Source organism: Silene latifolia, chromosome 6 (genome assembly GCF_048544455.1).
Source record: "Silene latifolia isolate original U9 population chromosome 6, ASM4854445v1, whole genome shotgun sequence".
Classification (NCBI taxonomy): domain Eukaryota; kingdom Viridiplantae; phylum Streptophyta; class Magnoliopsida; order Caryophyllales; family Caryophyllaceae; genus Silene; species Silene latifolia.
This window is the reverse complement of record NC_133531.1, coordinates 126,133,332-126,205,420: the sequence shown is the minus strand read 5'-3', so window position 1 is coordinate 126,205,420 and position 72,089 is coordinate 126,133,332. Positions and strand designations below refer to the sequence as shown.

Genomic DNA, 72,089 nt, shown 5'->3' with positions numbered 1-72,089 from the left:
GCTTATGCAAAAATATGAGCTATTCATCATGGAGCCTAATGAGTCTCTAGATAGTATGTCCGCAAGGTTTTCAAGCATCATCAACGAACTGAAAAACCTAGGTAGGAAATTCAGTACTGAGGACATTGCTAGAAAGGTTCTTAGGAGCCTTACTAAAAAGTGGCGTGCTAAGGTCACTGCAATGGAGGAATCATGAGATCTTGAAACCCTATCCTATCAAGAACTCATAGGTGCTCTCATGGCCCATGAAATTACTCTTAACAAAGATGACGCTGAGCCAAGTCGAAATAAGAGTATGGCCTTAGCGAGCGAAGAAGTAGACAATGAATTAGAGGATGAAACTGTCTTGTTTGCACGACGTTTTAAAAATAAAATTTTTCGAAATAGACAAACAAAATCATCCTATAACAACAACAACAACAACAAGTCATTCAACAAAAAGGTTAATGACTCAAAATCGTCCTTCGCAAATAGAGGTTGCTTCAAGTGTGGAGAATCTGGTCATATGATCAAATATTGTCCAACATGGGAGAAGATAAAGGACAAGACGAAACGTGAGAAGACAAAGAGAGAATTCAAGCAAGTGATGATGGCTTCGTGTTGGGGAGACCTTGACTCAGAAGATGACGAGGAATCTGAAGACGACGAAGTAGCAAACCTTTGTCTTAGCAGTGTTAGTCTTGACCTAATCTCCGACAGCGACGATGAAAGCACAAATCCTCATTCAAACTACTGCTTTCTTGGAGAATCAGACGAAGACGATGATGATGAGGTAAGTTACCTTGAGCTTAAGAAACGTGTTAGGAAATTGTCTAAAAGTGCTTTAATTGAATTCTTTGAACAATCTCTTGATAAGTGTCACGAACAGGATCTGGAATTGAAAGATCTAAAGGAACAGATTCTCGAAATCGCAGAAGAGAATCATACTCTCAAGACTAAAGCTAAGAAGTTGAAATCTAAAGTTATAGCTGAGAAAGCTACAACATTAGATTCTACTATGACTGAAAAGAAGGAATTAGAGTCCAAAGTTATAGCTAATGAAGCTATAACTTCCGACCTAAAGCTGAACATCAAGCACCTTCAAGCCAAAGTTATAGCTAATGAAGCTATAACTTTAGAACTTAGAAAAGTCAAGGAACTTTTGGAAACTAAGGTCACATCTAATGAAGAAGTGATCCTAGATCAAAAGAAAGAGATAGATTCTCTTTCAAAGCAATTGAAAGAATCTAAGACCGATATGATCAATGTTAAGAAACGCCACACCGATGTTGTGTTCATTCTTAACAAACGATTCCAAGACTTTCGTGACAACTTTAAAAAGGACAATGATGTAGATCACACGAAATGTCAAGAGGAAATCAAAACCCTAAAAGACCTACTTCTACACGCTAAAAAAGTCCATGACAAGTGGGAAGGTAGCACAAAAGTCCTAAACTTCCTAACCGAACAATCAGATAATAATATGAAGATGGGGTTAGGACATGAGTGCTACAGCCGTAGAGATCACTCTAAATGCAAATCAACACCTTCAGATTTTGATTTTAGAAAAAGGAAGTATATCTTTGATCTCCCTGAATATTTGATTTGCAATTACTGTGGTCATACGGGTCATATCCAAATCAATTGTGTCAAAAAGGCTCAAGATCTACGAAAAAATACCGAACATGCCAAAACTGTTGACACAGTTGACGAGGATAAGGAAACCCCCATTAACGAACCTAACGAAGAAAGGAACAATAAATTTCGTTGGTTCTATGACATGGCCTTTGACTACTCTAAGAAACCTAGCACCTCACAAAGCCCTTGTAAATCTCAACCCAGCAAACCTATTCACAAGGCAACTAGTCCAAAGAGACCTAAAGAAATTCCGAGACCTAGAGAAGTTCCGAGACCTAGAGAAAACCCTAACCCTAGAACTCCTCCCAAGCCAAAAGTTAGAAAAACGGTTATTAGACAAGTCTGGATTCGAAAGGATCTAGTTTATAGAGTAACTAATCATAAGGGACCCAACTTAGCTTGGGTACCTAAGAACTGTATCTAATCCTTTATGCAGGAAGAGGTGAAAGAAAACAATCAATGGTATCTTGACAGTGGATGCTCGAGACACATGACCGGAGATAAGAATCCGTTTCTTTCACTTAAACCCTTCAACGGAGGAAAGGTGACGTTCGGGGACAACAAAAAGGGAAAAGTAATCGGCGTTGGCAAAATCGGAATCTCTAAGTCTCATGCAATAAGTGACGTTTATCTCGTAGATGGCCTAAAACACAACTTGCTAAGCATATCTCAACTATGCGACAAAGGTAACAAAGTAGTTTTTCATACTGATAGTTGTCGCATTATTATTGAAGGAACTAGCAACGTTATTCTTGAAGGCCACCGAAAAAGGAATGTTTATATGGTAGATTTAAATGTTGTGCTTACTAACTCTTTTTCGTGTATGAAAGTTACACTTGATGATCCTTGTTTATGGCATAAACGTTTTGGTCACATTAGCTCACTAACCTTGAATAAACTCAAGAAGTGGACTTGGTTGAAGGGTTACCTAAGATCAAATTCGACCAAGAAAAGATGTGTGACACGTGTGCAAGGTGCAAACAAGTAAGATCATCGTTCAAACCTAAAAGAGTAGTGAGCACAAATGAGGCCTTGGAACTAGTACACATGGATTTATGTGGACCTATGAAGGTAAGGAGTAGAGGAGGATCCAGGTACGTCTTTGTTCTTGTAGACGATTACTCAAGGTATGTATGGCCTATCTTTCTTCATTCAAAAGACGAAACTTTTGATGAATTTGATTGTCTTATGAAACGTGTTCAAAATAAATATAAGACTAATCTAGTATCTATTCGTACGGATCATGGCACCGAATTTGATAACCAAACTTTTATAGAATATTGTCGAGTTAATGGTGTAGGGCATAACTTTTCTGCACCAAGAACTCCTCAACAAAACGGTGTCGTTGAACGTATGAATAGAACCTTAGAAGATATGGCACGTACAATGCTCTTGTGTAGTGGTTTACCTCAGAATTTTTGAAGCCATTAGTACTTCTTGCTACATCCATAATCGTGCTATGATCCGACCTATCCTTAAGAAAACCCCCTATGAACTCCTTAGAGGTCGAAAACCTAATATCTCCCATCTTCGTTGTTTTGGGAGTAAATGTTTTGTACATAATAACGGTAAAAACCGTTTGAGTAAATTCGACCCTAGGAGTGATGAGGCGATTTTTATAGGATACTCAGATCATAGCAAGGCCTACAAAGTATTCAATAAGAGAACTCTCTGTATTGAAGAAAGTGTCCACGTTATCTTTGATGAAGATAACATGTTCGATAAGCCTTTACAGGATGAGGAAGAAGACTTGGATGAACCCGACTTTCGTCTTTCAAGAGATGATCCCCCGGATTTGGAATTAGAGGATAATGAAATTGAGGGAATAAACGATGAACTCGATCATTCCTCAAAAGACAAAAAAGAGAAGGACAAAGTTATAGTTGATGATACTATAACATCGACTCAAAATAAGAACTCCCAAACCAATGTTATAGATGATGTTACTGTAACATTGAATCCAAATCAAAGTGGAGAGCCCGAGGTTATAATCGGCTCAAATACAACTCCCGGATTAGATTCAGGGGGAACCTCCTCTAATTCTGAGCCAAACGAAGTCGGGCAAAGCTCAAATAATGAGGAAGAACCAAGCACTTCGACGAATTGGAAATACAAGAACTCACACCCCATGGACAATATTCTTGGGAATATTAAGAAGGGTGTTCAAACAAGACGTTCCTTAAACAACTTCTGTTCCTTCTACTCTTTCCTATCCATGATCGAACCAAAGAACATAAATGAAGCTCTTGCTGAATCAGATTGGATTATAGCTATGCAAGAAGAGCTTCAACAGTTCGAAAGAAACAAGGTTTGGCATTTAGTTCCTAGACCAAAAGATCGGACAGTTATTGGAACACGGTGGGTCTTCCGGAATAAATTAGACGATGCCGGAGTCATTGTCAGAAATAAGGCTAGATTGGTGGTTCAAGGATATAATCAACAAGAAGGAATAGATTATGACGAGACCTTCGCACCTGTTGCTCGTCTTGAAGCTATTAGACTTCTGATAGCATTCGCCGCACACAAAGGAATGAAGCTCTTTCAGATGGATGTCAAGACGACATTCTTGAACGGTTATCTACAAGAAGAAGTCTTCGTTGAACAACCCCCTGGTTTTAAGAATATCAAATTTGAGGATCACGTATTCAAATTAGATAAAGCCCTATACGGATTGAAGCAAGCACCTAGGGCTTGGTACGACATGCTATCCAAGTTTCTACTTGACAAAGGATTCGATGAGAGGATCCGTCGACAAAACCCTATTTCTGAAAAACGAGGATTCTCGACCTTTTGGTTGTTCAAATATACGTCGATGATATTATCTTTGGATCGACCAACCGACGCCTATGCAAATACTTTTCCGAGTTGATGACTTCCGAGTTCGAGATGAGTATGATGGGAGAATTGAAATCTTCCTAGGTTCGCAAATACAACAAACAGATGAAGGCATTAAGATCCATCAACATAAATACATCAAAGAATTGATTCGGAAATTTGGAATGGAAAATTCACATGCTATGCCTACTCCAATGGTCGAGAATAAGAAATTGACATTGGATGAAAACGGTAAATCACTTGATGAAACTACCTACCATGGGATGATTGGGTCACTGTTATATTTGACCGCAGGTAGACCTGATATTATGTTTAGCGTATGCGTTTGTGCGAGATATCAATCGTCTCCCAAAGAATCGCATATGACGGCCGTAAAAAGAATTTTACGTTATTTAATTGGGACGGCCAACTTATACCTATGGTATCCAATGGAGTGTAATTTTGACCTAGTCGGTTATTCTGATGCCGACTACGCAGGATGTTCTCTAGACAGGAAAAGCACGTCGGGTGTCGCCACTTTTATCGGACCTTGTATCATTACGTGGGGTTCAAGAAACAAAATTCGGTTGCTCTCTCAATCTATGGCCGAGTATATTGTCACAGACTTGTATGTACTCAACTTTTATGGCTTAAACAACAATTACGTGATTATGGTGTTGACGTAGGATGTATTCCTATTTTATGTGATAATACTAGTGCGATTATTATCTCTAAAATTCCTGCACAACATTCTCGTACCAAACATATTGAAATAAGACACCATTTTATTAGAGACCATGTTGAGAAGGGGAATATAAAACTTGAATTTTGTAGTACTGAAAATCAATGGGCAGACATTTTGACAAAATCATTAGCTAGAGAACGATTTGAGACTTTACGGTTGGAAATTGGTTTAATCAGTGGTACCTAAGCTTCTATAATTGTTTAATCCTTTTATGACTGACTAGTTAAGTTAAGATTGTATGATCAGAACCGTATATTGCGTTGCATGAATAATTTCGTTTATAGAAATATTATTTTCATAAGATTCTATTTGCTATTTAGAATTTAATTGACATACAAACTTATAACACACCATATCTTTTAGGGTTATTTAATGACAATAATCCAACCTAAGGCTCCCCTTCCCCATTTAATCCATCCTATTGATTATCCCATATTAATCTTATCTTTGCTATCATTTATCTTATTTTACACCAACTTTTATGTTTACCGGCTGTGACAGGTTATGTTTACTTATTAGCAGGTATTTTTTTTTTTTTTAAAGACTTCATCTTCATGTTCTTCCTTCATCTTCAACCTTCCTTTTATCTTCTCCATTTTATTCACCACCATGGCTGCCAAATCACCCAACACCAATTTGACCACCATTTCCCCAAATCACCCAACCATTACCATTACCTAAAGCCTTTCGACCTCCATGCTAATAATCACTCTCCTCTAATGGCCATATACCACATGACCCACTCACCCGCCTTTACGAATCCTCACATCCGACACGGCCACCAAAGCAGCCCACCCCAACACGAATACACTACGCAAAGCATCACCCCAATTTCAACCATTGAATTCGCACACTATCACACCATATAAACCATCTTATACACCACCAGTACCAAATCCCCTCACAACCCTTACGCACCACACCTTCAAGCCATCATCGTTCACCATTAACAAGAGCACCATCTTCAACTAGCGAGCACTTTTCATCAATCAAACACCATCATTCACGCCACCAACAGTAGTGCGAATTTTCGAAACCCTAGATCCCTAATTCAATTTGGGGGTAAATTTTAATTTAGGTTTTGGGTGATTGTGTGGTGATGGTGTTAATTGGAGAATGAAAATGAAGACAGAAGGAGAAATGGAGAAATGATACTAATAATGAAGAAAGAAGAAGAAATTGAAGATGGTAAAGAAAATTAAGATGATAATGATAATGATGGAGAACAAGATCTGGGCAAATGAAGAAAAAATTGGAGAATGGAAATGAAGAAAGGAAAGAGACGAAAGATAAAGAAGGTGTTAAATAAAGGGGTGACCTGTTTAACAGGTTGCCCTTCCAAAAGATCAAAATAAGATAAATGATAGTAAAGATAAGATTAATATGGGATAATCAATAGGATGGATTAAATGGGGAAGGGGAGCTTTAGGTTGGATTATTGTCATTAAATAACCCTATCTTTTATTTGTATCTTTTATCTTCCAAATTTTTTAAAAAAAAAAAAATTCTCACAAAATAAGCTCACAATACACGGCTCATATCTTTCCTATTCTAGACCAAATTCCTAATTCATGTCATATCATCATAAATTTCCATACTTATCACTTTCCTATTCCTAATTAATTACACTTACCATATTTCATCTACACTTGTTAACCCTAATATCTAGACCTATATCTACCCTTGATTGACCGTCCACCCCTACCCACTTGCTCACTTTCTTTCTTCCAAATATTTACCATCATTACATATCTTTTCCTTTACTCCAACAATCACCATCATCCTCTTTTTCAAACAATCTCCATCATCATGAACACATCCCATGCAAAAAACACCCGATCCTCAACCCGTCACCACCAAAACCGCCCCTTTCCTCACCAAACATCACCTTTGCCACCACATACTCCTCATTCCATGAATTGTCCTTCACTACAACCAAACCAAAACTCGCCCCTGTTTCGTAGTCGGGACGAATCGGTCTCCGAAGGAAAAAGACGCCGTCTTTTCAAAGGTAAAAATAAAGTTGTTGTTGATAATGGTGAAGCGATTGTAGAGGAACCCGAGGTGATAGTTCGGAATGGTGTTACTCGTACTCTGCTTAGGGATGCTTCAAAAGCCGCGACAAAGGAAGGGTTGAATCGTGTTCGGCTTACTCATGATGAAAGCATCTTGGTTAATCGAGTTTTGAGGTATTCTATTCATGGTGGTCGGTTTTATCCGAAATCTTGGTTGGTTAGTGTACCCGCTCTTGCTTTCTTTATTAATTTTCTTGATTTTCAAGGGTGGAGTCACATAAGTCGGTTTTGGTCCTATATACCCGTTAAGGTGGTACGATTCTTTGCAAGTGTGTCGATTAAAAAGGGAGTGTTGCATGCGGTTTTTAATGGTGTCGATGTTACCGTCTCTGTTTCGGATTTTTGCTCTGCTTTTTCGGTTCCAAATGAAGGGATTGAATTAAATCCGAGTCTTGAATGGTCTAATGTTGGAAGTGAAAAGGAATTGTTGGTGAAGCAAAGATTTTGAGGAGATGACGGAGGGTGTCAATATCGTGGTTCGTCCTCTTTAGGCTAAAATCAAGTTCCTCTTAAATTTTTGTGGAACACAAAGGTGCGAGAAGAGGGGGCCGTGATAAGGTGTCGAGTTATGAGGCGATTATGGTTTATTCTTGGTTGGAAGGTCAGAAGGTGAATTTGGGTAGTGTTGTCTTGCACCGAATCCTTCAAACGAGTCTTACGGTTACTAAGGACAAGTTGAGCACTACAATCGATTTGCCGTATGGTATGTGGATATCTCGTTTGTTGGAAATTAAACAAGTGATCGGGCCTGACAGTTACGGTGTTAGTGCTCGGGATAGTATGTGTGATAAGTTGATCAAGCTAACGGGTCTTGTTGTTGATGGACCCGAATTACAACTTGCAAAAGATGTTGAGAAAGTCCCGGTGGATTCGGGTTTAGGAGCTATTGAGTCGAAATTGGAGGGATTTATGAGTGGTTTAATGGAGAAATTCGAGGAGCATTCGACTAGTTTGGCTACGGCATTGTCACGGGTTGGACCATCTCGGTCTTTAGACTCGGGTTTGGATGCTAGTCGGGTGTACTCGTGGATGGAGGATGTGGACAAGAGATTAGCGGGTTTTGAGAGGGAGCTGAAGGCTATACGTGGGGAAGTGTTTCCACACGGTGATCGTCTCACTTTCCTTACAAGTCAGGGTGGTGCTTTGGTGATGCACGGGAAAGCGATGGCGGGAGATCAAGCTCTTACGTTGGAAGCTACAAAGGCTCTTTCCTTGAAGGTCCTTAATTTTGAGAGGAGCATTGGTACTCTTTCACAGTTGGTTAGGAGTTCTTTCGACCGTCTGGATGCTTTGGAGCACCGTACTCGACCCGACTACGTGAACCCGTATAATACCCGCAACATCTGACTTCCTCTCGTCCTACCCTCCTTAGCCTTTGCCTTAATTAGCTTTTCTTTTATTTCATCTAGTGGTGTGTTAATCAAACTCTTATTCGGCCCATTTTGGCATTACACTTGTGGTTATGGCCCAAGTGTTCTATTAGACATGTGATCATTCGGCCCACTTTGGCTTTAGACATGTTTAATTCTTAGTTTGTGTGTTAATTATCTTTTGGATGCCTCTAGTCTTGCATGTTGTTTTATTTCTTATGGCGTTTTTATCTCTTGTCTCGTCTTATATTATTCTAGTCATTCTTTGATTTGTTCTTAACTTTTCGATGATGTCAAGAGGGGGAAAGAACGTCTATAGTAAGCAACTACCTAAGCTTGCTCCTTGTCAAGACCCATTGTCTCTTACAGTCCTTAAAGTTTCGGTTTTTGAAAAATTGTCTTGATCTTGCGTTAATCTTTATTATCAAGATAACGGTATTATATCGAGGGGGAACTTTTTCATTAGTCACAATTTTAGGAGACTTGCCATCATCAAAAAGGGGGAATTTATTGGACCATATAGATTATATGTCTATGTTTTGATGATGTCAAGGTGTTTTATATTTTATATACTTGTTGCGTGTAATCGTTTGTTAAGTGTTTTAGCATTAACCTGTTACGAGCAACAAAGAGGATTGTGATGATTACATGAGAAGTTCAAGTCCTTGTTCAAGATCAAACAATTCAAAGATTCATTCAAGTATTATGTGAAGACGAAGTTCGTCTAGAAGATTAATCAAGCTTGGATGATGATGTAGCCTATACTCGAAGATCTTCTTGAAGATTAGAATAGTATAGGTGATTATCTCGTAATGGTAATCAAAGAATGAGTTTCTTAATTAGTAAAGTTATAGCTTTGCAGCTATAACATTACTAGTAAAAGAGCTCAATGTTATAGCTCTTCTACTATAACATTGAAATGCTGAGTTTTTATACACGACTTTTAAATGGTTCGAAAATTGTTTTGCATTTCTTAAAGTTTATTTTATATGTTTTAATGAAAGTATTTATTTTATAAAGCCCGGTTTAGTGAGGAGTCCGGTTATATTGTTAGCGTTAATTGATGGTTATTGGATTGACTTATGAGTTGGACTTTACTATCAATTAGGGTTTCCATCTAACCTCTCCTAAAACCTAAATTCTAATTATATACTAAGATTAGGGTTTGCATGGTTCACGAGCCTATGAGCCGTGTTGTCTGTGAGATATTACGTAAAGATTTTATTCTATAATAATATCTTTACATATCTTATATCTTAGTTAATATATTTGTTTATGGTAAAAGATATTCTTGTTTTAGGAAATCTTATCATAATCTTAGAATTTATAGTAAAGATAATATTTGGAAAGATTATATTCTATCTTTTAGAATATTCTTTATTATCTTTTATGGCTTTTAGGTAAGAGATAATAAGAAGATATAATTTGTAATTATATCTTATTATTTCGGCTATTAGGGTTCTTATAGAAATCGTGTAGCCTTCCTCTTCCTTGCTTATAAATACCTTGTTATTTACAACATCTAAAATAGAGACCTTAAGCATAAAAATTGTTTTCATATTTTAAAGAGCAAACCGTGTGTTTTTAACGAAAACCGATTTGCATATTTTGAAAGGTCGTGTATCACAAAACTCGCATACTTGTTCTTCATTTATCGTTATAAGATAATAGTGCTTAGTTGATTTCTTAACTTGTTCATTAACGTGAACCTTTGTTAGAATCGTTAGTGCTTTCTTATTAGCGTAAGTTAGTCACTCGAGTATTTAACGGTACTCATTGAGTTACAGCTAGAGTTAGTTGTACGAGTTGAGTTAGTAAATTTGTAATCCGTAGAAAGGTACTAAATTTATTAATCGAGAATAGTGGACGTAGGTTTCGACTTGTGAAACTGAACCACTTCAAAAATCCGTGTGTCTCTTCATGTTTCGTTCTTTCATTTACTTTGCTTACAATCGTTAGTTGATTAGTTAAAGTTTAATCAATAAACTTTAAATAATCAATTGCACACACACAATCGAAAAAGTTTTAAAAAGTTTTAAATCCTCAATTCACCCCCCCCCCTCTTGAGTATTTTGGATCAATAGACTCTTCAACAACCCACCTAATCAAGGGACCATCGTCGCTCTTCAGCTTGTTCTTCCAGTAATCGCAGACCCGAGTGAAGTCCACCATATACAACCTCGTCCTCATCGCAATCGAGCGGGCATGATAGGAAAGCACATGAACTGGGGGCTCGATCAATCGGAGCCGTTCCATAAGCCAAACCTACCAAAAGCAGGTATTAGACAAAAAAAAATGTCTTTTACCTGCAGAATGACGAGACTTCCCAAATACGGTAGATCATGGTTGGATTTCCTATTATCCAAGCCCAAAAGCATCTCTCCTAAGCATAAGCAAGCTGGGCTCCTGCGCAGCTCCATTTGCTCAACAAGGCCCAGAAGACGAGAATCACCTCTCAAGTCTTCATCAACATGCCCTTGGAAGACATACACATGCAACAAGCAAAAGCCAAATGCCCTCCGCCTGGCAACATGAGAAACGGTGGGGTCGGCCCTATTGATGAATCGATCTATGAAGTCTAACATCCTCACGCCCTTCGAGGTCACTAGACGGTCCACCTCAAGTCTAGTCAATCCAAGCAAGTCTCTAAATTTGCTCTTGTACCCTTGCGAAGTAGAAGGAATGGCAGGCAAGTGTTCGGGATCCCACCCACCAATAGCAGCAATTTCTTCAGGAAATGGGCAAATATCACCTCCAGGGAACGCAAAAACATGGTAATTCGGGTCCCAATAGTCAAGACAAGCATCCAAGAACGGTTTAACAACCTTGATGAGTTTTAAACTCAACAAAGACCCAAAATTATAAGTGCCCATATCATGTTTCTCCATATTCGAAAATTCGTTGGTCCATTCCTTCAAGCGGATCTCCAAAGTATTCATGATAAGAAAATTATCTTGAGAATTTTGTGTAATTAGACGAACAAGAGACGGAAGAATTATGTGAATAAAAGCTCCATCGACGTTTCTATTTATACTAATTTCTGTTTCCAAAAATCCGTCAGAGCAGAACACCTTGGGAAAAGGCGCAGCACCTGCTGCGCCTCTTCAAAGGGACGCAGCTCATGCTGCGCCTCTTCCTCAGCTTCACTTCTGTGATTTTCCGCGTTGGAGCTTTCCTAATTCCATGACGAATAATTTCCTATTCCTACGGGATTATTATTTTGGTAAATACGAGAAGATTACCATGTTTCAGGTTTCCTAATTTCGCGGGCACGTATTTCGAGGCGACATCGACATTTTCGCCATTTTATCACACTTGTATATTTTCATTTTAGGAAATAATTTTCATTCATCATTTTAGGGAATATTTTTTCGTTTTCATTCATTTTAGTTTTACATTTCTCATTTAATTCATTTATTTTAGAAAATAATTCGCAATTTACCAAATATCAAAATGTATATATTAATTTCAGTTCTTAATTTCATTTCTACATTTCTAACTTATAGATTTCTTTTTTTTTTCTTTTTTTAGGGGGTAACCCTCCCTACCGTCCGGTCATTCCCGGCAAAATTTTTGCATTTTTTGCATTCTTTTGAGTCACTTCGTTTTGCGCTAATTAAGGCCATATGTATATACAAATGTATGTTTTGCGTGATTTCTATGTAAATTTCGGCAAAGATGACGGCGTAAACCGTCGTCTACCAAACTGTTGTTCGCTAACTGCGCAGATACAAGCAACGCAACTCAGCAGCAAAGGCTCTCAAGCCATCTTATATACAACCGACAAAGGAAATGTACAACAAACTGGGGGCTCTCGCCCCAAACAAAGTCCAAAAATGTTCAAAATCAATGTCCAAATGTGCAAGTCTACAAAAGCTACACAAAACTACTGCTGGTCGCCCTCCAGCTCTGCAACACTTGTTGCAAGAACGACAATCTCGGCGTCCCGAACCTCGAGCTCCCTCAACAAGCGAGCTGTCTCCTCTCGAGACTGGGTCAACTCTCGCTCCAGCTCGCGGTCACCCTGTAAACAACAAAAATTGGCTCATGTCAATCGTTTCAAGCAAAATCGGAAAATCAAAAATCAAAAATGGAATAGGCATAAGGTTCATACCTGACGATCTCGACCGCCGACAAGTGCCTCGACGCCAGTAGCTCGCAGCCGGTTAGCCACCCTCCACAACGCCACAAACCGAGACGGCGCGACATGCATTTTCAAAAAAAAGAAATTCTCAACAATTGAACAAGCTCAATCAAATGTGTTCCTACACAAAAGTTACGCAAAGATTAGAGGGTTTACCCTCCGAATCAGATGCTGCCAGTCGTCCAGGCCAGCATCCGTCACGGCTACGTTAAAGTCACGCAGCTCGAAGATCGTCGTCCTCCCGGTCGCGTCAGTGTACTCGAGGGTCTTGGGGTACTCTGGGGGCTCGATGCCCGCCGCCTCGACCTTCTGCAAAGACAAAGGGTTCTCATTAATCGATGATCTTTCATCATAATTCTCAAAATCAAGTCAAGAGGAAGAGTAAAAGATGCTCACCACAACCGGCCAGTACGCCAACCTCCCTTAGAGGAACGCCGAGTAGTCCTCGTCAGGAAGAAGGAGGGCGTCACCACTGGCACCAGCCAAGTCCACCTCCCTCTCAGCCTCAGAAGGCTCCCTGAACATCGTCCTGGGAGGATCAACGGGAACCGTCAACACGTCCCGAGAGCACTGACGAGCCAAGCGCTCGCCCAAGTACCACACAGGACCCATCGACGTCCTCAAAAGCAGTCGGCCTGAGCTCCTGGGTCGAAGAACCTCAGCCACGAAAGGAGGCGCTCTAGCGTACTCCGCCCAAGGTCTGGGCACCCACTGTGATAAGACAAACAAGGATCATTCCTATGATCAATTAAAAGACAATATAAGAAGCACATGAATATAAGTGAGATACTTACGCTGTCTAGCTGAAGAGCGTTCACGTCCCGCCGGTAGACACTGTGAGAAGAACGCTTGCTCTTCGTCCTGCACATTACCCAATCCCTCACCACGGGATAGGCCTTCTCCAGCAGCTCCGTCCTCTTGGGCGCGAGGCCCGGGAAGTAGGAGTACACCCACGCCTGTAAAGCAAGATAATCAATAACGATCTTTCATGATTTGATAAAGAAAGGAATTTACTTTGGTCTAAAGGACGGTTCATACCTCCAGCAGTAGTCCAGGTCTGACGGCGCCAGGAGAAGTCCCCTTCTCCATCAGCTCCGGACGAACCATGGCCCTCATGAAGCGGATGAGGACCACAAAACCAGCAGTGACCCAGTCCCAACGCCCTAGGGAACTCGGTCGAAAGGAAGGGAAGAAGCTTCGTCGACAACCTCTCTCCCTTGTCTCCGAGGTAAATCGAAGACAGAAACCACGAGCCACAAACGAGCCCTCTGCTCAGCTGTACAGGGAGGAGGAGCCGTCTCCCTCCCGTCAATCGTCACCAGCGCCGGGATCTTTTCCGCAAAGTAGTCTCGAACGTAGGAACTGGGTATCAAACCCGGCACTGTGACAGCCTTCGGCGATAAGTTCCAGCCGATCAATCTCCTCGCCTTGGCCGAGTCCACCCTCATGGCAGTCTCCGGCCACTCCACCTCCTCAGTCCCGCACGGCAGACCAGAAATCATGCCGTAGTCCTCCAGAGTGACTCCCACCTCGCCGAAAGGCATGTGGAACGTGGAAGTCGTATCCCAGAATCGGTCCAAGAAAGCGCGGACCAGGCTAAGATTAGCCCGCAGCTTCCTCTTCGCGATACCCCTCCTGGCCTGCACCAAAGGACCGAACGCGCCACGCTCAATCATGGCCCGCTCCTCCGCCGACAGCCGCTCGTAGTGCTCCATCGCTGTCGTGTAGCCCGAGAACGACCTGATGTTCCCGACCTCCTATTGTGATTTGAAACAAAAGCTATCTTTAGTTTTGAATAAAATTTGAAAGAAATTTGAACAAATGAATGAAAAAGGGGGAGTAATGAGTAGTGAATTCCTATTTACCAAGCTCTTCACCGTCCTGTAGGACAGGTGACCCTCTGCAGCCCACACCAGGTGCCTACTCTTCCAAGTCTCAGCCCACGCAGGAGCTCCTCTCAGCTGACGACCTCCTCGCCCAACGTTGGCCCGTCTCGGGGCCTCCTCCTCCTCGACAGCCTCCTCCTCATGGACCTCGTCCCCAGCAGCCATCACCGCAGCGGTGAAGGCCTACTCCAAAGCCTCCTCGACATTAGCAACGTCTATCTCCATGGGAGCTCTCCCAGAAGTAGAAGCCTCATCACCTACAACATTAAAGCAAGTTTAGGTCGCGTCACGTGACGACAAGCCTTGGTTAAGGGATTTTCGAGCCTTCGGAAGCCCTGAAATCGCTCTTTTCTCGCCATATTTGGCCATATTCCCACAAACCCGATCACTCATGTGGTAATTTGGGTCAAGTCAAGCCTAATGTGAAGCCTAGTTCCGGGTTCGAGTCGAAATTTCGGCAGCATTTCGTTATAACAGCGTCTGTGCCCTAGAAAAGTGTCCTGAAAAAGCCATCACAAACCAAAATTCCGAGATGGTAGAAAGTTTACCCATCGTTCAAGGATCCCAAATATCAAGTTTCATCGCAAATGGGAAATCCTAAGGCTATTTTCGAAGCAATTTGCGGTTTAGCTGTGAAACCGTCTCAAATTTCATTCAAAGGCTCAAAACTCAACGAAAATTCAAGACAAATACATGGTTATGTTTCTAATATTACCTATTATCCATTTCTAATGTCAATCTGACAAGGCAAATGCATTTGGGGGAAAAGCCCCAAATTTTCGATCAAATGGGTCATAAACCCTAATTTTTTCGGCTCAAGATTGGACAAATATAGACGATTAATGCAAGAATGAGTCACATACCTCGATTAGTCATAATTAATGAAAGCTTTTGGATCAAACCTTGGCGGAAATGGTGAAGATTTGAGAGAGAAATTGTGTAATTCGTGTTTCGAAACAATGAACATAAGCCTCTTCCAAGTGACGCAGCTCTTGCTGCGCCTCTTCCTTGTGTTCCCTCCATACGGACTTTCAAAAATTCGTTATGAATTCGTTATTTGTGGGCCCATCTTTGGTGCGCCTCTTCCCCGATGCTGTTTTATCCTTTTGGCCCGTTTGACGATTTTCTTTCGTTCCGGCCCGCATTTCCAAACCAGCAGCAGACTGTTGCATAGTATTTATTTCTTCCAAGACCTTTTGCTTGTCACAACGAGCATTTATTCCTTCACAGAATTCGACACGCCTTCATTATGTCTCCGGCGAGAGTAAGTGGATACACTTTCCCTCTCATGACATGAAGAATAATTCCCAACCATGTCTCCGGCGAGAGTAAGCGGACGTACTGTCCCTCTCAAGACATGAGGATTAACATCTACCTAAGCAGACTTCGCCTCAGCAGTTCCCGCCTGTGTCCTGCTACTTGAAATTATTTCTCGAAGACTACCCAAGCAGTTTTCTCTCAGCAGTTCCCGCTTGTGTCCTGCTACTCACATTATTTCGTGTTTCCCCGCGGAGTTCGACAAAGGTGTCGTTCTCCAGAAGTTCCCAAACCAATAGAGTTCCTATACTCAAGCTTTAATTACCCTTAAGTTGAACTTATTCTTCGCCTCCTTCCCGTCGATGCTTTCCTTTAGGGTCCCACACCCTAGCACAATCCTTATATATCTTTTAGGTCTTACCCTTAGCTCCTACGCTTACCCTTAGCTCCTATGCTTAACCTTAGCTCCTACGCGCCTCCGGAAGCATCTCGAGAAAGAAGTCTCAGGCATGGTCTCTTCTTATGGCTGGCGAGCCTCCTTACGTAGTCTAATGGACTTTAAACGACCCTCCCCAATTGACAGACTCTAAAATGTTCCCGACGACAGGTCCTTGGCTCAGACCCCTTGAGCCGCCTCGCGTCGCCATAGTCGTCAGGTTGTAATCTTCGATTGACCTGATGGCTATACTTCGACTTTCGCCTTGTCCAAGCCTCAGTCAAAGTGGAGGCTCTGTAGATACCTCATTTCTGCACCTCCCGCAAACCACCCGGTGATGATTGGGCCGCATGTTTGCTACGCGGAACGATTTGTGACAATTCGTAAGATTATCGTCAAGTGATTGCTTAAATATTAATGTCTACCTCTTAGTTGTCATCTACATCCCGATACGGTCGTTTTGACAGTAATTAGAGTACATTTGGAGTCCGGGCCTAAAACCGTCTTCATTTTCTGATAACCGTTAAATCCCGAGTCAGAATGTTCCGGATATTTCTATTCCATATTTCACAATTTTTATCTTTTGGTAAACAATTTCCCGTAATATTCACATAAGATATTAAGCAAAACCGAATTATTCCGTCCTACCATAACTTAAACACGTAAATCTTTCTTCCGCAGGAGGAAACCCCTTGGGAACAGACGCAGCAGGTGCTGCGCCTCTTCCAAGAGATGCGATGGGCTGCGCCCTCTTCCCAGTCCTTTTCTCGCGTAATTTTCGTATCTTTTTCATATCTTTCCGAGATTCACTTCCAAAGAGTCTCCGAAACCCTAATTCCGTCGTGTGATTAGTATAAATAGGAGCCTTCGCTCCTCATATTTCTCACGCGAGTGTCCGCTCTTCTCTTCTCCCTTTGCATTCAAGACCTTTGTTCTTACTTTTTGGCGTCTACGTGCTTGAACATTCGACCACGTAAGCTCGGATCCTTCTGAGTACCAGCCTCGTTTGCATGACCGACCAATTTGACCAACTCCACATCAATCAACTTAATTAATCTAATCGTTTTCCTCTTACGAGGGCACTTTCATTGCATTCGCGTCGAGCATCACTAATCGATATCTTAGTCCTTCTCGTTTCGTCAACATGTAAGTCTGAGGGTGTATAATCTCTCTTTTATTTATTGTATTTTAATTATTGTATCACAATTGTAAGGTTTATGTCGAAAATACCTCATTAAAACCGATTTCTAAAACCACGTTCAAAACCTTTTTTTACGGATTTTCGTAGACAAACGTCGAGAAAGAACGCAAAGAATCGCGCTCTTGAAGGAGCGCAGTTCTGCTGCGCCTCTTCGTGAGGGGCCGCCGCAGCCTCTGCTTCCTTTCTTCTTCCTTCGCCCCTCGTAATTCGTCAACTTTTATTCTTTTTCCGTTCGTTCTCTTTAGTTCTTTGTTATAGTAGCCTAATAATCGCATATGTATATTATTTATCACTCATTCACATGTTTAATTCGTCATTAAATCCGACTTAGATCCCTTATAATCTCATATTTGCTGATTTTCGTCATTAAATTCAATCCGGGTTGTAGAAATTCTATTTGTTCATATTGAGTTTCTGGAATTCATCGTTGGTATATTTGTATCTGTTTATCATCATATGTTATTCATTAATTCATCATGTTTAGTTTAATCCAACTAATTTATTTGGTTTGTTAATATCGTTCACTCCTGTAATTAATCCATCTTAATTCCGTCTCGTCCATGTTTTACTGTTTTTATGACCCATTCGTATGTTAAATAACCAAGTAATCACTTTCATCCGAGTAAATAAATTAATCCATCGTTAAATTCACCAACGAATATTAACAACTTGCAATTCCGGCTTCACGGCGGGCGAGAAGTCAAGGAACGACGCGCAAATCGCTGCGCCTATTCCAAGGGACGCAGCTCTGCTGCGCCTGTTCCTGGTTGATTTCTGCCTCTGAACTCCGTTGTTGCTTTGACTTAGTTTAATTAGCTTACGTATAATTAACTATTATTCGTATTATCACCTTCTGTTTTTTTTCGTAATTCATTCTCTTTTATTCTTTTTTTTCAAATTATCCGTTTTAAAGGTATTTTCGACATAAATCGCCTATTCCGTTGTAATTATTGTAATTTTCATTATTGTAATTTTCTTTTATCATTGTATTTTGTTTCATTTGTATGTTTTCACATGTAATTGAGCATTAAATCCCAACTTCGACCCAATTGTTTGCTAATTACGTGTCAACCGACTTAGCCAATTCTTCACATGCTAGGATTAAAACTTGGATGTTGCATTGCATGCATACAATCGACGATATATCAAGTACGAATAACTTCCCTAATCATTAGTAGAGGCCGCTATCGAGGCGGGCGGGATTAGGTGTTCGATCAAAAGAGCTTCCTAATACGTACCCTCACCCCTTACTCCAGATCTCCGTGAACACCCGTGTTCATTGGCATCCACGAGAGTCATTCTAGACATAGAATGCTAAGGGTAACGATTGCTTAGTGTTCATGTCTCTACTTTGTGTCTTGACATGGCACGAGGTATTCGAACGGTTCCAATTTCCCATAAAAATTGGTGGCGACTCCATACAAAATGCAAACGCTTGTTTCTCTTCTCTCCCAAGCGCCCTCGTGGGCCCCCGCTGTCCACACATCCTAGTTCAACAATTGCAAGGACTACTTATGCATGGTTTCCTTTATTCCCTAGACAATTGAATTACTTATGCATAATGAAAACTAATCTAATTACATATGAAATGATAAGGATAAACATACTACTAGTAATGTAAATGACTAAGAAATAACAAAAGAATACTAAAAATGAAATTACCTTGACAATGGAAATAGAACTTGAATATAGAAGAACAAATACTTGAAATGGAAATTGTAAATGAACTTGTAATATAAATTGAAATCCTTAAAGAAATTTTTTATAACATAAAGGAAATGATAAAGAGAAACCTAATCTAAACTAAACTAAGAACTAAAATGAGAGTATAAAAGTGGTGTATGAGGTGTGTAAGAAGTGTGTTTGAGGCCCTGGATCAACACCCTTTATATAGGAGTGAAGGGAGTAACGGAAACAAGCTAGAGGAGGCTAACCCCGATCGGGGCCACCCCACCCCGATCGGTGTCGTGGGGTTTCTCTTTATTTATCTTAATTCCTCATTAATCAACACCAAGTATCCTATGCTCCGTAATTAAGCTCCTTAATAACCCGAGTTAAGAGCATCATTTGGCATCCTATGAGCATCTCCAAGCTTGACTCTTGGACTTTACTTTGGGCTTTTGTTTTGTATGATCATTTTGTATATCAACTCAAGCTTCATACTTCTTACTCAGGCTTGGAAATTACCAAAATGCCCTTCTGAGGTCATGCTTAGTCTTTTTAGCCTCGTGAACTCTTGTGCTTGCTACTTTGACCGGAAAAAGCTACTAAAAGCTTAATTTCCTACAAAACAGAATGAAAATAGCAAACACAACTAGAACACAGAATTAGCTCACAAACACTAACATTAGTGCAAATGACAAGTAAAATAGAGCTAATATAGGGGGTTAAAATGTATATAAAATGGACTTATCAGAGAGTTCGCTAGGACCCGATCTATGGTTGACAATAAGGCCGAGAGGTGGTTGTCTTTAAGCCTAAACAATTAACGATTATATCAACTCCTATGATTAACTTGAGCATTTACATAATTTGCATGTGTGACCCGACCTCCCTAGTCTATTTCTTTATAATTATTATTTTCTTCCATTATCCAACCAATCAATCATATGCTAACCGACCTTGATAGAATTCATCCCATAACAACTAATTAACAATTCCCGTCTCCTTGTGTTTGACCCCTATTACTACATTAATTTGTGTCTAGGGAAATTTTATCTTTGATTAGGTGTGCGACAAAGCCTATCACTGAAAGAAAGAATAGAACTCTTAAAGATATGATTAATGATATGCTTGTGTCCTATGGTTTATCTGATAATATGTGGGGTGATGCTGTTCTATCTGCTAGTTATATGCTTAATAGAGTACCTCGTAAGAAATTGGCTAATACCCCATATGAATTATGGAAAAGCTTTGAGCCTAATATGAAAATTTTGAAAGTGTGGGGGTGTCTAGCCAAGGTGGGTATACTTTTTTTTAGACGTGAGACCATTGGACATAAGACCATTGATTTTGTCTTTATTGGTTATGCTGAGAATAGTGTTGCATATAGATTCATGCGATTGAGTGATAGATCTATTTGTGAATTTCATGATGCTGAATTTTTTGAACATATTTTTACACGTAAGAAAAATGCACAGTTATCTGATCATGCATCTTCTTCCTTGTCTTTACCTGTTAGTACCACTTTTACATTGAGTTGCATTAATGAGAATAATAAACCTAGAAGGGGTAAAAGGAAAAGAATAAAAACTAGCTTTGGTCCTGATTGGAAAACATCATTTGTGACCGAGTCTAATGATGATATATTAATTGATGAACATGTAGTATGTTTGCATGTTATTGATAAGGACCCTCGTACTTATGATGATGCTGTAAGTTCTATTGATACTAATTTATGGAAGGATGCTATTAACAGTGAATTGGAATCTATTTTGGATAATCACACATGAGAGCTTGTTGATTTGCCTAAAGGTAGTAAGCCTATAGGTTGAAAATGGATTTTTAAGAAGAAGCTTAAAACTGATGGATCCATTGAAAGATACAAAGCTAGACTTGCTATTAGAGGATTCACTCAAAAGCATGGTATTGATTATTTCTCTACTTATTGACATGTGACTAAGATTGCTTCTATTTGTGTTTTGTTTGCTCTTGTATCTGCTCATAATCTGTTAGTTCACCAAATGGATGTAAAGACAGCTTTGAATTGAATGAGGAAATTTATATGGAGCAACCGCTTGGTTTTGTGGTACCAGGACAAGAGCACAAGGTATGTAAGCTTAAGAAATCTTTGTATGGACTTAAGCAAGAACCAAAGCAATGGTACGAGAAATTTCACAAGACTATTCTTAGTTTTGGGTTTATTGTCAACAGATCTGATGCATGTGTTTACACTAAAATGTTTGATTCAGATTGTGTGATAATCTGCTTATATGTTAATGTTATGTTAATTTTGGTTACACATATTAATCACATAAATGAGACTAAAATTTTTTTATCCTCTCTTTTTGATATAAAAGATCTTGGTGAAGTAGTTGTGATTTTGGTGGTAAAGTTTATAAACAAAATAATGGTATTACTTTATAACAATCACACTATGTAGTGAAAATTTTAAATAAATTTAATTGTTTTGATGTATCGCTAGTAAGAACTCCTTATGATGCTCTTTTTCAATTGAAGAAACATAATGGTTTGCCTGTTTCTCAATTTGAGTATGCTAAAGTAATTGGGAGTTTGATGTTTTTGATGAACCGTACTCAACCTGACATAACTTATGCAGTTAGTAGACTTAGTCAATACACTCATAATCCTAGTGATTATCATTGGAACGCTCTTGACAGGTTGATAAGATACCTTAGAGGTGCTATGGATTTGGGATTGCATTATGTGAGGTTCCCTGCTGTATTGGAGGGATATTTTGATGCAAAATGGGTGATAGATAATGATGAGATTAGTTCCATAAGTGGATTCATATTCACTTTAAGTGGAGCAACTATGTCTTGGAAATCTGCTAAGCAGACTTGCATTGCTCATTCGACCATGAAGGCCGAATTTATTGCACTTGACCTTGCAGGACAAGAAGCTGAATTGTTGAGTAATTTACTGGCTGATATTCCATTGTGGGGACGTCCTACACCGTTTGTCTCTCAACATTGTGATTCTCAAGCCGCCATAAGTGTTGCGAATAACAATGCTTACAATGGTAAGAAAAGATATATTCGTATAAGGCACAAGTTTGTGAGAAACTTGATTGAGAATGGAGTACTCTCCTTGGAGTACGTAAGATCTGAGAGGAATTTGGCAAATCCGTTGACAAAAGGACTTAACCGAAAGGTGGTCATTGATACGTCGAGGGGAATGGGGCTTAAGCCTATGGTTGGTTGAAGAATTCATTGTGGAAACCCGGTCTGGGTAAAAACAGATCATGTGGTTTAACGAAGCCATGGAAAGACTCATATTTATGCGCATTTTTCCATTCCTACGATGCGTGTTGTGAGGTTGAGCTTATGCTTTTAATGGATTTGAAGCCCAGATTTTGGGTGGTCCTATGAGAAGGACTTGTCGAATCCACCGTTGAATGTTGTGAGAATAAGCTTATAATGCTCTTAATGACTCCATAGCCCTATTTTGGGTGGTCTATTTGATAGACTTGATGGTTCACTTACGAGAGTGTGTAGAATTGGCCTCCTTCTATGAAAGACCTTATGCAAGTCTTTCTAGAGCACTCTTTAGAAATCCAAAATAATGAAAGCCAAAACTTTTGTTGATTATCGCAGGAACTCGTTTGGTTTTAGGTGAAGTGTGTGTTGCCAAATTGGGCTTATGCTGTGAAGTTCAAGACTAGTTTCACTTCAATAGCTGAGTACGTTTGGTTAGCACTACGTGTTAATTCAAATCGAAATAAATTAGCATTTAAGTAATGATCCTTGTTAGATGTTGCTCATATTTTTTTTTTGTTTACTCTACGCATTTGTGGGGAATGTTGGAAATGTTAGAGTATTTTGTCCCACATTTATAAAATAAGGAACCTTTCTTATGTTTTTATACCAAGTGCCCCTTAACTAGGTACTTGTTATTATGGAGGCTAGTATGAGCTCTCCCCACGCACGCACGTGTCGTGTGATGGGTTCTGGGAAAAAAATTTCTAGTCTTATTTTTTAAAATCGTTGAATTGAAACTCTTCGTGTTTAGTGTTGTCTGCTTTAAAAATTGACAATCCTGGTTTTCACTCAAAGTCAGTTTTGAGAATTGTAATTTCATTTATTTTGCATATGATTTTGGCCCACCCTTTTACTATAAATAAGACGATTTTTTGGCCTTTCGAATCATCTAGTTTTCATTCTATAAAATATACTTTCTCTCCTATGTTCCTTATAAAATCTGAGCAACAACTTTCGAGTTCCTATTCTTTTAGTTGGGTGCAAATTGGAAGAGCTCTATGTATACCTTAGGGAGCGTCGTTCTTAGTTGGACAGCAGCGTGTCGATGGCGATTAAGTTTCTAAGGCAATGGATTCCATACCATGACAAAGTGAAGTTATTCTAATCCATTTTTAGTTCGTTTGTTTTGTCCTTGCAGTAACTATATTTCCAACAACATTTAGGTGAATTGTTTTTTTTTTTTGCGGCCGTAAAGAAAGTTGTCCTACATATAGGGTGAATCGATTTATAAATGTACCAATATTGTGAGTGAAAGAGGAGTACCAATGTGACTTCCCTTTGACATTCCACACAAAATACCAATAGGCAAGTACACCGAGGAAAAATGTTGACTTATCTTCCCCTCTCTCTATAAACAATCTTATGTTTCCTCCGGTTCACTTTTATTGACCCAGGAGAAGCTGCTTTACCTGGGGATAACTGCTGATGATGGCTGCTTGTTATGTGGCAGAGGGAAAGAAAATCATACTCACTTGTTTCAAACATGTGTGTATACCTGGAAGATAATGGATAAATTAGCCAAGCTGATGGGTGTCAATTTTTTTTTGTGCAAGAAATGAGCTCTTCCATTAATAGAAGAAAAACAAATCTTATAAAGTACATCCCCTAAAGAAACAACCTGATCTATCAAGCGAGAATTAGGGTACTAAACTAGAAAGATCAGCCTCATTTACTTGATCGTGTACATTAGCTAAAACACGAACTCTTAAAAATACTTTTAATCATATAAATAAGTTGATCAGAAGTTCGATATGCCTCCTGAAATAAACGCATATTACGCTCAGTCCAAAGGCTATAGACTACAGCAGCTAAAGTACACTTTACCCATTTCTTACGCCAACTCTTCCCTGTTCTCCCAGCCAACCTTCTAATTTCATTATTAAAACTCAAGTTTCTTCTAGTGATCCCCTGCCAAGTGAGGATATCTTGCATAACCTTAGATGAATAGGAGCAAGAGAAGAATAAATGTCATGCTGATTCCTCCATTTATAAGCACAAGGCACATCTACTCACCATGTGAAAGCCTCTTTTACAAAGATTGTCCGTGGTAGATAGGCAATTCTGCATAGCAAGAGTAAGAATAAACCTATGCTTGGGTATAATGATGGAGCTGGGCAACATTCACAGTTGTAGAAAGGTGTGTAATTGTGTGCTGTTTTAGCAACCTATTATCACATCTGGTTACAGAGGAACAAAGTTAGGGTTGAAGGTTGCTTACTAAGGCCTGGACTAGTGAAAGATAGCATAACGAAGGAGCTGAAAATTCGAGTGTTAACACGGCTTAATCACAGATTAGATAATAGAGATGTTTTATTATGGTTAAAAAATGTCAAATTGTATTTGTAAACTCCTTGGTGGGTTCTAAAAATGTGTTTGTAACCAAAACGGTATTGTTGTAACTCTTTTGTTATGATTTAATGGAAATGCTTACATTTCATCCAAAAAAACCAATAATTAGTACTCTTAACTATTATTTCCTCTTGTTAACCTTGTTAAGACTGATGCTAAAATTGTTCCAATCTGGATAAAATTATCGGGTTTGGATTTAAAATTTCGGGGCTTAGAATGTCTGAAGAAAATTAGTGGCCTTGTGAGAGATTTTATTCAATGTGATGAGCCTACCAGACACAAAAACTTTCTGGGATATGTTAGGATGTTAGTTGATGTTTAGGTGCGGCAAAAGTTTCCAAATTCTATACAATTCAGTGATGAAAAGGGCAAAATACATAAGGTGAAAGTAGAATATGACTAGTTACCAGTGAAATGCATACTCTGTCAGGGCATAGGTCATACACATGACAATTGTAGAAAGAAACGTATGCCTGTAAAGATCAAACAAGTCTGGCAGAGTAAGGTTGTTAATAATCCTCAGGTTCAGGAGAGTAACTACCCACCCAAAGTGTTGGATAAAGGGAAAAAAAGTTGTTGTTGATACTCTTGTGCACAGAATTCCTATTCCACAGACACCAGCTGGAATGGTGACCAGAATTATGAGACATGATGGACCTGGATCTTCTTCCCATCATATACCAGGAACCACCTTCCTTGATGCTCTCAATTTAGCTCGGAGATCTTCCCAATTGAATAAGGGGACAAGGAGAGGAATAGGAGGGGTGTTGGATCATGGTTAATATTGGTTTTTGGAATTTTAGGGGTCTAAATAGCCTGAATAAACAGAAGGACATTAAGTGTTTCTTACATACTAATGATATTGGGCTATTTGGATTAGTAAAGACTAAGGTTAAAACTAATAGTTGTAATAAAGTAAGAAATAATATCTGCTCTAGTTATTAAAATTATAATTGATTTAAATGTTATGAAACAGGGTGAAGCCGCTAGTATGAATAACGGCTTTATCTAAAATTAGCAACAAAAAATAAAAGTGCTTTCGTAGACCATTGACCCTAAATTTAAACCAACCACAAAACGCCAATTAATTCGTCAAATAATTTTAATTTGCCAAAAAAATCTTTCGGGCTATTTTTAGCCAATTTTTAAGGGAACGGATTTTTAAAATAAGAAAAAAATAATTGCCGTTTTGGGTTGGCTTTGAAGGTATTTGTCAAAATGGTCTTAATGTAGGCTTGGGATTTCAAATCCTGAAACACAGAACAAATACGCCATTAGGAGTGACGAGTTTTTTTTTGAAAAGGAAGACTTACAGTACAAAGTGCAGCAAAACAAACACGCTATTAGGAGTAGTGGGTTTTGTGAAGGACCTACGAGTGACGTGTCTACACAACGATTTTTTTTATGTGACTGATATTGGAAATGTCACTGTAACACCCTCATCTACCAAAGAGCCTTAACAAGACCTTCCCTAGCAGATAAGGGCGTTCCCATCTCGGTTGCCCGAGGACAGTAATAATCAAATGTCGATAAAAGAACGTTTAAGTTATATTACAAGTGATTTACAAACAACAGGCGATATGAAAGATACAACTCAAAACCACTATTAACTATGTGAACTACTTATGTCGTGACTTGTGATAGACTTGTCCCTCCAAGCACCCAACTATGATCCAAACAACAACCTGCTAAGACTGACTGCTCACCATAGTGGATCACGGCACACAACAGAAACAAATAACAGAACAAAACCACACAAGGTCAGCAACTGAGGTAACAAATATACAAAAGTAGACACAACACAAGTACAACAACACACATACACACCACATCTCCTCCAACCAACCACACCTTTGACTGCCCGAAGGTCCAGTCCTGCTAGTGGAGGACCGCAGCCGTTCCCACCTAAGCCCCGCTCATCTATCCGAGCGATAAACCTATGTTCCTTAATGTGCACATCTCCTCCCGTGGCGGGTTCCACGGAGGGCGAATCAAAGGCGTGAAGCCACTCCCGTAAGTGACTCCACTCAGCCGAGGGCGCACCTCGAGAACCATAGACAAACAATCACAATCAGCTGTATAACAACAATCACCAACTACTATACCAACACAATATTAACAACTACCACAACCAATCAGCAATACTGACTCTACACCAACCAAACAACATCAACAGACTCTCTAGACAATCAACAGTACTAAGTAGGCGAACCTACCTTTAGCAAACCGCAACGATTCCGCGTCCGATCACAAGATACCCATCAACCACGAAAACCACTTATACAATCATTACAACCATCTATTAATACCACTACAAACCTATCTGAAAACAACGATGACGATGATGATGACGATAACATACCTATACAAAGCAATCCGGCGTCAAGACCGCTACCCAACTCAAGCATCCCATCCCCATGGTGTAAGCATCCTCAATGGCCTCAAGGAAAAGGATTATGGTGGAGGAGAAGAGAGGTGACGGCATTTAAGTTTAGGAAGAAGGTAGGAAATGATTTTGGGTTTCACGATTTACGATTTATAATTCCCCGCTGCAAACCCGTTACTCGATCGAGTAACGAACTTACCCGATCGAGTGACCTCTACTCGATGGAGCTCCCAAGATACTCGATCGAGTAGCCTCAGCTAGATCGAGTAACACACAAACCAAAGCTCACTACGTCCCACTTTTCAAAAAAAAAAAGCTCACTACGTTCCAAGTCATCACTCGTAAAGTTTTCTAAGGTCAAGATCGGTGTCTAAGGTCAGTCAACGTCGGTCAACGGGTCCCTAGAAAGACAAATAACAATACGCGCTTCTCCAATAAGCATGGAATTGTAGCAATCAACAAACAACAGTATAAATATAAATATAAGATAAAATAATATCTACTTCAAATAACATAAAAGTATACGCAACGATTCACATATGCAATAAAAACGATATAACTTACTTTTTCTTGATGAAAAATACTGTTAAGTATAAACTTAGGGCCCCTTTGTGACCTTTTGCAACTAATTTTGCTTGGCTTAGCTAAAACCTTCGTGTGTAATTAACATATACGTCCTTCAAACAGAAGATCAGACTAAATTCATTAGAATACATCAAAGATAACAATAAAAGGGGAAAAATCAAATGCAAAAATAAAACAACAAATGCAAAAATAAAACTTCATTAAAAGATGCATAAAATAAATGATAAAATATGTAGGCGTAGAAATAACCGTAGGATGAGAACAAAGGAGTATATGACTTGGTATATATAACAATTAGCAATACCAATTTTTATTTTATTTTATTTTTTGAAACCCACCGGGTACTTTCATTAACTAGAATCAATAAGCCGATCAACAACCTCGGGAAGTTTGTCGACCCAAACAACTCTACCAGTTCCTACCGACAACATATGTGCTAACGTCTGAGCCACTAAATTGTTACGCCTACTAGTAAAAGACCAAACAACAGAAGAAAAGGAATTACAAAGCCGTAGAATATCATCTAAAACAAGCGAAAACAAACTTCGTCCCATCTTGCGCTGCTTCAACGCTTTAATAACTTGCGAGCAATCACTCTCCACCACCACATGTTCGTGACCTTTGTCCACCGCTTGCTCGAGCCCTACAAGGATTGCCACCACTTCCGCTACATGGACGTCCCAAACCTCCCTCCTGTTATGTGCAATGCCTCATAAAACCTTCCCCTAGCTGTCTCGACATACCACCCCAACACCCACACCGTCCTTTACTGCCGCATCTACATTAAGCTTCACCCACCCCGAATTTGGAGCTCGCCAGTCTTCAACACGCACTCCCCCGACCCTCTGTTGCTCCACACCATCCCTATCCCGCACCACCAGCTCACCCTCAATCTCCTCCACCACCCTATGCACCAGCCTCACAATGTCTTACACCACAACCCCTCCTCCATCGAAAATGACCTGGTTTCTTGCCTCCCATATCGCCCAGCAAGCAACCATCATCAATCCATACTCCCTCTTCCCTCCACCCAGTCACGGACATCTCCTACCCCGACACCCTCCTCTCCCAGCAGCCCAACCTCCTCCCACACCCCCCCCCCTGCAACTCCACAATCATGAAAGAGATGAAGTCTCGACTCAACTTGACATGCACTGACACAACGGACACAAAACATCATCATGATCAACACAAGTGTATAAATTTAACTTTGTTGCTAATGCGTCGTTGCACAATTGCCAAAAGAAAAGCTTGATCTGAGGCCACACTTGAACCTTCCAAAACTATTCCATAACCATTTACTCATTTCCCAACTCGATGTCTCCACCGTCTCAACCTCCTCGCCCACGAGCAGCTTGTATGCGGACCTCACCGAATACTCTCCATCCCGTTCCAACATCCAATACCACGAGTCTTCACACCGTTCCCTTCCCAATCGTATATTAAAAATCCGCTCCTTCTCGAAAGGCAGAAAACAGTCAACTAGCAATACCAAAATTTGATTAAGAAGTAATTTGAAAGTATGATTCTAATTAAAGTATGATTCTAATATACGCAATATCTGTTTAATTTTTACGTAAGACAAGATTCTTATTCAAAGATTTTATATTGTTTGTCATTATTAGTTTATCTTTTTGTTATAGCAGATGTAAATCATGTAATATTTCAATAGTTATTGGTCGAAAGCGTTTCGCAAATATTGGAGTCTCTATAATCGCTCGAAAAAAGCTTCCTTTTTTAATATAGATAGATAGATATTGAATCTTAGCGTGGTAGCAATTGTGATTAAATTATCGTACTCAATTTGTTGTAATTTATTCATAAAAGGAATTGAACTTGTAATTTGAATACCGACAACGTTGTTGGTATTAATTATTTATATTGGTTGTTCTCAATCGATTGAATGCTTCTAATTACTTGAACTTGAACTGCGTGATTTGGGTTAGTAATAGAAAGGGTGATTAAAACCAACCGATTTGACTTTCTTCACTGAAGTAGATTAGAAATTGATATTTAGTAAAATTGAACTTTATTGAATATCACAATAGATTGCTCAAGGTTGGTAGTTGATTGTAATCGACGATCGAGTTATTACTTGCTAGTGAATACTAGTTTGAGTCAAGTTACTTCTTAATATCTATAAATATTATTAAAAGGGTAAACCTTAAAAGCCACGTAGACAATGCCACCTCATATTTCTAAATGCCACCTTGCATTACCAAAATTCCACGTCACCAATCCTCCATGTAGTATGACGTGTTTAATTAAGAGGGTAATTCATGTTCGTATAACGATCCATTTAAAATGATACACAAATTAAAAAATATTTACATAAAAAATAAATTAGCATAACAAACATTAAATTTTGACCTTTTTAATTTTTAAATAAATTAAAAAACAATTAAGAATCAAAATTCATACTAAATTTTAAATTTCTACGTTTATTCTTAGAATATTTTAAGTAACAAATAAATATCACATAATTATAATTTTACGCCGTTATGAAATAATAAAGAATTTGTAAATATTAAGGGCAAATAATAACATACTTAACATTAAACATTGACATTTTAATTTTTAAAACTACAATTGGTTAAACAAAAAATAAAAATTTACATCATTCTAATTTTAAATTATTTATATTTGCAACTCCTTCTTAAATATTATTTCAATAAACTTGCTCAATTTTATTAAATTGAATACATATGTAAGTCTACGAATATGATTTATAAATAAAATTGAAGACAAAATATGTACCATTTTTTAGTTAGTAAGATAACTTCCTAAACAATTCTCTTGCAATGTGAATTTTTTAAATAAAAAAAAAACTTTTATATTTCATTTCTCATTACTCTATATTTATGTCTATATTAAATTTTTCTAATAATGAAAATCTATACAATATAGTTAAAAGCCTACTTAAAGCATTTAATTTTAATCCACTTATAATTTTTCTATTGGTTAATAATAATTCAATTATATCTAACTAAAAGTAATCACTAAATACCATGTGTTATATACTTATAAAATACAAACAAAATAAAAAAATATTAGTTGCAAACACGAAGAAACAAATTAATACAAACTTTTTATGTTCCTCTCATAAATTTGTATCAATCTACCTATTCATTTAATTAATATTTCTTTTATTTAGTAAATGGTCTTTTGGTTTTTCCTCATAATTAATATACTTTGTATTTATTTCACCATAATTTTTTTTATCTCCCCCTTAGTTCACAAAACATACTTCTTCTCTCAAATAAATTCTTGAAATTAATTATATAAAGTTTTTACATAAATATTACAACAATTCTCTTTTTCATTTTTATCCAAAAAGTTGGTAGGTAAAGTATGCATATATAACCAATTTAATTATTTAAATGTTTTATTCTTATTATGTTTTTAATTAATTAAGAGTTAGAATCATAATTAATTATTATTTTTGTGTAATTTTTCTATTGGTTAATAATAATTCAATTATATTAATTACTTGATTATCTAATTAAAAGTAATCTTTAAATACCATGTGTTACATACTTATAAAATACAAACAAAATAACAAATATTAGTTGCAAATACAAAAACCAAATTATTACAAACTCTTTATTTTCCTCTCATAAATTTCTATCAATCTACCTATTCATTTAATTTTTATTTCTTCTATTTAATAGATGGTCTTTTGGTTTTTCCTCATAATTATTATACTTTGTATTTATTTTACCATAATGTTTTATCTCCCCCTTAGTACACAAAATTTAATCTTCTCTCAAATAAATTTTTGAAATTAATTAGATAATTAATTACAAAAATTTTCTTATATAAACATTTCAACAATCCTATTTTTCTTTTTCATCCAAAAAGTTGGTGGGTAAAGTATGCATATATAACCAAATGAATTATTCTTATTATGTTTTGAATTAATTAAGAGTTAGAATCATATTTAATTATTGTTGTTGTGTTTGTATTAAAATTGCAGGAGGATGACATACTCACATATCAAAAACATTGCATGAAATCTGGAAATAATTGTTATGGAATTTCTTTGCAATTATCTTTTGACTTGAATATATTTTTCATTTTTAATGAGTTTTCCTTTTTTTATTATTATAGTGTATGCGCAATATTAAATTTTAGTATGAATATCTAATTATTGGTGACATGTTACTTTATATATTCCAATCTTGGAATATTAATTGACAAATTTAATAAATTGTACTAAATTGTCTTACACCCTTTCGTGCACTTTATTAGTTTTCCGTGTACTCTTCAACTTGTCTTTTGTCAATCAGGTTATAAATCGAATATCTTATGTAATACTACGGTTTTCCTAAGTCGGCTACTCGGCCAAATAGGGCTTACTCGATCGAGTAGGTGTGTCGTGTGTTTCTGGATAGCTTTCTGCCCAGGAATACTCGGCCGAGTATGTGGAATACTCGACCGAGTAGAGAGTACTCGGTCGAGTATACTCTACTCGACCGAGCATCCGGTCTGACGGGTGTTATTTTCGCGGTTGGATTTAGAAAGGATTAGAGTTATATAATCGTGGATCAACAGTTTCTAATCATTTTCACAAAACCTAAACACTTCAACGTAACTCTAATCCTCTCCAAATCTCTCTCTCAATGGTGTGGATCGTTCGTGAGTCTAGTTCACCTTTCATTGCGTCGATTATGTCGGTAAGTCTCTGATTTCGTTAGTTTTATTACTCTGTCTTTTAGGATTTTTCTCTAATTGGTGATTTGGGGGAAAGGGGTTTTGGCTTGTGGTAATTGGAATTATGTGATTATTGTATGTAGGTGACGGTGTTATGAGAAATTGCTATTGATTGCTTGGATTGCGAAACGGTAGGGTTTCCCTACTCAGTACTGTTAATCATTGTGTTTGTTTAATAATTGTTGTTATCTGCTGATCATCGGAGGATGGGTGTTGTGGTGACGGTGTTGATGTGGTGGTGTTGTGACGATTGTGGTGTTGTGACAGCTGTGATGCTGTGGGGTGTGTGATTGTGGTGGAAGCACTTACGGGAGTGGCTTCACACCCTAGTTCGCCCTCCGTGGAACCCGTCACGGGAGGTGATGTGCACATTAAGGGACAGGGATTGTTAGCCGCTCGTTGATGAGCTGAACTTGGTGGGGATGGGCTGCGGTCACCCACTGGCGGATTGGATTACCAGTTGCGATGGGTAATCTGGCAGGGCTACACACTTCGGTGTAGTCAGCTACTACGGAGGATGATCAGCTGGATACATTGTTTGTTTGTCTTACATTGATTGAACGGTACTGACCCCGTGTCGTTATTTTATAAAACCTGCGGTGATCTATTCGGGGATGATGAGCAGATTGTGACAGATAATGCAAATGTTTAGCTATGGGACAGTCATGGGGAGTCATCACTTCGAGTCTAGCTGTCGCTGTTACGAGTTTAGTTGTCTTTGATTTCATTTGTATTAAGACCGTATACTTTTATTTTGAGTTGGTCTGAGATAATGTAATCGCTAACTCTTTATAATTTAATAAAGGTTGTTTGGAATTGGTAACTTTGATATACTAACCTCGGGAGACCGAGATGGTAACAGCCTTTCATGCTAGGGTAATCCTGGGTAAGGTACCTTGGTATGAGGGGGTGTTACATCTTAGTCAACAAACAGATTATAAATCAAATGTCTTAATAGAAGTGTTGAAGTTATATGCTCCAAGGATATAAATTGGATCTTTTAATGTAGACCAAGGTAAATATTTTGCATGGTTTTTGATTGGAATCCGATGATCATTCTCCAATCCATTGTTTCAACTTTGAATACTTTCAAGCCTTTAAATCATTTTTTGTTTTCTATCAAATATTTTCTTCTAACACTCCCAATATTTCTTCGAGAAATGTTTACTTTTTTTTTTTGTAATGATTTGTATATATTTTTCTTTTCTTATAATCAATTGTTACGAATATTTGTTAATTATCACCCCACTTCTCTTTTTTGTCTATTTTTATATTATCACTCTTTTTTCTTTAATTTCTACTTTGGGACATGATTTTTACCAAATGCTTCTTATAACTTTTTTAAAAATTACAAAATAAATATCGTTTAAGGGTAAAATTAACACATTACTCCATCAATTGCAAACTTTTTCCTAATCTTAATTATTTCGCACAAGCAAATGAGTTGATAATTAAACAAATGGAAGTATAATAATACAAATTGTGCATCCTTATTTCTTTGGAATTCATTGGGATAGGCGTTAAAGCTTCTCACATAATAGTTCACCAACAACAAGAGATATAGAGATGACTCTAATTGACAAGAGATATAGAAATGAAATTAGAATGATGTCATTGTTGAACAAATACATTTTCTCGTGTATCCTCTCAAAAATTGCTCACATAAAATTTATTTTAAAAAATATTGAATGCGTATTTATTCTAAAAGTTTATTTCTATAAGTCACATGTCATCAACTCCTTGCTAATAATTTAATTATATCACTTAGGTCTTTCGTTATACAAAAATCATTTCAATAATATTTTTCCCAATACATTAGAAATCAATTGAATTTACAAGGACAATGTTGCAAAACCGACAAATCGACAAGAGTTATAGATGTATTATTTGCTGAAAAAGTTTTAACAAACTCCTTTGCATTTAAGAAAATAAACTTGTAATTTTAGCCTAAATAATAAGATAAACATAAGTTGTATTTTAACAGAACGCTTTCTACGCATTATTCATATCGTCTCTAATTGACGAAAGACAATCTGTAAAATTCATTTATAAAATATCACTATTATTCCATTCATTTATATATTTTACATGTTTACTTTATTTTACATTTATTTTTTCATTAGAATACGTACGTTAGGTAATAAGGAATAGAATTAGATGTTCAAGTGTCCAACCTTTTGTTTCTTTGCCGGATAAAAATGGGACCAAGGTTCTTAGAACGCACCAAAACATCACTAAAGATAATATATCAAGTACTAGAATACCAAAAGCCGTCAATGTTGAGTGAACTGAATAACCACCGTGACAAAGTCAAGCGCCCTCGAAATCCAGAGACAATCTAAACACCGTAAAAAAAAGTAGGGAACAAAAACAGAAAGGGACCCGACAGTTATTAACACAACAAGACAATAAATCAGTAAAAAGACAAAGACAATGAGGAATGTAGCAAAATAAGAGTAGTTTTCAAACTTAATATTCCACTGTTTGAATGCCGTTTTACGTGTTTCCATAATTTGTGTTGACTTTTGCTTCTAGGCTTTGAGAATAAGTTGTTTAAAGTGCTCTGATGAAACACAAGACAATACAATTTCCCATTTAATCTATATGCAATACCAGCCTTCGAAATCAGAGAATGGACATCCGTATGTTCTTTAAAATGAGGGATTCATGGGTTTTGGTGTCATTGTTCAATAAAGAGTTTGTGATTTCCAACAAGTTCCAACTATTCTAATATAATAAATTCCCAACCCCCCTTAGATATAATATATCTTATCCTTAGGACATGTGGCATGACCCTCTTTATTGTATTGCTTAGGTATCCTACCAACATATCTCCAAGATAATAAGCAAGAAGACAAACAAGCCGAATAACGCATTCATGAACGATACCGCAAAAATAAAAGAACAAAAATAATTAAACCCGTGATTTTCACAGTTCAGAAAACTAGTTTGATTACTTATAACTTTACTGCTTATTCCCATTTCATTATTAGTTGCTACTTCATAATTTAATACTAGTCTTAAACCAAACTCAAAACCCCCATTTAGATAGTTGCTACTTCATAATTTACTTAAGAATCGCTCTTTTCTACAAAAATTTAATGCACTAAATACAAATGAAAGTACAACAAACCTTAAAATTTGGATTTTTAATATAAAGTAAACAATAATTAAATATCAAATCAAATAATAAATTTTAAATTTTAGGGTTTGATTGTTATAATAACTTATAAATTCAATTAACAATTAATCCCTTTTACATACTAGTTTTCTAAAATAACTTCTTTTATAATTGTTTTAAATTACTCTCACAACTTTCACTCAAGTGAAAAATTGCATCCAACTTCACTTTTCGGTGAAAATTTGTTTAAACTGACAAAATTACCCCTTACCAATATTATGACATTTCCTCACTTTTACTCTTCGTTCTATTCCTAACTTATCCACTTCATCCTTTTTACTTAAAAATTTCCCTCAAATTTAACCTAAATTACTCCTACTAAATCGACCAAATCCCCCCCCCCCCCCAATCTAAGCTAAATTACTCCTAAAATAGCTTGAAGACTAAAATACTTCACAAAATAAACATAATTATAAAAGAACACTAAAGAAATTGCAAATTACAACAGAAAGAAGAGTCAATTACTCTTACCTTAATTGGGGAGGATATAAGAAGAGAAAAAAGTCGAAATGAATTGAAGGAGATGTATAATGGAGAGAAGAGAGTTGAAGACCTTAAGTATACAACAACATAATAAGTAAGGGCAATTTTGTCATAGAATTTGGCTTTTAAATGGAGTGAATTTTGACGGAAAATATCGCCTGAAAGTCTGACTGAAAGTTTTGGGAGTAATTTTAAAAATTTATATATATAAAAGGGAGTTATTTTGAAAAACCGGTAAGTAAAAGGGAGTAATTGTTAATAGACTCTAAGTGCTCGTTTGGTTCATGCAGAAGTTGAATTCATGTGGTAGTTTGCAACTCACCGGATTTCAATTCCCTATACAGTTCCAATGAGATGACAAAAATATGTTTGGTTACGTTAGGGGAGTTTGTTTTTCCCATGAGTTAAACTCTAGTGTTATGTTTGGTTAAACTAATCCAATTCACAGGATTTTAATTTGTAAATACAAATATACCCTCATCTAATTTAAATAACATATTTTATTGAGGTTAAATTGGGCAAATGGGTAAATTAGGTGGGGGAATAGATGAAGGAGTTCCAATTACCTCGGAGGGTTAGGTAACTAAACTCCCACATCATGTAGGAGTTGGAAACTCCAAGAGAGTTGAAAACTCTCACAGTTTGCAATATTTGGGGTAACCAAACGAGTCTCAAATAATGCAAATCATGGGATTTTGGAATGCATGAGATTTTGGTGAGTAAAACAAACAAGCACTAAGTTTTACGATAAATAATAATCAATTTTTTCACTCTAAATTTTGAATTATTTATAAATGTTATCCCTTGTTTTGGCATATAACCCTTAATTTAAATTAGTTCGGCACATAAAAAGAGTTTAAAAAGATATTTTTAATATATTTTTTCCATATAACGCCTTCAGATATTTTAATAGCGTAACAAAATTAATACATCATACTAATTATCGAAACTATTCCGTGTAAACGTTTCTGGAGCCACGCTATCTAATAATATTAATAAAACACAAATTCAATTGCGATGAGAAAACAACTAACAAAACAAAAAAAAAATGTGGCATGTCAAGTGAGAAACAAACAAAACTAATAAAAAGACAACAAACAAAGAAAAAATCATTGAGTTGAAAAAGAAAATGAAAAAAAAATAGATCAAGAGAATCAAATACATCAAGCATTGCATATATATATATATATATATATATATATATATATATATATATATATATATATATATATATATATATATATATATATATATATATATATATATATATATATATATATATTTTTAAAATTGATAGAAATGCATACCCCAACCACAATAACTTGATCTTAATTTATAATAGATAAATACAATACATATTGTACAGTCAAATATGAATCTATAATTAAATGAAATTTGATTAATTAATTTGAGGTTGTCTTTGTTGAGAGAATGTAATCACATGTATGGTGTATGCGTTCGCTTGATTATTATTATTAATAAGAATTTCACATTCCACCAAAAAAAAAAGAAATTTAATTAATTTAATTAGTTTTAATGGAGAACTTTGTGGAATTGAATTTATTGTCTTTTTAAACTAATGCATGCAAATAAAAAGTGTACTACATAAATACATTATGTTAGTTAACGTAAATATAAATTGAAATATTCTCAAATTTATATAAAATAATATGAAATTTGTGACATTTTATTTGTCTATACAACCACGTATTTGTATATTATAGTATATAAAAAAAATATTGGCCGATGATGAAAATAAATTCTCCAGCTATCGAATATTCATCACGTGACATGATTAATTTTGCATCATAATTTTCAATATTCACGTTATTATATATATTTCCCTATCAAATATGTTAATTCATTTGAAATTAAACATTAAAATGTTATTTTGTTTCTCACCAAATATAAGAAGTACAATTCATGTACAACATTTTTACATTCCAATGTATTTAACAAAAGTTAACAAAAATATCAACATATCTAAGATTAATGAGGTTACGTTTATGAGTGAGTTTACACAGTTAGCCTCAAATGCACCCGTGATTCTCTTGGGTACAAAAAAGACAACAACAACAATAATAACAATAATCGTGGCAAAATACTAATAAACGTGGCAAAATACTAATAATTGTGCCAAAATGCATAACGTAATTATACTTTGACGATATGGCAATATACGTATTGACTAAATAAACCTTTTTTTACGAGGGCCCGTCCTCAGGACCAGTGCGATCGCAAATCCAAACTTGTGTAACACCACCAACGTCACCTAGCTAGCTTTATGAATTTTACGGGTAATAGAAATAGTTAAAGCTTAAAAATTACAATCAAGAACAAAAAAAAAGTATATCAAAGCATTAAATAGTGTCATATGCTTGATTCCCATGACCACAAACCACCCAAAAACTAGCAGAGATAATAGAAATACCTCGAGACCATCTTTATCATTTTTCTACTTAAACTGTTGAAAGCCTTTTATAGTTAAAACCCCTACTGTTTTATGAACTCCAAAATACGCTTGACCTTGACATCGACCTTTTTTTGCTCGCCTAATTTGAAAATCATATATTCATCTAGTTTAGAAATCATATATTCAACTGATACGACTTTGTCAAAATCCTGTTTTTGTTCAGCATGAGATTTCTTATACGCGGACTCAACAGCTCCAGCAACAACATAATAGGAACACAAAACTTCATCAATCAAATAAATAAATAAGTAAATACTTTGGACAAATCAAAATAATAACATGTTGAATAATAGTACATGACGATGTAGACACTCACAACTCCTTCTTGATCTCTAATCTGTTAAAGGTTAAAACATTATTACTCTATCTGATTATTTAGAATTGCCTATTTGATTAAAATAATTCTCACAAATCTTAGAAAGTCTGAATTTTGTATTATTTCGTAACAAATAATACTAACAAGCATTAATAATGAAACAACGATAACAAAACTAGAGACCTAATTTAGTTTAAAGCACAATATCGAAGTTTTACTTCCGATTATTACCGTTGTTCAGATAAATCAGTCTGAATTTAACAATTGCAATACCAAGTAATTGGCAAGGAAAATGTAACACAATCAGAATCTCATCATTCAAACGACTTTATAAAAAGAAAATACGAAAAAACTGAACAAGAAATACAAGCGAAAATCATTAAAATATTATTCAGAAAAAATCGTCAGAATATTTGTTTATAAATGGCTAAAAGCCATAATCTTGAACTATGTTCCGACAACTTAATAAAAAAAATAATCAGTTTGGGACAAATAAGATAATTAGTACTATCGTCTACGACTGATTCAGCCTTAATGAAAAATAATTCAAACAATAATGTCCTAAACAAGTGCGAAAGTAAGTGAACCGGTTAACTTAAGCCAATTGTGAGATTTATCCTCGTAAGTTACAAGACAAACTTTAATTTAAGACTGTCTTTTACACTCACAATGGTTTGAAATAATATTAAAATGAAAAAGGAGTTGTGAGAGGTCTTACCTTAAAACCGTCTTAACTCTTAAACAATACCTATCGAACTTATAAATGTATTAATTAAACTCCATACTTATGGTCTATTTTCAACTTAAATCATATTATTGAATCATTATATATTTATATGGGTGATATTTTCGCAGTACGCATTTTACTCATTACAGTACACTTTTAACAATTATGCCCCTCCACTTCTTCAATAATGTACTACATCCAAAAAAAATAAAAAAAGAGAAAAATCCATGAAAACGAAATTACAATACATAGTTACACACCAACCACCGCCATCACCGAATCAACCACCACCATACACCCCCACCCCTTGCCTCATCGTCAGATTTCCGGCGACAAGCAGTTGGCTGCCTTCCCAAGCCACCACCGTAAGTGTAATACTCCGTATTTATAAGTCTTGGGGTACTCTATCGAGTAGCCCTTACTCTGTCGAGTAAGGGCAAGTTGCGAAATAAAATAGTTTCGACTGTTGGTACTCGATCGAGTAGGGGGGTACTCGATCGAGTAAGGGGTACTCGATCGAGTACCTTGGGTACTCGATCGAGTGTCCGATTTTTTACGGGAGTTTTCTCGGGTTTTGTTAATTATGCGATTAAGGTATTTAAACATATTCGTCATTGTTTTAAATTACTTTTACAAAACCTAAAACCCTGTTTAAGAGAGAAAGCAACCACTTCATCTTCCTAATCGCATTCTTAGCAATTCCCGGAGTTCAGACGGTCGGTTCTTGTCGTTCTTCGTGTCGTTGGATTCCTTGCGTCGAGGGTAAGCTTTTAATATAGTTTTTATAATGTTTAATTAAGTTTGGTTAAACCCTAATTTAGGAATTGGGGGTTTTTATGTGTAGTATGTGATGTATGGTCTATGTGTGTTATATGATAGGAGGAGAGTTCGTAGAAGAGGCGTTTTGATACAGCTGTAGATACCGTCTGCTTGTTGTGCTTTTCAGGTAGGATTTCCTACTCAGTATTAGTCCCATAATGGGATATTGGTGATGTGCTGTAGTTAGTTGTTTGATATGATGATTGTGATTGTGATTGAGATTGTGATTGGTTGTTGATGGTTCTCGAGATGCGTTCTCGGCTGAGTGGGGTCACTTGCGGGAGTGACTTCACGCCCTAGTTTCGCCCTTCGTGGAACCCGCCACGGAAGAGGATGTGCACATTAATGGGACAGGGTTATCGCTCGTACGATGAGCGGGGCTTAGGTGGGAACGGCTGCGTCCCCCATCGCTGTAGTCCCCAAAGGACATCGGTATTGAGATGATGGGTGTTGGTGGTGTTGTGTGTGTGTGTGATTCAATTTCATCTGTTTGTCTTATTATTGTTATCTATATTGATTGTGTGATTAGTCTTGACCCCGGTGTTGTTTTGTAAACCTGCGGTGATCCATTCGGGGATGGTGAGCGGATATTGAACAGTATAGAGATGAGTACTTTGGGATAGTTTGGGATGGCCACGACATGACGATAGAGTCTTCCGCTGTAGTTTAGCATTTATTTACATTTCAATTGAGAGAACGGATAGTTTGGAATAATGTATTGTACTTTCAGTTTGGTTTGAGGATTATAACTCTTCGCTAAAGCATTTATAATTAAACGTTGTTTCTGTTTTGTCTATTTGATTATCATACCTCGGGCGACCGAGATGGTAATGTCTTCATACCTGAGTGGTCCTGGTAAGGCACTTGGAGTATGGGGGTGTTACAAATGGTATCAGAGCGACGATCCTGAAACCTGTAACCAATGAACTTAATGAACATAGGGAGTCAATTAAAATGAACCCGGGGTAAAAGTTGTAGGAGCTAGTGCAAAGGCTTGGGAGACGTCCTAAAGTCGCGGGGGTCGCCCTACAACTTTGAACCGGTCACATGGGGGAAGTGTTTGTCGTATGTGTGTTTAGTTAACTTGTTTACAAATGTGATGGATGTGTTGATTGATGGATGTTCGAATTGAAAGTTGAGGAGGTGAAAGAAAAGTGATGTTATGTATAGAAACTGTTGATGAAATGATAACATGTTGAATGCTTTACAACGTGGCAATTAATAGCATGACGAAATGATCTCGTAGATATAGAAAAGATGTGTAGCATGATTGTTATGACATAATATGTGATTTATAAAGTTTAGCATGTTAGCATATGACGTAACATGCGGGTAGCTTTTACGAGTTAGTGTTACTCGATCGAGTGAGACTGACTCGATCGGGTAGGTTTTTGGCGATTTTGAGTCCAGAATCGAGTTTTGGGGCACTCGATCGAGTAACTAGGGGTACTCGATCGAGTAGGGGGTCACTCGATCGAGAAGCCTAGATACTCGATCGAGTAGGTAAGAGATCAGAAGGTCTGTTTGGTTCTGGAGTTTGGGTACTCGATCGAGTACGTGGGGCACTCGATCGAGTAGCCCGTTACTCGATCGAGTGTGTTTGGGAACTCGATCGAGTGGGTTCCGGGCAGCGTGTTTTCGTGTTTTGAGGTTTAGTACGTGTGTTTATGTTTACCCTTTTTTATATAGCTTCAAGATGCCGCCCAAGAGAACTGCTTTGTACGCGAGAGCTGAGCTTATGACCACGGATGACATCGTTAAGATGTTAGAGCACCAGGATGCTCTTACTGAGACCCTGAAGAGAGTAAATGAGGACAAGGATAAGAGTAAGGAGAAGGAGGTTGATCATTCTAAAATCAGCCTCTATATTGCGAGGTTTAACCCGAAAGAGTACAAGGGAGTTGGGGAACCTAATCTTCTTGATAGTTGGCTGAGAGAGATGGAGAACATCTTAGACTTGGTTCATTGTCCTGATGAGATGAGGGTGGAACAGGCTGCGTTCTATCCGAGGGAGGCGACGGACAAGTGGTGGGATTCGGTGAAGGTGAGTGCTAAGGAGATATACACCAACCAAGGCTTACCCGCGATACCTTGGGGGAGTTTCGTAGGGTTGTGAGGAAGGAGTTCGTATCGGAGCATGTGAGGAGTAAGTTGAGGGAAGAGTTTGATAAGTTTAAGATGATCATTTGAGATGTCCGTAGCCGAGTACTACGACGGTTCAATGAGAAGTCCAGGTATCGAGGATATGGGATTAAGTGAGGAGAACCTGGCATTGAGGTTTGAGAGAGGGTTGACTACCAAAATTATGGATAAGTTACCCGTGGGAATCCTTACCGATGTTAAGGAAGCTTATGGGAGGGCTGGGAGAGCTGAGAGGTTGGTGGAAATGGCTCAGGAGAGGTCTGGTGGTGAGAAGAGGAAGTCGGAGAGCGAGGGTGGTGGCCAATCCAATTACAAGAAAGGCAACTACAGTCAGTCTAAAGGATTTTCTTCTGGGTCTGGGTTTAGTGCTGGGACTTCCTTTGGGCGTGGCCGTGGGAGTGTGAGCAATAGCGGGGAGTGACCTGCTTTGGTTGTGGTGGTGTAGGCCACAAGAGACATGAGTGCACGAGTGCACCGGATCTTTCGTAGACTGCGCGAGCTTCGCGAGCAACGAGACCGGTGGATCATGGCCAAATCGGGAAGTCGAGTTACCAGAGTGGAGGCAACCGCAACGGCGGTAATTCTTATCAAGACACCGACGAACAACAACAACAATCAAGGGTCGGTGCTAAGCCGACCGCATCACCAAGATCTTGTCCAGGGAGGTGGACGGAAGACCGATGGCAAGTTGTTCATGATGGAGAAGAAGGCGGTGAGGAAGATGCGCATGTTATCACCGGTACATTCCTTGTTAATGGTATTCCTACGTTTGTTTTGTTTGATTCGGGGGCTTCTCAGTCGTTTGTGTCTTCGAGTCATGTCAAACAGTTGGGTTTGAGAGTATATGAGTCTGTCAGTGAGCAAGTTTTCATACCTTCGGGTGAGTCTGTATCGTGTGGGAGGTTGTTTAGAGATGTATCTTTGATAGTTGGGCAAGTTGATTTCCCTGTAGACTTGCTAGAGTTTCCTTTTAATGGTTTTGAGATGATAGTTGGGATGGATTGGTTAGGAAAGTATAAAGCTAAGATAGACTGTCATCAAAAGAAAGTGTCCTTAAGAGGTCCAAAGGGTGTAAGTGTGTCTTATCGTGGGTTTCTAGTCAAACCCAAAGTTAAGTTGATTGCAATTTGTTACCTTGAAGTCTTATCTGAGGAAGGGATGTCCTTCGATCTTGTGCCATGTGAGAGATGACCGGATAGAGAGTCCGACAGTTGATGAGATACCAGTGGTGGGAGAATTTGCAGATGTTTTTCCAGAGGAGATTCCGGGGTTGCCACCGAAGAGGGAGATAGATTTCACCGTAGAATTGAAGCCAGGGACGGGGCCAATCTCTAAGGCACCGTACCGTATGAGTCCTAAGGAGATGGAGGAACTTAGGAAGCAGTTGGATGATTTGATAGAGAAGGGATACATTAGACCAAGTGTATCGCCTTGGGAGCACCATTACTGTTCGTGAAGAAGAAAGATGGGAGCTTGAGGCTGTGCATAGATTACAGGGAGCTGAACTGTGTGACAATAAAGAACAAGTATCCTTTGCCAAGGATAGATGACCTGTTTGATCAGTTGAGTGGTGCAACAGTCTTTTCTAAGATTGATTTGAGGTCGGGGTACCATCAGGTGAAGATTAGAGAGGTGGACATACCGAAGACAGCTTTCACGTCAAGGTATGGCCATTATGAGTATGTGGTGATGCCGTTTGGGTTGTCTAATGCGCCAGCAGTGTTTATGGATTTGATGAATAGAATCTTCAGACAGTTCTTGGACCAGTTTGTGGTGGTGTTTATCGATGACATCTTAGTCTACTCTAAGACTAAGGAGGAGCATGAGGAGCATCTGAGGATCGTGTTGCAGACTTTGAGGGATCATGAGTTGTATGCTAAGCTGTCCAAGTGTGAGTTCTGGTTAGAGAAAGTTGCTTTTCTGTGGCATGTGATCTCTAAAGATGGGGTAGCTGTGGATCCGGCGAAGATTGAGGCAGTGACAAAGTGGGAAGCACCGAAGAATGTTGCTGAGGTTAGGAGTTTCTTGGGTTTAGCTGGATACTACAGACGGTTCGTGAAAGATTTCTCCAAGATAGCTAGACCGATGACGGCGTTGATGAGGAAGGAGAACAGGTTTCGTTGGGATGAGAGTTGTGAGACGGCGTTCCAAACATTAAAGGAGCGTTTGACCACAGCTCCTGTCTTAGCATTGCCTGAAGGGAGCGAGAATTTCGAGGTTTATACAGATGCCTCGAAGAATGGGTTGGGATGTGTGTTGATGCAGAATGGTAAAGTGATTGCCTATGCTTCTAGGCAATTGAAGCCTTATGAGGAGAACTACCCTACTCATGATCTGGAGTTGGGTGCCGTGGTGTTTGCTCTCAAGATTTGGAGACATTACCTTTATGGAGCAATTTTTAAGGTATTTTCTGACCACAAGAGTCTCAAGTACATCTTCACGCAGAAGGAGTTGAACATGAGACAGAGGAGGTGGATGGAGCTGATTGGTGATTATGACATGGAAATTATCTACCATGAAGGGAAGGCCAATGTTGTTGCTGATGCTTTGAGTAGAAAGAGTGTACATTCCTTGTGTACAGCTCTATCCTTGATGAGGCTGAGGGATGAGGTAGCGAGCTTTGGGATACATATGATGCCGAAAGGAGATGTCATGGGTGATATGACAAAGACATCCGGAGTTTTATGATGACATTCGGGATAAAGGGCTTTGGATCCTAAGATAGTTGAGTGGAGAGTCGGAGTAGAAAAAGGGACAAAGTGTCCTGTTTTCTATTCATACAGATGGTAGTTTGAGGTTTGATGGTAGGTGGTGTGTTCCTAATGATGAGGAGTTGAAAAAGACGATCATGACAGAAGCGCATTGCACACCATATTCAGTTCATCCAGGGGGAGATAAGCTATACAAGGATTTGAAGAAAACGTTTTGGTGGCCTGGGATGAAGAAAGAGACAGCTGAGTTTGTGTCCCGTTGTTTGACATGCCAAAGAGTTAAAGGGGAACAGAGAAGACCACAAGGTAAGATTCAGTCTTTAGAGGTGCCTGAGTGGAAGTGGGAATCCATTTCCATGGATTTCATTGTAGGTTTGCCTAAGAGTCAACAAGGTAACAACATGATTTGGGTGATAGTGGATCGTCTGACCAAGTCAGCTCACTTTGTTCCAATGAAAGATACATGGACTAAGGCACAATTGGCTATGGCCTATCGAAAGAACGTGCTTAAGTTACATGGAGTCCCTAAGGACATAGTGTCCGCAGAGATGCGAGGTTTATATCGAGGTTTTGGAAGGAGTTGCGAGGAATCGTTGGGAACACTTTGAAGATGAGTACAAAGATTTCATCCTGCGACAGACAGACGGGTAGACGAGAGAACAATCAAGACTCTTGAGGATATGTTGCGAGCTTGTGTGATGGATTTTGGTGGTAGCTGGGAGCAGAGGTTGGACTTGATAGAGTTTTCGTACAACAACAGCTATCACACCAGTATTGGTATGGCACCGTTTGAGGCTTTGTATGGGAGGAGATGTAGGAGTCCAATGCTGGGACGATAGTCTTTGAGGCAAAGGTTTTAGGACCAGAGATGGTGCATGAGATGGTGGAACAGATTAAGATGATCAGGGAACGGATGAGAGCAGCCCAGGATCGACAAAAGAGTTATGCAGATCTACATCGTCGGGACATAGAGTTTCAAGTTGGGGACAAGGTGCTTCTGAAAGTGTCTCCGATGCGTGGGGTTATGAGATTTGGGAAGAAAGGCAAGCTAAGTCAGAAGTTTATAGGGCCTTATGAGATCTTAGAGCGAGTTGGGGAAGTTGCTTATCGTTTGGCTTTACCAGCTGCGTTGGAGAGAGTGCATAATGTGTTTCATGTATCGCAGCTGCGGAAGTATGTGAGTGACCCGTCACATGTGTTAGAGGAAGAGAGCTTAGAGCTAGATGAGTCCTTATCATACCTTGAGGTGCCTAAGCAGATTCTAGACCGAAAGGTTAGAAAGACTAGGAGTGGTGAGACAGTTTTGCTTAAGATCCTTTGGTCTAACCACGAGACTGAGGAAGCTACTTGGGAGGCAGAGGATATCATGAAAGAGCGTTACCCTTTCCTCTTTGATCAGGTATGTATGGTTACGAGGACGTAACCTTGTTTCTTTTAGGGGGGTAGGAGATGATCGCGAGCAGTTTTTAAGAGTTTTATAACCCCTTTTATATGTTGTGTCGGTATGTTTGTCGGGAGGAGTTGGGGTAGTATCATGTTTTATGTTGAATTTTGTTTGACCTCCGAGTCGGGAAACTTATGGGAGTACCTTTGTTTAGTGGTGGTTTGAACTTCGGGGACGAAGTTCCTTTTAAGGAGGGAAGACTGTAATACTCCGTATTTATAAGTCTTGGGGTACTCTATCGAGTAGCCCTTACTCTGTCGAGTAAGGGCAAGTTGCGAAATAAAATAGTTTCTGACCTGTTGGGTACTCGATCGAGTAGCTGGGGTACTCGATCGAGTGTCCGGTTTTACGGGGAGTTTTCTCGGGTTTTGTTAATTATGCGATTAAGGTATTTAAACATATTCGTCATTGTTTTAAATTACTTTTACAAAACCTAAAACCCTGTTTAAGAGAGAAAGCAACCACTTCATCTTCCTAATCGCATTCTTAGCAATTCCCGGAGTTCAGACGGTCGGTTCTTGTCGTTCTTCGTGTCGTTGGATTCCTTGCGTCGAGGGTAAGCTTTTAATATAGTTTTTATAATGTTTAATTAAGTTTGGTTAAACCCTAATTTAGGAATTGGGGGTTTTTATGTGTAGTATGTGATGTATGGTCTATGTGTGTTATATGATAGGAGGAGAGTTCGTAGAAGAGGCGTTTTGATACAAAATTGTAGATACCGTCTCTTGTTGTGCTTTCCGGGTAGGATTTCCTACTCGCATTAGTCCCATAATGGGATATTGGTGATGTCTTTGTAGTTAGTTGTTTGATATGATGATTGTGATTGTGATTGAGATTGTGATTGGTTGTTGATGGTTCTCGAGATGCGTTCTCGGCTGAGTGGGGTCACTTGCGGGAGTGACTTCACGCCCTAGTTTCGCCCTTCGTGGAACCCGCCACGGAAGGGGATGTGCACATTAATGGGACAGGGTTATCGCTCGTACGATGAGCGGGGCTTAGTGGGAACGGCATGCGGTCCCCATCGATTGTGGCGGTCCAAAGGACGATCGGATTGAGATGATGGGTGTTGGTGGTGTTGTGTGTGTGTGTGACAGTTCAGCTGTCTGTTTGTCTTATTATTGTTATCTATATTGATTGTGTGATTAGTACTGACCCCGGTGTTGTTTTGTAAACCTGCGGTGATCCATTCGGGGATGGTGAGCAGATATTGAACAGGTATAGAGATGAGTACTGGGATAGCTGGGATGGCCACGACATGACGATAGAGTCTTCCGCTGTAGTTTAGCATTTATTTACATTTCAGTTGAGAACAGATAGTTTGGAATAATGTATTGTACTTTCAGTTTGGTTTGAGGATTGTAACTCTTCGCTAAAGCATTTATAATTAAACGTTGTTTCTGTTTTGTCTATTTGATTATCATACCTCGGGCGACCGAGATGGTAATGTCTTCATACCTGAGTGGTCCTGGTAAGGCACTTGGAGTATGGGGGTGTTACAGTAAGATTTCAGACCAACATACTTATGTCCCCACTTGCGCACAACCACCATCATTGAACCCCGCCCTCATTCTCCAATGCCTCGTAATCGCCGGCGAAACCTCATCATCCGCCTCTCCTCGCTGGCTAACTGTAACACCCCGTAAAGTTATGAAACTAAGTTGTCCCACATCGGGAAAATAAGAGACTTGTGATATGTTTATAAAGGATTCCACCTACCACATAGTAACAAGGCCTTATACTTTTGGGCTTACGTGAGGACAAATAAAGGGCCCAAAGGTACACATCCCATTTTATTGGGTTTTGTTATGACAGTGGCGGGTCGGATTGTTATACTAACCCCTCCCCCTCTCTCCTCCCCGGCGATCCACCTACTCATTCCCTCTTCGCCCAATTTTTTCCTCTACTACACCAGCCACCCCAACCACGACACCCTACAACACCACCGTACGATGCCACCCTCTTCTTGCACCATCTTTTCTCCGCCATCCTCCACCCGCGGCGTCCAGAGGTACTGTAACACCTCCATACACCAAGGTGCCTTACCAAGACCACCTTAACATATAGAGAGGCTACCATCTCGGTTGTCCGAGGTACAGTATATCAAAAGTGACCATAAAGAAACATACTTTAAGTTTAAAAGTTAAATGTGCGTACAACTCAGAAACCAAGCCAAAAGAGATACAACTATCTCAAACCAAAACCAGCTGAAAACTAGAACTGTCTTAACAATCAGCGGAAGACTAAAACTTAAAAGAAGGTGATGACTCCATCCCAGCCAGATCCCGCGAGCTATCCAGGAATACCTGCTAGTCAACTGCTTACCATCCCCGAATGGATCAACACAGTTTTCAAAATATTTAAACCGGGTAAGTTACTGAATAATCAAAGTAAGCAAACAGTAACATCCAAATACAAAAGCACATTCCTCCAACTCCAGTTCCTCACCAATCACCTGTCTACACACTAAAGTGTATAGACCTGTCAGAATACCCATAGCAATAGGTATTCCACTCCGCCAGTGGAGACTGCAGTCTTGCCACCTAAGCCCCGCTCAAAACCGTAGATCGAATAACCCATGACCATTAATGTGCACATTCCCCATGTGACGAGAGACACATGGGGCGGAACAAAGGCGTGAAGCCATTCCCGCAAATGATTCCACTCAGCTGGGGGCGCACCTCGCGAACCACATACAATAACAACCAAAAACCACAATACTGATAATCATGCCAATACCAAGAAATACAATTATGACCACAATGATAACCATGTATTCATCCATCACATTAACTTAATTCAATTATACAGTAACCGAGTAAGGAAAACCCTACCTTTTCGCAATCCGCCATAACTGCAGTCAATCATAAATTATACAAGAGTACCACATCGTCACCTACAACACTAATCAACAACTATACATCATAATCCGATTTCTACCCAAAACCCCAAATCACTCAATTGGGGTTAGACCAAACTTAAAGAATTAACATAAAAACAACATAAGGAACTTACTCAAATACCGACGATTGCAAAGGTATAAAAATCCTCAAAAGTTATGAACCCTAGATTTAGATTTAATAGCAAAGAGAGGAGATAATCGAACGTCGTAAATATTTTTCTTTGAGAAAGCTTTGGAATGAAAATAAAAATAAAAAGAACTGACGACTCAAGCTTATAAATACCTCTCCTTCCTTTATTATCAATCCGGACCCGTAAAAACACAGGCACTCGATCGAGTAACTAACATACTCGATCGAGTACTTTGCCTACTTGATCGAGTTGCCACTACTCGATCGAGTACACCCTGAGCAGAATGTATTCTAGAATTTGAATACAACTTACTCGACAGAGTACCAAACAATGTGTGTGGCTTGTTAGGTCGAAAACACGTGTCGGTTTATGACTTAAGAAGTCGAGTCGAGAAGTGTAAGGGAGAAATGAGGGAGCAGACACTCGCGTACCTTCAAATGGTGGCATTTGAAGGGTATTTATAGAAAAATGGGTGGTTGTGTGCGTTTTGAGCGATGTGGACGTATGGGCTACTCGAAGAGGCGCGAGCCATTTTGCGGGTCTTCAAACTATCTTGTCACTATCACGCAATTGAAATCATGATTTGTTCTATCCTAGGTTTTGGATGACATGATTTGTTGTTGACCATTTAAGTATACCGGGTATACTTAACATGGAAGTTTTAAGAAGTTTGTTTTTTGTGTTTGACTCGTTGTTGGAGTCGGGATTTGAATTTTGAGTCGGTTTTTGGTTCATTGTCGGATTTGACTCTAGTTAGTGTCATTGTGACCCCGACGTCGTGCATTAAACACACCAGGTACTTTTGAATTTTTTTGAAATGTTTTGTTTTTGAAATCATTTTGAGTTTTCCGACGTATAGTTATACAAAACTGTCGACTAATAACGTATCGATTCCTAAGCATGTTGTAGTTCGATAATTATCGGGTGTTTGTTGGAAACTCGACATATTCTGGGTATCTACAGAGCCCCCACTTTGACTTAGGCTTGGACATGGCGAAAGTCAAAGTATAGCCCCCAGGTCAATCGAAGATTACAACCTGGAGACCGAACCGACGTCGAGGCAGCTCGAAAGGTTTCGGGCCAAGGACCAGCCGTCGGGAAGGGCAGCGTCAAGGCGACTCGGCGAACTAGTCAATGACTTATCGTCGAGAACAGTTTAGAGTCTGTCGACTGTCCGTGTGGGCTGTTTAAAGTCCGTTACACTACGTACGAAGGCTCGCCATCCATAGAAAGAAGTCATACCTTAGGCATCCTTCGGGATATGTCCTTGAATTGTTTCTCGTTTATGGGCAAAGGCTCGTCAGCCATACTGAATGTGTGTTGTGAGGCTCGCCAGCCATGTCGAATGTGTATTGTGTGTTAGATTCATATACCTATTATTAGAATCTTCTAATAGTGAACTAATTAACATTTTAATATGTGTTCTTTAGATCTAGTGCATGCATAACTAAATAAGAAATAAAATGAAAAACAATGTTCCTTACATTGTAGTTTTCGGATTTTTGGGCACAAGGAAGGTCTCCTACCTTCACTTATTTTTGAGCTTTGAATAGTAGGATGATCTTCCAACCAAGTGCTCAAACAAGAACACCTTCTTTAGTGAACACCCAAGATTAAATACAAAAATTACTACAAGTTTTTAACTAGAAACTTGTAGTAACAACCCTTATAATATATTACTACTCTAGTAATTTATGAATAATATCACTATATTATTTTGAGAGTTTATATGAGAGATGGTAAAGAGAGGTTGTGTAATGCATTAAGTGAGTAAAAAATAGAGCAACAAGTGCTCTATATTGAGAGCATAAAATCGGCACCCCCTTTATGGGTGAGTGAGTTTTTTGCTTTTCTATTTTTAATTGTAGCATTAGACTAGGTGTAAGAGTAGGTTGTGATAATAGAGAAAGTGTAATAATTATGTTTTCAAGCATCTTTTCCAAACACAAAAGACAAAACCTAATGGAGTCCTAAACACTCCACATAAAACCGGTTATGGGTGTTTACGGGTCCATTTCGGTTTTCGACATTTGTTCCGTAAATGCTTATAAATCGTGTATTTAATTATCTAGCATAATTAAATATTAATTTGACCGAATAACTATATGTGACAAATTAACAACCGATAAATATATACTCAACTTGTTGAGTAATATTCTATTATTTTCACAACATATAATGGGTATCACAATGCCCATTTTAATTAATTTACAACTTATTGTAAATATAATTAACTTACTACCCTTACCTCAAAATAATTATAAATCTCATTTACAATTATGAGTTTCAAACTCATATAACTCAATATTTATAAGGGATTAATTAATTTGTATCAAATACAAATAGTTACTTTTTCCATTTGTTCGTCATCCTTTAGGTGTGACCGAAGGGATCAACTGATCACCACTGTCAACACGACAGTAACGTCAAACTCTAGTCAGCAATCATTACTGATTAATGTTGATCAGTTGACTATTTAATTTATCATCCCTTTTGTAGATACCCGTATCCGTCGATATTGGAATTTATAGAGAACCCGACAAACACCCGATGATGATAGGACACATGTATTTATTAGTTGTCATTGTCATTATTTGGGTTCGTTTTACGATGTAGAATGAGCGTTGTCGACGGAGTATTTTATTAATTTAAATGATATTTAAATTAAAGCTTTTTTAAGGTGAATTCATTTTATTTTTATTTTGAATTTATTTTCTCAAATTTATTTTATTGAAAATAAAATAAATATTTGATTTGAAAAATCATTTTATGAGTATATTTGATTTGAAAAATCATTTATTTTAATGTGTTAATCGATTTGAAAAATCGATTTAAAAATCGAAAACTCGTTTTAAACACGCGTTTTGGAGCTCGGTTATAGCTCGGTTTTTGAGCCCGTTTTCTTTACGAGTTGGCATGAATCTCGAGTACACTAACCAACCTAAGCCTCTACCCATCCAACCCCAGTTCGAACACCCTTAACCACGGCCCAAATTCCGTCCCAAACACTCCCCAACAGCCCGCACAAAAACACGAGCAGCCCCCCTGTTTTGCGTGCTAAATCCCGAGCCCAAAACCCGCTCCAAATACCACCAAAACCCGTGCCCATTAACTCTAACCCATACCCTAGTATCCTACCCATATTACCTTAGCTTAACCACCAAGAAAACCCCTCACAAAGCCTCTCAAACCCTCACAAAAGCTGCTGGACAGCAGCTATGTGCAAACCGAGCCCGTCTGCCTCTCCCCTCTAAAACCCTACTTTAACTCCTTATAAATACCCCTCCTTCACCATACATTCATTCCTCTAAGTTCTTCATACATACAACCTTCATTCACAAGCTTTAAACCCCAGAAACAAACCCTAATTGCCTCTCAAAAACCCTCGACAAAACCGACTCACAAACTGAGAATCAGTTTGTGTGTCCTCTTGGAAACCGTTCGTTCTCCCTTCAAACCTCCATCAAAATTCGAGTTTCTTGTTCCAAATTAACCATACAACATCCATCTACACATTAGACAAAGATTTACGAGCCAAATTGCCTTTGAGAGTACACGAATTCCCTCGAAAAACAGAGTGTTATACACTCTGTTTTCGCGGCTTTTCCTGTCTGTCCAGTTCTGTTTGTGCTCGTTTTTCGCGCCCAATAACTCAAAACGAGCAGGGGTTGTTTTAAGATCTCTGTTCTCCTCTCTTTCTAGTTTTCAAAACATCTTTTAAATCGAATTTTCACCGTGAAACGAGAGAGAAATCGCAGTTTGAAAGTTGCTGTCCAGATTTGCAAAAAACGTGTTGTTTGCTTTGTTTCTTCGTCGACGACGGCCTCTCGATATAAAATCTACCATCGATTACGACCCAAGACGGTGTCAACGATTCATGTAGGTTGAGGGTGCATCAAATCCTCCTCTTTCTCCCTTTTATTTCGTTTTTTATGTTTGTTTTCTTATAGTTTGTTTTTGTTTGTTTATCGTTTGTTATCTTTAACTATGAAACTAGTTTAGTCCGAGTATGAGTTAAAGTACCACCATGAACACCCGCGTTGACTTGAGATGGGAAAGAAACCGCTACATCAGTCGGTCGTAACCCCCGTCTCATTTACATATCCCCGTGTTCAAGGTAGGGCATTAATAAAACGAATTCTAACTTCGCTCTACGCTTTTGACCCCTCTTTTGTTTCGTGTGATTCGACCTACCTTAGGACCATTCACATGTTAGTATGACCTCTGATTGTTAACATATAACTCGTTTAGATGACATTGGATCAATTTAATAACCTAATTAGACACGTTAGGGTACATCGACATAGCTTTAAAATTCAACTGACGATTCTGTAACTTAATTGAATGCATCTCTCTCTTTCACCTAATTTCTCGCTAGTATAAGAGTGAGTGATTAGCACCGTCTTATTAACACTCAATGAGTTAAATTAATTAGCGAACTTGACCTAATTGGACCCCTTTAGGCCGTGTAGAATACACGTTTGCAAGACATCTTTTCAATCGATCAACGTCGTTTCTAACTTGTTTTCTAGCCCGCTTTCGAACTTGTTTCGCAATCAATTGATCTAACTAACGAACCTGACCTAGGACCTAGGGTAGCCGTGTCTAGAGTGGCCGTGGCTTGGCCGTGTCCTTTGGTCTTTCTTGCTTCGTTTTTTATGAATCGTTTGTTCTTTATTTGTTTTATCGCTTGCAATTTATCGTTTGTTCGTCGAGTTGTAATTTTCAAGTTAGCTTTCTTTTATCGAGTCAAAACCTCTTCCAAAAACCTTTGTCTTGTTTGGTTAGATGGTTGTGCCCCAATGCACGTAAGAGCGTAGTAAATCGCATGTTGTTTAAAGCAACATGGCCCGATTTATGCTAATGCATGCTTTGGTGCGTAGCCCTATGTCTAATTCGATGAGATTAAGTGAAAGCACACATTACGAGGAGTGACCCAAGGCCGTGAATCATGTAAGCCGTGGGCCACCCCTTTGTGCACGTTTTCCTAGGCCGAATGGCCATGTAATGTGTCATGTACGGTGTTGTATATAGCAATTGTATTTAGATCGAGTTGTATCTTTAATTCCTCGTTGTGTCGGCATGAAATGCCTGGGTTGTAATAGGTAGATCCCAACGGCTCCCCCATTCCCATCAAGCCTTGTTTGTTTCGTTTATATGTTGTTAGATCAATCAAACCACATGCTAAATTACAACTTTGACAAAGTTAGTTTAGTTGCATCTAAATCGACATAGGAACTTCACATGTTAGGGTTTTGAAAACGATGTTTGCATATCATATATCGTAGTAGCTATGACCTTGTTTGAAATCCGACACTTGATTTAGTAGAGGCCGTTATTGACGGGCGGGGTTAGGTGTCCTTATGGGCTTCCTAACACGTACCCTCACCCCTTACTCAAGATCTATGGTTTGTGGATCCGTCTAAATACCATTGGATTACGAGAGTCATTCAAATCGAGTGATATAGGGTACAAGTCTTTATCTTTAATCACTCGTAGTCGATTGGCTTTATGCTTTTCGATGAAAGGTGTAAAGTTGACTTGAACGGTTCCAAGTTCCCAAAAAACTTGGTGGCGACTCTAATTTGTCTTAATTCGATTCGAAAGAACCTCGAGTCGATTATGCCTAGTGTGGATCCCGCGGACGCAGTTCCCGAGGGCCTTGTCCACAGTTTGGCGACTCCGCTGGGGAAAAGAGGACTAGTTACACTTTGTTTCTAGGGTCTTTTCCTCCGAGGTGAAACTTGAAAAGAAAGTATTGGAAAGTAAAACATTACTCATAGTGCTGCGATTCATGCATAAACCCTTAAGGACTTTCCCGGGCCGTCCCAGCGTTTCTTTGTGATGCGTGGGGGGCGACGTCCCACTATGCCAGGAACTTGCACATTGCTTGCTTCCGCTCCTCCTCGTCGTGGTTCTTGATGGTGGGGACGCTCTTCTAGGTACTCTACCTAAAGGCCCTTGCTCTATAAGACCCAAAAAGGATGGAGGGCATAGACCTTCTTGTAGAAGACTTGCCGAGACTTAGAGATGTCTAGGAGCATACATCCTTATAACATGAGAATGACAATGTGCGAAATGAATTTCCCGAGTCTTTTCAAATTTTCCATGTCAATTTCAAAACCGAACTTTTGAACAACTTACTTTCAAAATAGCATGGTTTTAAAAACACGGAATGCTGCCCAAATAGGACTAGAATTTTCGGCCAAAAATAAGCTTTTATAGCCGGCATGCTGTCCATTTCAAATCTCATTTTCAAATCAATTATTCGTTTTTTTCAAATTCAATCCAAAATGTTTCTCGAACCTCAACCAAGCATGAAATGCGTCGAGTCGTGTCCGGGTCCTGGCCGTGTTAGGCCAGGCATTTTTCGTTCCAAGAGTCTAGAACACGACCTTGTTGGGTAACCCAAGCTCACCTCTTGGGCTTTGAGTCATGTTGGTCGACCATTTGGTCTAGGATAGTCCACAAAAACGCCCAAGCTAGGCTATTTAGGGCGTTTCACCCGAACCTATGGGTTATGTTAGTCCAATCACGGGTTTAGTCACACCGAGTCCAGTTTAGAATCGAGCTATGACAACTTGAGTCATGTCGTCTTGTCGAGTCTGAAATGAATCGAGGTCTAAATCCAACCGTGAGTCGAACCTTTTGGTTAATCAGTCTTAAGTCGAGTCTTGACTTGAGTCAAGTTGGTGTCGTGTCCTTAAGTGTGCAGGGGCTCTTACTTTAAATATTGACTCGGTTCGGGGTTTTCTTGTAGAAAGGCCGCCAAAAACCCGACTTCAAGCAATGGAAGATGATGTTAACAAACTCACTGAGGCCGTGAACCTCATGATGGCCAGAATGGATGTGATCGAATCCAAGCTGAGTGAAGATTCCCCTTCATCTACCCCACCTCTGACTGATTTGGAGAAACGGTTCAAGTTCATTGAGGACCGTCTAAAACTCTCCCAGGGGAAGAACATCCACTATAAGAATGCTAGGGCCTATGCCCCAGTTCAGGATAAGTTGCCCACAAACATGGTACTCACTGATATCCCAAAGTTTAAGGGCACAGAAGATCCAGTCCACCATGTAAAGGCCTATAAGGGGTACTTAGCACTGAAGGGAGTGCCTGCTGACATGCTCTCTGAAATTTTCGCTCAATCCCTGGATGAACACCCAAAGGCGTGGTTCTACAATCTAGACCTTAAGAACTTCCCTACTTTCGAAGATATCACGGTGGAGTTCTGCAAGTACTATGCTGATAATGTCGAGATTCAAACCAACATAAGAACATTGGAGGTGATGACACAGAAAGACAAAGAAGGCTTTACTGAATTCCTTGCAAGATGGCGCGCTGAAAGCGTGAAATTAGCCAAGAAGCCTGACGAAGTTGAAATGGTAGATAAGTTCGTAAAGAATCTACGACCTATTTACCGCAATGCTCTGAAATACCAGAATTTTGGCTCTTTCAAAGAATTGATAAGAATCGGGATAAAGGTAGAAGATGATGTCATAAAGGCTGAGGCTGAAAAGCCGAAAGGGTACCAAGGGGCCTCATCGTCTAGGACCAAAGCTCCAGCAACGACCCATTTAGATGAAGGCATCAATCTCTTAGAAGGGCAATCGAAGAAGTCGCAGCGCCAAACACCTAGGGCATTCACCGATATCGGATGCACTTATACATATGCTCTCCAAAGGCTCATAGCCCAAGGAAAGCCTGAAGCCTATTGGTCCAACTCGGACCCTCCCGCTGATCAACAAGGTAAATGGTATAAACCAAATGCCTCTTGTGCCTTTCATCAAGGGAAAGGCCATGATACTTGAAAGGTGCTATCGATCAAGCACGAAATCCAAGACATGATTGAGAATGGAACACTCCGATCCCAATCACAAACCCAATAACATCACCAATCCATTTGGCGATCATGCCAACTTTGTTTCTGTCGAAGACAATGTCGATTATTCCCATCTTATCCACCCATGTCACTTGAAAGGGGTGTTTATCGGGAAAATATTTGTGGATTGCTCTGAATTCTTGCCAAACCCGAAGAATGAAATTCAAGTCGGGAGTCTTGCTCTAGAATGTACTCCTCTCATTAACGAAGTTAATAAAAGACAATTCGATTCACCAACCTCCATCACTGGCGTAGATTCTCAGAGGACTACCTCAGGATGGAGGCAGACCATCAAAGGGATCAAGGACAAGAGCCGAGCATCTAAGCTGACAGCTGAACAAGAGAAAGCTCAAGACTAGATTTGAAAATTATGAGTCGAGATCTGTTTTCTTATCTTAGTCGAGTCGAGTCTAGGACTTTATTTTCTTGAAGTTGAGTCGTTTGTTTCGCGATGACCTAGGGTGTGTCCTAGGAATCGTTCCTTCGAGTCTGTTAGGCATTTGCCTTTCCAATAAAAAGTTGCAGTTCGTTTCCAAATATCTCTTGTTTTCAATCGTCAATCATTCCGAAACATGATAAAATGCACAACACACTCAAAGGCATCCCTGGGGTAGAAATATGTCCCGTTTCAAAATGTAAGGTACACTAGGATCCTGTGTTTGATTCCTTTACCTATTCCATGTCTGGCGGTAGAAAACCTCCATCAAAACCAATGCTTAGCACAAGCCTTTAGATGATTCTATGATGAACCCGGACTAGCTTCTGGTTTCCCTATCGATGACAGAAGGCAAGCCTTTTTCCCACAGAATCATCCCCTCTCGAAGAGAGAAGATATCAACCCGTTCTAAGAAGGAATTGTTAATTCTAACCCAATTTAGTTGGCGAAGCCCAGTTTTTAAGGTGTACCCGTTTGTGACTAAGAGAATGAATAGAAGACCATTTTCAAGAAGAAAAAAAAAAGATGAGAAAGAATGAAAAGATGAGAAAAAAAAGGACGAAAAAAAAAGCAAAAGAAAAAAAATGAAAAAAGATGAAAGAAAAAGAAAAAAGAAAAAAGATGTTGAAGTTATTGCGGAATGTTTTTTGGTTGAATGTCGAAGTTACAGAAGCCAGAATTCAAGTCAAGTACCCATAGTTGAGGTTCAATGGGCGAAGCCCAAAAGCGTAAGTAGTGACCTCTTTACCCTCTAAGTCCTTCCTGAGACGGTTACAAGGGGATAGTCAGGAATTTTGAGAATCATTCCGCTTGTGCTGTTACACCCAGCCTTTAGGGTCCAGACATGGAAATTTGAACCCACATCGTTTCCCGACCCATTTGCACTTAGGTTCATCAAACCTGAGACACCATTTTCAACCACGTTATAAGCCATAGCCCTTGGCCTTAGCACCACAAAACGAACCTTCAGAATGATTGTTTACCTTACGAACCTATTTTTACCAAGCTCCACATCCCAAAGAATCAAAACCTTTTGTACCAACCCTAGACACGGGATACAACGGTACCTTACAGGCTAGAATGGGATACGACATGATACCTTAGGTGAAACCTTTGAGTGTGTACACACAATCAAAATGCCAAGTTTATGCACCTTGATCGAACTAGTCGGATTTGATTTCGCTCCACGCGAATACGTAGGCAGTCCTTCAGAATAAGGGATTCAATCCACCCATCATCCAAGTTGTCATCTTGTAGGTTTCTTATGAGTCTTAACCAAGTCCAAATGAAGCCACCTTTGTTTCAATCCGTCTTAGTACTCGATGTAAGTTAGGATAAGGATATAGGTTTAGATGAATAGTATCAAGTCTCAGAATGAGCTTTATCGAACGGTGTAGGCAAAGATGCTGAGTCAAATAGATGTGGGTTTTTGTTGGGAACAGAAAATATGAAAAACCCGCTGAAAAGAAAGAAGGCGTGGAAGAAAAATAGTAAAAGCCCACTGAAAAGAAAGAAGGCGGTGGCAAGAAATGATGAATACTCGCTGAAAAGAAAGGGGGCGAGGAGAAGAGTGGCAGAATGTTCCCGACAAAAGTCATGTGTGATGTCTAAGTGTTCTCATAAAATCAGTCTGTGTTTAGTGTCTGGGCGAAGCCAACGTTGTCGCTCCGTGAGTTTAATCCACCTTGTCAATGCCAAGTGATCTTGATTCCCATGTGCTCTCGGGAGCATGCCCATGACATACGATATCTCCGTCCCAAGTCCGACGACCTTGTGATTCCCATTTGCCATCTTTTGGCGCCAGAATGGCCAATTTACATTTCTACCCCCAACAAGTCAATAATCGAATTAAAACCCGTGCACACTTAGGGTTTTATTTTCCTTTTTTGTTTTACGGTTGCGGGCTACGCCCACGTGGTTTACGAGTCATACAGAGTGTCTGAGTCGTATTTCATGCTCACCCATTAAAGTTCGATTTCAAAAAATTTCAAATTTCCAAAAAAAAAAACTTTTTGCGAATTGTGGATAGATGATCCAAGTAGTGGAATCTTTGTGGGTCGATGATCCAATCCTTCGAAATTTAAAATTCAAGATTCAATTTTTGAAGGGCCGATGGCCCAACATTCCAAGTGATGTCAAATATAAACTTCGGGTCGATGGCCTAGTTTTTCAAAATTTTCAAATTCAATTTTCGGGTCGATGACCCAATCTTTCAAATGATCCAATTTCAAGATCGATGATCCAAATGTGCTTAAGTGATGATTATTGCTCGTACATTTTCTATGTTTTAAATATAGCAGGATATGCTTCAACTGGGGGGCTCTAAAGTCTTCGACTTTAGAGCCATCACAAACTGGGGGCTCTGAAGCCGTTGGCTTCAGAGACCATTATCAAGACGAAATGGATGACATCCACTCAGAATTCAATTCAATACAAGAGTATGAAAGGGAAGAATTCCGTAGCTGAAAGCAAATGATGAAAGTGGCGGCAACCTCCTTGGAAAGTCCCGTCCCATTCGGACAAGCGCCAGCAGATGATAAATTTTGGGCAAATGTCAGCAGATGATGAATTTTGGACAAACGCCAGCAGATGATAAACTTTGGGCATGTGTCAGCAGTGGCCGAACTACGACGCGGGTTTGATTCCGTCAGAAACGGATACGTAGGCGCCTAAGGATAAGGCTCAATCCATCATATATGCAACTTTATGGGTCGACGACCAACAACGATGATAATTTTACACAACAGAAGCAAGAGTCAATCCCCAACGAAGTTTCAGGTATGATCTCTTCTTATGGCTGGCGAGCTTATATACGCAAGTCTAATGGACTATAAACGACCCGCAGAATCCTCAGGTCGAGAGGGACCTGGGGTATACTTTGACTTTCGCCTTGTCCAAGCCTCAGTCAAAGTGGGGGCTCAGAGATACCCGTATCCGTCGATATTGGAATTTATAGAGAACCCGACAAACACCCGATGATGATAGGACACATGTATTTATTAGTTGTCATTGTCATTATTTGGGTTCGTTTTACGATGTAGAATGAGCGTTGTCGACGGAGTATTTTATTAATTTAAATGATATTTAAATTAAAGCTTTTTTAAGGTGAATTCATTTTATTTTTATTTTGAATTTATTTTCTCAAATTTATTTTATTGAAAATAAAATAAATATTTGATTTGAAAAATCATTTTATGAGTATATTTGATTTGAAAAATCATTTATTTTAATGTGTTAATCGATTTGAAAAATCGATTTAAAAATCGAAAACTCGTTTTAAACACGTGTTTTGGAGCTCGGTTATAGCTCTGTTTTTGAGCCCGTTTTCTTTACGAGTTGGCACGAATCTCGAGTACACTAACCAACCTAAGCCTCTACCCATCCAACCCCAGTTCGAACCCCCTTAACCACGGCCCAAATCCCGTCCCAAACACTCCCCAACAGCCCGCACAAAAACACGAGCAGCCCCCCTGTTTTGCGTGCTAAATCCCGAGCCCAAAACCCGCTCCAAATACCACCAAAACCCACGCCCATTAACCCTAACCCATACCCTAGTATCCTACCCATATTAACTTAGCTTAACCACCAAGAAAACCCCTCACAAAGCCTCTCAAACCCTCACAAAAGCTGCTGGACAGCAGCTATGTGCAAACCGAGCCCGTCTGCCTCACCCCTCTAAAACCCTACTTTAACTCCTTATAAATACCCCCCCTTCACCATACATTCATTCCTCTAAGTTCTCCATACATACAACCTTTATTCACAAGCTTTAAACCCCAGAAACAAACCCTAATTGCCTCTCAAAAACCCTCGACAAAACCGACTCACAAACTGAGAATCAGTTTGTGTGTCCTCTTGGAAACCGTTCGTTCTCCCTTCAAACCTCCATCAAAATTCGAGTTTCTTGTTCCAAATTAACCATACAACATCCATCTACACATTAGACAAATATTTACGAGCCAAATTGCCCTTGAGAGTACACGAATTCCCTCGAAAAACAGAGTGTTATACACTCTGTTTTCGCGGCTTTTCCTGTCTGTCCAGTTCTGTTTGTGCTCATTTTTCGCGCCCAATAACTCAAAACGAGCAGGGGTTGTTTTAAGATCTCTGTTCTCCTCTGTTTCTAGTTTTCAAAACATCTTTTAAATCGAATTTTCACCATGAAACGAGAGAGAAATCGCAGTTTGAAAGTTGCTGTCCAGATTTGCAAAAAACGTGTTGTTTGCTTTGTTTCTTCGTCGACGACGGCCTCTCGAGATAAAATCTACCATCGATTATGACCCAAGACGGTGTCAACGATACATATAGGTTGAGGGTGCATCAAATCCTCCTCTTTCTCCCTTTTATTTCGTTTTTTATGTTTGTTTTCTTATAGTTCGTTTTTGTTTGTTTATCGTTTTTGTTTATCGTTTGTTATCTTTAACTATGAAACTAGTTTAGTCCGAGTATGAGTTAAAGTACCACCATGAATACCCGCGTTGACTTGAGATGGGAAAGAAACCGCTACATCAGTCGGTCGTAACCCCCGTCTCATTTACATATCCTCGTGTTCAAGGTAGGGCATTAATAAAACGAATTCTAACTTCGCTCTTCGCTTTTGACCCCTCTTTTGTTTCGTGTGATTCGACCCACCTTAGGACCATTCACATGTTAGTATGACCTCTGATTGTTAACATATAACTCGTTTAGATGACATTGGATCAATTTAATAACCTAATTAGACGCGTTAGGGTACATCGACATAGCTTTAAAAATCAACTGACGATTCTGTAACTTAATTGAATGCATCTCTCTCTTTCACCTAATTTCTCGCTAGTATAAGAGTGCGTGATTAGCACCGTCTTATTAACACTCGATGAGTTAAATTAATTAGCGAACTTGACCTAATTGGACCCCTTTAGGCCGTGTAGAATACACGTTTGCAAGACATCTTTTCAATCGATCAACGTCGTTTCTAACTTGTTTTCTAGCCCGCTTTTGAACTTGTTTCGCAATCAATTGATCTAACTAACAAACCTGACCTAGGACCTAGGGTAGCCGTGTCTAGAGTGGCCGTGGCTTGGCCGTGTCCTTTGGTCTTTCTTGCTTCGGTTTTTATGAATTGTTTGTTCTTTATTTGTTTTGTCGCTTGCAATTTATCGTTTGTTCGTCGAGTTGTAATTTTCAAGATAGCTTTCTTTTATCGAGTCAAAACCTCTTCCAAAAACCTTAGTCTTGTTTGGTTAGATGGTTGTGCCCCAATGCATGTAAGAGCGTAGTAAATCGCATGTTGTTTAAAGCAACATGGCCCGATTTATGCTAATGCATGCTTTGGTGCGTAGCCCTATGTCTAATTCGATGAGATTAAGTGAAAGCACACATTACGAGGAGTGACCCAAGGCCGTGAGTCATGTAAGCCGTGGGCCACCCCTTTGTGCACGTTTTCCTAGGCCGAATGGCCGTGTAATGTGTCATGTACGGTGTTGTATATAGCAATTGTATTTAGATCGAGTTGTATCTTTAATTCCTTGTTGTGTCGGCATGAAATGCCTGGGTTGTAATAGGTAGATCCCAACGGCTCCCCCATTCCCATCAAGCCTTGTTTGTTTCGTTTATATGTTGTTAGATCAATCAACCCACATGCTAAATTACAACTTTGACAAAGTTAGTTTAGTTGCATCTAAATCGACATAGGAACTTCACATGTTAGGGTTTTGAAAACGATGTTTGCATATCATATATCGTAGTAGCTATGACCTTGTTTGAAATCCGACACTTGACTTAGTAGAGGCCGTTATTGACGGGCGGGGTTAGGTGTCCTTATGGGCTTCCTAACACGTACCCTCACCCCTTACTCAAGATCTATGGTTTGTGGATCCGTCTAAATACCATTGGATTACGAGAGTCATTCAAATCGAGTGATATAGGGTACAAGTCTTTATCTTTAATCACTCGTAGTCGATTGGCTTTATGCTTTTCGATGAAAGGTGTAAAGTTGACTTGAACGGTTCCAAGTTCCCAAAAAACTTGGTGGCGACTCTAATTTGTCTTAATTCGATTCGAAAGAACCTCGAGTCGATTATGCCTAGTGTGGATCCCGCGGACGCAGTTCCCGAGGGCCTTGTCCACACCTTTCGTATTCTTATTATGAGATTTAATTATGATTTTAAATCATGTGATCGCACTATTGTTGAGGACACATACTCCAACAATCTCCCACTTGTCCGAGACAAGTGTGCGTCACCAATTCTCTTGTCCTATTACAATATCCCACTCAATGCAAGGTGTCTTGCAGGCCGTACTTACATTTGATCATATCTTGAGTGGTTTCCTCGATCTTGGAGAGTAACTGTCTGACCGGAATTATCTACCATAGATACCTTCCGAGCGTGGCTACGCATTTTCAATTCACTACTCCTTGAGTGGCCATGAGATTTCAAACAACCCTGAGCAGGGGATGGACAATTCTTATCGCACTATTCCCTTTGTTTAGCCACAGATCATCATGATCCAAAATATACTCATTTGACTTTAGTTACAACAGTCGTAGAGTATAAATCAAAGCCAATCAGAAACTTGTGCCAACTTGGGCGAATAATTCTTTAGTCAAAAGAATCGACTCATAAGAATACTATAGTAGCTCTCGCCACGACCAGGCTTTATGAATTTCCAGGACTCTATAAGTGGTTACTGCCCGACAGAGTGTCCCATACAGTCTGCCTATGTGATTAACTAGTCATCTCATATGACTATATGGCACTTGAACTTGCCATCAATCACATCATACTCTAGTCACTTCGAGACCTCACCTCTTATAAGTAACCAGGGGCACATACTATGTCAATCCAGTTCACTTTAATGGGGTTCAAAATTGTCTCAACAAACCATTTGGATATAACAAAGTAATGAATGAGTTTAAAGAAACTCAAACGATAAATGCGATTATCACATATGAATAGTCAATACCTTATTACTACTTTATATCTTATAATCTGTAGTGTTCATCTTACACTAATTAAAATGCAATAGAAGCTTGGTAAATGGATATACCATGTATCCATGCATTCCAAATTTATTAATTGTTATTTTCTTCTATTCATTGTTATTTCTAATGACATGAATTTTTCTAAGTATATATCTAGTCTTCTTACTAGACTTGGGCTCTTATACTTTGAAGATGCTCCCACTGTTATCGTAAAACTTGTGATATAATATATGGTAAAGGGATCTATTCTTATTCCCTACATTGACCATCTTATCACAATGTACTTAGATTTCGTTTGTAGAACTTGCAATGGTTGAAACTAAAACATTTCTCTAGTCTCTTACTATTAAGTAAATAAAATTAGCCTAGGATTTCGATAAATCCTTATTGGTTTGGAAACTAAAGTTTTTATAACCCTTCAACACACAACTTAGTATATCATCCAAACATAAGAACGAATCCGCAATTCTTCTCAAGAATCTTAAGGATGTTCTTTATGGCCTTCAAAAGACTTTAATTCGAATTAACTTATTATTGACTTATTATGCTCCAAGCATATGATTCATCACGGCGTGTGCATTTAATGGCATACATGATCGTTCTAATGGCGGAAACATTAGAAATCGATTTTATGTGATCAACAACTTATTTAGGTTCAGTGAATGACTATGACTCTATCATAGTAATTCCACTTTCATCAATATTAACAACCTACTTAACCTTGTTGGTGTTAAACAAATATGAAAGAACTTATAATCATAAGGCTCACGACTCTATGCCAATATTCTGTCAAATTCAACACATAGATTCAGAAATCTAGAATACATTACACCTTTTCCTAGTCTCCCAATCACTCTTTCACAAAGGAGAGCATTAGTACATTATTCTCAATGAGTAATATGTTATCAACATATAAGACATGGAAAAATAATTCTGGCTCCCACTTAACTTCATGTACAAATATGATTTTTCAATCATTTGAATAAAACCATTCTCAATTATCACATGAACGAAAAGTATGTTAATTACAATCCTTTGATGCTTGCTTAAGACCATTCTAGAATCGCTTAAGTAAGCTTTGCATAATATGTTAGGATTCTTAGATCTTTATCTAAGGTTTTGTGTTCCGTACACATCCTTCTCTAAATTCCCATTTTAGAAAAGCGAATTTTTAATATCATTTGCCATTCTTCATCAAAATGAAATGTGGCAATTCCTAACTTGATTTATCATGATCAACATCTTCATGTCAATCTGTGCATTTAGGTACTCTAAAGCTCTATTTAATTTAAAGAGACCATCGCCTTAAAGTAAATCTACTCTTGAGATTGTAATGCTATGGCTATTATGCAACAATGTCGATTTGGGGATACTTGCAATTGATCATTCAATAGGTCATAATTCCATTACTTTCGAAAAGTAACATATTAACAATAAGACATGTGTAATTTTACTCCCACTCTATCTCAATAGATTATAGTTCTATTACTTTAAAAAAGTAACACATTAACTATAAGACTTGTTTGTGACGATCTACTCCCACTCTATCTCTTAGAAATACTTCTATCTTCGTAAGATCTATCTTTCTGAGTCACAAACATGTGTGGTAAAGTAATACAAGTTCGTCTAGACTAACTTGTTAGCACATAAATAGACCGGCTCTATTATGGCAGCTTGATTCATGTAATATGCGAGTCTGATCCATGTAATTTGTTAAATAAACTCTCAATTTTAGGTATCTCCAGGTTGACCCTCCAGATTAAAATAAAATCCCCAAAAGTGAGTTCAATAACTCAACCTGACTCATATTAGTTTGATCTTATGGATAGTGACACAAGGTCATAGTCCATATATAATAAATCAAATTCATTACTTAGATCTTTGCCACCTACGATCGGAACGTAATGCTTTAATTCTTTTTGTACAATTGGTTCTCTACTTCATTTAGAAATTCTTTAAATTTCTCAAACACTTTACTTTTATATTTGACTAAGTAAACATACCCATATCTACTTAAGTCATCGGTAAAAGTGATAAAGAAGTCATAATTTCCCCTTGCGGTGATGCTCATTGGACCACATACATCTGTATGCATTTGTCCCAATAAATCACTTGTTCGTGTCCCTTTACCACTAAAGGTGGGCACGAATCATTCTTCCAAGGAGACAAGATTCGCATACTCCATATGATTGAAAATCAAATGGTCCAATAAATCTAGTCGACACTAGCCTTTTAATGCGTTTCTCATTTATGTGACCTAATCGAAAAAGCCAAATGTACAAATCATTTAGATCACTTGTTATGAGTCTTTTGGATTGTATGTTATAGATATCTTTAATTGAGTTGGAAGTGTCTAAAACATGAATACCATTAATAGAAGTGGTTTGGCTCAAGGCCAAGTCATATTCAACAAAATACAACGATTGTTTTTGATGGTAAAGAATAATCCTTCCATTTCTAACATAGAAATGGAAATAATGTTTTTAGACAAAGTGGGTGCATAACAACAATTATGTAAGTAAAACTCAAAGTTATTAGCTAAAACAAGTACATAAGTCCCTCTTGAAGTGACGACTACCCTAACTCCATTTCCTAGTCGGAGATTTACATCACCCTTGTTTAGCTTTTCCACATTTCCAACCCCCTATAGACGATTACAAAGGTGAGAACCACAACCGGTATCCAATACCCACGTTAAGGTGGAATTATAATTTATATCAATAACAAAAATTTCGGAAGAAATATTACCAAGTGGAGTGACAAGTCCAACATTGATATCTTCCAAATATTTGGGGCAATTTTGCTTCCAATGACCCATGACATTACAATAATGACATTTATCGTAGGATTGAGCACCCTTCTTGGTTTTGGTTGTGGTAGTCTCACTATCTACTTCCAATCCATTATCGGTTTTGGGTTTCTTACCCTTCTTTGCCTTTCCTTTAGTAATACCATTACTCCTTTCGGTTGCAAGGACATTCTTGCTAGAACTCCCACTCAATATGAAATTTCTCCTTGCTTCTACAACCAAGGAGGTGGGCATGAATATGGGAGTGGGAGGTGTGGAAGTGGTAAAATAGCAAAGATTTCCATCCTCCCCAATGCCAAAGCGTAGTTCTCTAATCGAGCCATTGTCATACAAGAAGCATTTTTCATTGAATGATAGGAGCCATGAATTAATGGTGATCAGTGTAAGATTATTCAATGAATCCATTGCAGAAAAATAACTACAAAACAGATATGAAGGAAAAATTAACATTTATCGTTATAATACTCGTAAATATTAATACAAGTATTGCATTCATATAGTGACCTCTACCCAACTATAATGAATGATTCCGAGATCCAAAATTCATATTAACTTAGATGTGAGCCTACGGGCTCTCTGCATCTTTACTAATATAACTTGGTGGGTTAACCCTCTTAACCGATTCTACAATTAGAACTCTCGGTCGATGAATTTACATTAAATTCATCTTTAGCCCGAACCTTTTGCGGCTACGGTCCCAAAATACCTTCGTTGAGATCAATCAAACTTTCGAAGTGTAATAATTACTTATTACCCCACTTACCCAACGTCAATAGAAGCACCCCGAAAAATCGTATTGTACTCCTTATGAAATACAGATTCATGGGCTCCTACTATTTGGTAAGGCTAAGTCTCAATCTTTTAAAAGTAAAGGTCTTGTCAATTTATTATCTATCAATTTTAAGTGAACTAAAAGATGAATTCTCGATAATTATAATTGACATGGTCGATGACTCAATATGATATGCATGTGTTGTTATGGCGATTTGGCAATGCATGCAACATATTAAAACAAAAAATGCAAAGCAAAAAAATTCCTAGTATGGCCTTCCTAAAATAGAAAATCAAATAATCTATTACATAATCGGAAACCAACTCCTTTGGTCCCTTGAATCTTCAAGTGGCACGCCTCCTTAAAACACTGTCTTTGTCGGAATGCCTTTCCGAATGATACCGTCTTGAAGAAACTCCAGAATTACAAATAATAATAAAATACAAAGCTATTCCTATTATACATTTGTAATATAAAAAACTAGTAAAATAAAAGTGATACGAGATCACATTAAATTACAACCGTACCAATATTCCCTTACATTACCGGTAATATCGATTAAAACTAAGGCCATACTAAGATAAAATTACATAATTCAAAATTATATAAATAAAATATGACATTCAACAATGAAATATGCAGCATTATAATATGTGCCTATCATGCCAATTATGTGCCAAATCGCCCTACTTAAACTTTATATTGTATATAATCCGGTTTTATGGAAATGTGTGATAATAACTTATTAAAATCACTAATCAATACTTAAATCAAATTTAAGCCCAAGTTAATTATCCTAACACTCTTAGGACTCAAAATTTAGTCCTTACTCAATTTTTGACAATAATTCAACTTGGTTTTCTATTATTACTTATTAAACTTCTCTTAACCATAACAATTATGAAATAATTCCCAATAAATCATAAAAATTGGAAAAATTCGAAATCACATTTTTGTGAATACTGGAATATTACCATGATTCCAAAAACTCAATAAAATTTGCACACAAAATATTTATAATTTATTTCATTAATAAATTGTGTAAATCATAACTTTTACCATTTAATTCCAAATTAAACATAACAATTATGGAAAAATCAAAATCAAAATTTTGAACATTCTTAAAAAAATTTCTAGAACCTGTAAATGGCAAATTTTACACCAAAAATATCGAATTTATTTTTATGACTAATAAAGTTGTCCTCTATAGATTTTATCACATTAAAAAATCAATAAACATACCAAATCAATCAAAATTAATCATGAAACTTTAGATATGATGTTCATATTATATACAACATTAGGGAAACATTTAATGCAATAAAATTCATTTTAGCTATTTTTGCTAAAAATAGTCACTATTTATATCATTTTAACCATTAAAATTATAAATCATGCATAATAAATCACATTTATCCACAATTTTACAAAAAATATGTAAAATATGCATGTAAAATCATATTAAAATTTCATGGCCCATTTCGAAGTTTAACTATTTTTAGTCATTTAACCTCCATTTATACCATTTTTATCACATAAAAATCATAAATCATGAAATATTAATCACATTAATATGAACTTTTATATAAAATACATACAATATTCATGTGAGGTCATACTAAAACATCACGGCCATTAGTGAAGTTTAACTATTTTTGTAAATAAAAGTTCATTTTACTCATAAAAATGTAATTATTTCACTAAAACTCATTAAAATAAGCAATAAAATACCATAAATCATAAAATTGACCTAAAAACATTTTAGGACCAGAATATACAACATGCATCAATATTTTGTGAATTTATCTAATAAATCACAAATTTTTAGTTTTAATTAAGTTACTAATAACTCGAAAAAACTATAAATCGATTATGCATGCAACATCCTATGCTCTGATACCAATTGTTAGGTTCATATACATATTATTAGTCTCTTCTAATAGTGAACTAATTAACATTTTAATATGATTTTTTTAGATCTAGTGCATGCATAACTAAATAAGAAATAAAATGAGAGGATGATTTTTTTAGGTCTCCTACCTTCACTTGTTCTTGAGCTTTGAATAGTAGGATGATCTTCCAACCAAGTGGTCAAACAAGAACACCTCCTTTAGTGAACACCCAAGATTCAACACAAAAAATTACTATAAGTTTTTAACTAGAAACTTGTAGTAATAACCATTATAATATATTACTACTCTAGTAATTTAGGAATAATATCACTATATTATTTTGAGAGTTTATATGAGAGATGTTAGAGAGAGGTTGTGTAATGCATCAAGTGAGTAAAAAATAGAGCAACAAGTGCTCTATATTGAGAGCATAAAACCGCCACCCCCTTTATGAGTGGGTGGGTTTTTTGCTTTTCTATTTTTAATTGTAGCATTAGACTAGGTGTAAGAGTAGGTTGTGATAATAGAGAAAGTGTAATAATTATGTTTTCAAGCATATTTTCCAAACACAAAAGACAAAACCTAATGGAATCCTAAACACTCCACATAAACCGGTTATGGGTGTTTACGGGTCCATTTCAGTTTTCGACATTTGTTCCGTAAACGCTTATAAATCGTGTATTTAATTATCTAGCATAATTAAATTTTAATTTGACCGAATAACTATTATGTGACAAATTAACAACCGATAAATATATACTCAACTTGTTGAGTAATATTCTATTATTACCACAACATATAATGGGTATCACAATGCCCATTTAATTAATTTACAACTTATTGTAAATATAATTAATTTACTAACCTTACCTCAAAATAATTATAAATCTCATTTACAATTATGAGTTTCAAATTCATATAACTCAATATTTATAAGGGATTAATTAATTTGTATCAAATACAAATAATTACTTTTTCCATTTGTGCGTCATCCTTTAGGTGTGACCGAAGGGATCAACTGATCACCACTATCAACACGACAGTAACGTCAAAATCTAGTCAGCCAATCGTTATTGATTAATGTTGATCAGTTGTCTATTTAATTTATCATCCCTTTCATATTCTTATTATGAGATTTAATTATGATTTTAAATCATGTGATCGCACTATTATTGAGGACACATACTCCAACATTGTGAGGCTTGCCAGCCAGGTTGGATGTGCGTTGTGAGGCTAGCCAACCATGTTGGATGTGCGTTGTGAGGCTCGTCAGCCATATTGAATGTGCGTTGTGAGGCTCGCTAGCCATGTGTGGACATGGCCCACAGGTCGGTCTGTGGATTTGGGCCACCTACCGATCTGCGGTCACGGGCCACCTGCATGCCAAGCCAATCTTTGGACATGCAGCGGTCTAGAAAGCCACGCTCGGTGACGTAAAAATGCTTTCGACCGGATCGTTTTAGATCGGTCATTTTCGTCTCGGTAAAGATCT

General features: G+C 38.2%; 1 long non-coding RNA gene across 1 annotated transcript; it reads left to right on the top strand.

Annotated features, from left to right (window-relative positions):
- The first annotated feature begins 40,530 nt into the window (after window positions 1-40,530).
- On the top strand, window positions 40,531-48,223 carry LOC141658969 (uncharacterized). The gene is made up of 2 exons (XR_012549551.1): window positions 40,531-40,644; window positions 48,019-48,223. It is a non-coding gene; the product is annotated as an uncharacterized LOC141658969 (long non-coding RNA).
- Window positions 48,224-72,089: the final 23,866 nt, after the last annotated feature.